Genomic DNA, 72,089 nt, shown 5'->3' on the forward strand with positions numbered 1-72,089 from the left:
AGGTTAATTATCCTTGTGAAAGGTAAGGAATGAGGATACAGACAAGTGGTAAGCCAGCTAACATCTACGTACGGACAGCCGTAGCAGTACAGGCACATCAAAACAACCCCCTTCAAAATGAACTGCTTTCCCCTTTCCAATCAGAACTTCAAAAGTAGTGTGGTTACATTAGGGCCTTGGAAAGAAAACAAGCTTCACCCAAGTGAAAACCTAGCAGGAAGCATTGGAGTGACTCTTATGGTGAACTTGAGATCAGCAATTATATCTGGAAAAGTCAGCTCTTGGGGACTGCAATGCCAGCTGCTGAAATTATGATGAGGGAGAGATGAAAACTAATAGGGCTGCCTGAAGGACCGAGGAAAATGCAAATGTGGCATTAGAACATCTGTGAAAATAAAGCAGCTGAGGTAATAGTTCAAACAATTATCTGATCTGCTAGGAAGGGAAAAACATTTATACATAACCAAAATAACTGACCCAGCAGGAAAACTATGCCCCTGTGTTCTCTAAGAATGTGTCATCTTTGGGGGACGCTTCACTAAATTTGTCTAAATTTTCCTTGCGCTACTGGCATGGAAATTTCCTCTTATTATCTGGACTTTCCCTGGTCAGTCCCTCAAACCAGAACGTATTTATTTTTCTAAGGCATTCAACAGCAAGAAATAAGGACACATCTGTACACAACTCAGCTTCACTGATGCAGAAAAGAAGTAGATGAGCTCAACAAAACCAGCAGAGATACCTTGCATTCCCGCGTAGTGAATGTTGACAGGAAGCAGAGTAAATATTTAAAAGTTAAACAATCCCTAAGCATTCTAAAGTGAATACTTTTAAGTGAATCCTCTTAAGATGAGAATAAAAACAAACAACTGCTAAGTAATGGCTCTCAGCAAGACTCTTCAAATCCATCTATCAAAATCATATAAGTGATTTAAAACCAGAAGAGATTAGCAGACCCTAAAACATCAGGTTGCAAGCACAGAGCTAGATTTTCAGCAGTTTGCACTGCAACAAACTTTGCTTTGACTTCACACCCCTTCTGCCAAGCAGCTATCTTGTTTCCTTCTGTACCACTAGATGTGCACGCACCTAGACATGCAGCAAATGTGTTCAGGTAAGCACATGCATGTGAGGATCTCCCTCTCCCCTAGTATTTCAGTGTTAAGGACACAGCTTCAGAATTAGCACATGAAAACCTGCTGCCAGGTCTTTATATCGCACTGTAATTGCAGAAGTAGGATAAATACCAGACAGAAAGCTGTTAGAAGTTAAAAATATGTTGCTCGAGCTATCATTTCCTTGCTCGTTAGTCATTCTACAGGCATGCACACCAAAAAATGCACATCATTTCTTTATGCCTCTCCAGTGCTTCCAGCATTTTTTAGGCAGAGCAAGCAGCTTGGCCATGGCACAGGGCAGCGTGCAGGGGAACACCCCGGTCACATCTTCCCAAAACAGGGCAGAGGGAAGAAAGTGAGCAATTTGAGGAGGGATGTAGCGGTCTCAAAGAGACCCCCAGAATAAGTGAACTTTTTCTGCACAGTATGTGTTGATTGTAGGGGTTTCTGGGCTGACTTCTTGTAATGGGGTCAAAGCTGTTGACTTCTGAGACTATTATCAATTTTCAGCAGCTAAGGATCATCTCAAATCTCTTCTGTTATTGATGATAGGTTTTAGTTCAGTAAATTGTAAAGAGCCATTAAAGTAGGGAAAAAAATCAGTCCTGTTATTGGAACAACTTTCTCATGGACTGCAGAACCATTCAAATAAGCAGCAGTGTCACGGTCTGTGCTTGACTACAGCCCTGCTGGGGGCATGCAGTCAGACCTTGCGTTTAGCCACTACTAAATTTGAAAGCAAGTCTTTTCACCACAAATGTGGTGATGTACAGACACCTTTAATTGTTGGATAGAGTCTCCAGTCACGCTTACATGTGCAGATCTAGGTATCTCAAGCAAAATATACATAAATACATATATTTGTAGATTACATATACACAACAAAAGACAGAATATGCAATAAACTGTAGGCTGACAGTATTGTTTCCTAAATCACAAGTGTGAGATGCTCTATGAAAACTTGCAGTTCTAACACTGAGCAGCTGCAGTGTTTTCTTACTAATAGGTGGGCTGCAAGCTGGCAGGCAGTCTCTCAAGAGGAGAGAAGAAATACATCACAGGTCTTAGCTGGCTTTTCCTGATTCCATTTACTAGGATTTAACTGAATGAGTGCAGAAAAGCTACCTAAAGGCCATACATGTGACAGCAGTTTGTTGCTTATGAGAAATTTCAGAAATATCTCTTAGGTTTCTGCATATATGCTTTCCCTCTGATACCAATCTAATGATAGTAACTAATGTGATTTTGATTGCCAGGGATTTGATCAGCAGATTGGTGTTGCTGCTTAGATATGCAGGGAGTCCTGCACATGAGAAGTCACAGTTCTGCAGCGTTAACTTTCAGAGATGGCCCCAGCACTGACACTGCTGCCCAGGGAGCCTGAAAGCCCCCCCGCTGCAACCCTTGATTAATATTCAACCGTGATCTTTCTGCACCCTTGGATTTTGTGGCTTGCTTGAAAAACTTGACACGTACAGGACACCCCATATACCAACCTGAGGGGTATTTTTAATTTATATATGTAAGCTGTTTATATCCGTTGCGCTTTAATACAGCGCAGATAAAGATACATGAGCAGTATATAGATGACAGTGTTCCAAGAACAGAAGCCCTCTGCAGCTCTCTCCCACCGGGTTCCGTGCTCTGTGCCAGCGCAGAATGAATTTCAGCCCTCAGACAGTTACCAAGTAATCTCATTTCTGTCATCCTCTCTGAAAGATGGGAGACAGTGGATGGATGCCTCAGATGAATCTGAAATAAATTATAAGGGAGACAGATAGATGCTGTTAACTGGGTCTCCTCTGCTGCTAAAGGCTGAAGCCTCAACTGCATTCGGGTGGAAAATTCTTGTCAGCACAGATGGTTTGTTTTGACCATACTATGTCATTTAAATGTTATAATAATAACAGAAATTGGGTTATTTTGCGGCAGCAGCTGCTTTTCAAGGGAAGCTAAAAGCACGTAGGCACCAAGAAAGTTATAGCTAGCATTAAGCATGGCAGCAACACCCAGCAATCTGCTGTGTAGGTGATCCTGCGAGACACGCGAGAGCTTGCCTGAGACAATCCACAGCATCTGTCAGCACGCTGTAATGCAGTGGTACCAGGTTTTAAATCTTCCCTGAGGTGAGAGAATTCAACATAAACAACCTGCTTACATATGTCAACTCTTATCTGTAAATGTATATTGGTAACCGAAAGCCTAAGAAAGACCTCAACAACATGCGGTGCAGGCGTTTTACTCTAGCCTCATTGAGTGCAGAGTCTTCCTGCAGCAGGCCAAGGTTGCGAGCATTCTTCTCATCAGCCCTGGCATTCTGGCACCAGAGGAGCACACCAGCCCCTCACTGCCCCGGCAGCCATCGCTCACCACGTCCTTGGGGCGCAGACATGCAGGCATGCCTTGCCCTGCCACGTCTGCTACATGGCTGGTTCTTGGGGTGATGGCAGGGGAACGGGCCCAGCAGCTGAAGTTTGCTTTGGAGGCCTCCAGGAAGCAGAGAAGAATGCCAGGTGAGGAGATGACAGAAGCCAGGGGATCTGGTGGCTCAGGGTGGAACAAGGACAGAGGGTACCTGACACATGGACAAAACATTCCCTCTCCACAGACAACCTATCAAACCAGCTGCTACCTCTGCCTCCATCCATTCATCCTAAGAGTTAAAATAAAATGCACAACAAAAGAAACAGAAGTCTGCAGTAACCTTACAACCCCCAGGGGCACGCACAGTTTAGGATGCCTTAAAATTTTTATGTAACTCTAAATGTCTGCGTAGCCTGCAGCGGCTCATTTACCTCACAGAAGTCTCAGCTCAGTTTAAAGCTGAAGACATTAATGAAACTGTGAGCTATAAAACAATTTCTATTGATATTTGTTTCCTCTGCTGTTGCTGTAAACACACTTCCCATTGAAGAAGGCTTACGTCCAACCCTCGCATCGCACCACCATCAGCGGGCTCCCCATGTCCCACACTGGCCCTACGAGCACAAGTACAAGCTGTGAGTCCACCATATACTGAAACACTTTGAGAAGGTGCCAGGGAGGGCACAGGAGAGGGTGCTGAGGGGCAAAGGTCACATTAGCCCTGCCATGGGAAGAGGCCCAGAGGCCTGTGCCGTGCCTTCTGACAGACATCATACACCACGGGCCATACTCCCTCCCTCTGTTAAGCTGGAGCAGGGCCAGACTGAGCAAGCTGGCTGCCCCTCAGCCCCACACCCACCATGGCCCAGCACCAAGCTCCACTCTGAAGGCTGCTGAAGCATAGGGCAGCAACAAACCCAGTAATGCCACCACAGGAAGCACAAAGCCTGTAATTTGCTAGAAGATGGTATGATGTCCTCCACAAATCCAGGAGCATACACACGGGATCTGCCCATGTTGTAAAACTGAGAAACTGCAGTATTTTTAGAACATTACTGCTACCTGTAAACCGTTGATCTATATTGTCTACCACAATTACCACGGGCCGGGGGGGCCCTGTGATCCTCAGAAGCTAATTAACCAGTGCAGTCGAGTCTTCAGTTCTCTCACAACCTTTTTAAAATATCGTATTAAGAAAGAAAACACACACAGAGAGTTGAAGCATACACACACAAAAAAAACCTTTAACTTCCCTGATACTCAGTGCTTCCCTGCCCAGCACTTACACAAGAACAGCAAAGGCAGTATTTCTGAGCCTCTCCCTTTCTTTTTATGATCATTATACAACAAGATAATTAAGTTCAGCTGAGGTCATCATGCTTTCATTGAGTTCCCAGTCCTGACAATAAAAACCTGTGTCTGATATCTGGTTCACAGGAAGATTTTTAACCTTGTTTCCGCCCACCACTCCTGTTGTAAAACTCTAGTCTGTGTTGGCTGCTCATTTTTCTTAACCTTTGGAGGCTGTAACATTGTTCCTTTGCAAGCTTTAAGGCTGCAAAGAAAGCAGGCATATGTTACTACACAGGTCAAACAACTTTGCATCAATAGTGAAATACAAGACAAGATCTAAGCACACCACTTCCAAGCTTAGTCTTAAATATATAACTTTTCTGATATTTCACCAATTAATTCTACCAGCATGAAAGTTTCCTTAAAGGTCTGAACTATCTGAAGCTTCAGAGCAAAAGGAAACGAAAAAGAGCGATAAAGTACCTGAATGAGAACAACACGCTAACCTTCTGTTGAGAGGACAACAAGTCCAGTCAGGCACAGTGAATCACAGAGATAAATCACAGCCGTGCTTGAAACTGCCATCACAGGCTTCTCTACAAGTGTGTGGGCAACAATATCAACAGATGTGGAATTCTGGGTTTCGGCTACCAGGAGAACTACCACCACCAACAAAGCAGTGCTGCAGAAGTCATTGCCCCAACCTGCTGCACCCAGAGCCACAACAGCTGCGCTCGCAGGGGCTTCAATTTCACATTACTTTGGCACCTGCAAGTCTTTCACATAACTTCAAATAATTTCCAAGAACTCTCCAGCATTTTACACTGAGCTTACTTCTCCACCTTGTTCATTTTAGTCTGCTAATTCAGGTGCACAACAAATAGTCCCCGGTTTTGAGCTGATTAGCTGAAGAGCCTTAATTAAAATGCCAGTTAAAATGATAGCGCAATTACAGGGATGTAAGCATTGACAGTTTTCCCTGAGCAATGGGCTTTTACAGCTAAAGGTAATGATTACATTTCTGCGGGAAAAAAAAATCTTCATCCTGAACTACTGCCACCCAGCAAAGTACTTGGAATGCGTACATCAGACTCCCCCAGAAAATAATATTCTGGACAAATAGTTCTTCTAGGGGCAGCCAGAACTCTGAGCAGCATGTCGCTTCCTCGGCTTGTGGAATTCAAGGAAAATGCCACCATAGACATTGTACAATAAAGAGAGCTTTGATTTCTCTGCTCAGATAATGTTGGCTCCTTTAATGCACACTATTTGTGCCAAAGTAAATTTTAGTAGGGATTTAAACAACCTATTGAGTACTGATAACAATGCAGAAGAAATACTGATACAGACTGCAAACTAAGAACTCTGCTTTACTTTGCATCTGTGCAATTGTTTGCAGTACTTCTATACTGTTGGCCTTTAACCAAAACAGGGATACGTCCAAAGCATCATTATGCAATGACCAAGTGAATTAGTAACTTCCGACACTTTAGATGTGTTGCTGTTCAAGGAGTGTATTACAAAAGGCATTGGACAACCTGTATGAAACCACCAGCTCACCCAGTGCCGGCCCTGGCAGCATCACTGCTTGTGCTCCCATCACAACTTTGCCCTTGGCCACCTCATAAAACTGTACAGGTGCAGTTCTGCTCCCCGCATACCATCAGTACCCACCTGCACCACTTGTTCATCCTGGAAGAGCACCCAGAGGCTGGAACGTGGACCTACCAATTTCATTTCTTTAAACTCAGGCACACACAACTCAGTTTACTGAGAGAATGCTTTCATTTCAGACTATGTTATTACATATACGTAATAGGGAAATGCTGCAGTTTCTAAGGCCATCCATGAATCTGCCTAAGTTCAGCAGTGCTGGGAGAATGGAGAACCCGGCACTTTACGTTTTGGAATCCAGTATTAGGGACCACATCACCCCAGTCTTCGGTATTAGTAATACTACTCATTGAATTGAATTTGCAGAAAACGCACTTGATGGCAAACTGCTAATTAAAAGAAAAGGTACATGGCTACAGCTATTGTACTATTGCCACCTACAGGTATTCTTCTCTTCCTTAATTACAAAAAGTAACACAGAGAAACACACTGCCCTGACATTCTACTCTGATAAACGCTGCTATTCCCATGTTATTCACTGAAGATGCAACATCACCAACTCTCCAGCTACAGGATACAATTGAACATCTACTGTCAAATTCAGTAAATTGCTACTCACCCGAACGTGGAAAATCTTTGAAAAGTGGAAAAAAGGGTAAAAATAAAACTTCTCTTTTGTTAGAGAAAGAAAGAAAAAAAAGCCTCTCTTTCCATTTGTAGTGATCAGATAGTAACTCCTTATATAGGTAGCTCCCACCGGCGGTCAAGGACACACTGCAGCACCCTGCCAGCAACAAGGCATGCCATCAGGGTGGCAGAAACCCTAAAGCTGAATCTAGCTGCAGCTGTGCTCAATGAGGAATTGGAGGTTTGGGTAGCTTCAAGCCACAGCTCAGAAAACCAAGCGCACAGCTGCCGCTGTGCCTTCCTTTGTTGCTTTGTCTAAGAGGGGGAACAGTACCCTGCCTCTTTTTAAGAAAACATACACCTGCATCGTGCGGGGTGCCACACAGAAGTGGTGAGCAACTTCTGTAAATGCGGAACTTTCTTATCTTCAGTTGGAAATTTTTTTTCTTTTTCCTTTCTCTTAAAAATAGGTAGTCACAGTCTGTAGTGGTGACTATAGAGCCTGCTGAGTGAAGAATTTCTACGAATAAGTCAATCACAAAGGTTTCTGAATGAAGTCCTTAAGCTCATCTGAATTCCTGTCTTTGTTACCAGCACAGTTATGTCCAGGTGAGCTTGCTATCTGCACATGTCACAGGTAAAATAAAAGAAGCTGTGAGTGCCAGCTATTTTGTGAAAAGCTGAAGAAACCAAAATATTAGTAAAAGTGTATAGTCTGAGTAATAAAGTAAAATGCTTGTGGCACATTTTGGTCTTATCATTAAGCACAGAACTGAAATGTGTTTAGAGTGCAGAGACACCACAGCATGTGAGGACGGGTATGATAGCTGGTATAGAAGAGCCTGAAAACTAAAGAATATGGCTGTCTTGTTTTAGAAAGCCACTTTAAAAAAGTGGTTTTCACTGAAAATAAGGATACAATTGTTACAGGGCTTCCTGGCTTTACACGAGTGGATAGGTGCCGGTACTGACAGACAGATGAGTGCTGCTATTTGGGAAGGACAGACACTCAGCACAGTTAAGACTCAACTTCAACTTCAGCTATAGCTGCCCCACACCATGTTAATATTCTGTATATTCACAACATTACCAGCAGAGCTAAACCACTGTGACTAACACCTCAGCTATAGCTGAGGCTTGTAATTATTTCAGAGCCAGAGAGCCATGATGTATCTATTCTGAAAACAAAGTTAGTTAACATATGCACGTATACAGAATACAAACAATGCTGATATCTCTGTCTTTCATATTAGTTAATCACTCTGGTCCAAATGCAGATATTCCTTTTGTCTTGCCTTTTGTCATGTGTATGTGCATAAGAAGAATTATGAGCTGACAAATGAAACACAAACACCACTTAAACACCACACACTGGATAATCCCAATCAGGTGTGAAGCTCTGTGCATTAAGGTACAAAATATATCTCTGTTCCAACAGTGGGCATCTGCAAAGCACTACCAACTCAGCAGAGAAACAAGCTCTGACTACACAAAGAAAAATTAAAGAAATCCCTTGCTGCAAGGACCTGTGCTTTCACCCGCATGCTCTATTATTGTAATAGGGATGTTTCTTGTCATTGAGGCAGATAAAATCTTATCAACTTGGCCTTTGGCCTTATGAGAGAAAAGCAGAATATTAACCTTTAACACAGTTTCACTTCTACGTTTGTTCAAAAATATTAAGCATTTAACCTTCAAAATAATTTAATTATAGCTGTGAATCATAAGCAGCACATACACTTGGAGCATGCACTCCTTTTGATCAAGAACATTTTCGGGAGATTGTGTCAGAGCTGTTTGCACAGAATTAGTCTTTTAGATACAACACTGCATGAGTCTAAGAGAGTTAGGAGCTTCAATCCTATCATCAAAGTATCTTACGAATTTAAGGGCTGGATTTGTAGAGATTCACAAATACAAAGCCATCACAAAGTATCTGTTTAATTCATTAGGCATTAAGGCTTTGGCTCATTAGTAGTGATAGCTCAGCTTAGAAGAATTCTCTGCTGCAACCATCTGCCCCTTTCAGACACCATCCTCCCTCCCGGCAGAGCTAGCTCAGCATCTGGCAAGGGAGATGCCCTCTCACTCAGCTGTGTTCGCGCACCTTAATGTCAGTTTGGGTCGTTCCCAGTGCATCCAGATACCATTTAAGAAGATGTAAGACAGCTGTATGATTCGCCAAGCAATCCCCTCCACAGTGGCAGGAATCTTTGAAACGGAGCTGAGTGAAATGCTCAGGGCCAGGGTCACTAACACAGCCTTCCCATGAGCTATCCCTGTCTGCGAGTTGAGGTCTCAGTGGCACTCAGACAGCAGCACAAGTTCAATTGCAATTAACAGGGACCTACGCTCCCTGGTATCTATGTCATTGTCAAATATGAGAATTAATAACAGCTGAAGTAAAGTTCCCTTGACCTTGTCAGCCAATGCAGACATGACCTGCACTTCTAATTCACAGTTGTTTGTTTTACAGCAGGTCATTATTCTCATTAATAGCTAAGCTGTTGGCAGATTCCTTGACATTTTGGATGAAAGATCAATCTGGATTTAATAAAGTGATCAAGAGGAAAGAGGTTATAATTCTTTTTCTAAAAAGTCTGCCAAATCAACGGCGTTGTGCAGACTGACATCATGATAAGTAGTAGCTTATTGATACAGCAGTCCATTTGTTAATCAGGGTGACATAATGCAGCTCCTGTCTGGCAAGGCCAAACAGCGCTGCAGGTCCACCAGCAGGACGCCAGCACAGCGTCCTTTCAGCCAGAAGCTCGAGGTAAGCACATTTTAAAGTGATGTATAAGTAAGGGGTGAGGGGACTTACACGGGTTTATTTTCAGCTGTGGACAGAGAGGTTCTTGTTTGATGAACAAGTGCAGGACTAAAGACAATATAAACAGCCAGGTTCAGGAGCTTCTACCTTTCCATCCACAACAGTCAGAACTACTAAATCTGACCAGTGTCAGATCTGAATGTACGCATTTTAACTTCTTGCTTCCCAGTAACTGTGATTTGCAGAATCACAGAATATCCTGAGCGGGAAAGGACCCACAAGGATCAGAATCCAACTCTTGGCTCCATACGGTACTACCCAAAATTCAAACCCAATCTCTGAGAGCATCATCCAAACGTTCCTTGAACTACAGCAGCTTTGGCGGTGCCCTGGGGAGCCTGTGCCAGTGCCCACCACTCTCTGGTGCAGAACCTGTCCCTAACCCCCAGCTGCCCCTCCTCTGACACAGCGCCGTGCCGTTCCCTTGGGCCCTGTCGCTGCCACAGAGAGCAGAGCTCAGCGCTGCCCCTCTGCTCCCTGTGAGAAGCTGCAGCCACCATGAGGCCTCCCCTCAGCTCCTCTGCTCTGGGCTGAGCAAACCAGTTTTGAAGTTTTGCCTTTCCTTTGTCTCTCCCATTCTCTGACACACGTAGCATTCCTGTCTCCACATTCACACAACCTTCACACTGCTGAATAATTACACATTTCACTCTGGGCACATCCGATTGATCCCAATGCCATAGCAGGCACACCACTTTCTGTGGCTTAGTGCAACTATGCAGGGCACCCCAGGCACCCACTGGCACTGCCAAGAGCAGGCTCTGGCACGAGAGCAGAGTTCAGTTCCTGACTGTGCCACATCCTGCGGCAGAAACATCAGCTAGCTTAAGTCCAGGCTGAAGAAAAGTGACAAAAAGAGTGACAGAAATTAAGACAAACTGCCTTTAGGAGAACTGGGCCCAGAGCTGCTCAGGCAGCTGATGGGAGGACACTGGAAACCAAGGCTCTGTGCAAAAGCCCAGTGGGCACAGATGGAAAAGCTTGCTTCAGAGTGCTCGGGTCAGGCCTCTGCCCCCTGCTTTAGAAGCTCACCTTGAAGGGTGAAGCTCACCATGAATGAGAACACACCTTGCACACGGAACAGGAATCACGTTGGTAGAGAAAGCCTTTCAGCACAGCACAACCAATGCTGAGGCAATGCTTAAGTACGTGCAAGGAGGAGAAAATGGGAAACTGCTGAAAACTGTTTCTAAGATAACGTCTTTCCTCTGTGACCCCCCAGAAAGTGAACTTTCACACCAGATTGAATCAATCATATGTTGCTGTAAGTAACTGAATATTTATCAAGAATGATATCAGAAGTAAACACAGAAGATCTGAAGTTTCCAAAGCCTAGCAACATTCACACTGGAGTATACTGAGAATTTTTAAATTTAGCAACTGAAAAGGATTTTGTGGAAATGTCTTCTAAAATTGTACATTTGAAGGTAGTAGCAAGATGCATTAGCACGTAGTAAGGCATGAAATTGCCTCATAAAGGAAATAGCTTTTGAGAAACACAGTCATAAACATCACAGTGAAATTACAGATAATGATTGGTATTTTTGTGCTACTTCACACAGCCTGCTCTGACACTTGTGCTGAGCAAATGAGTAATGAACTTGACTCCAACTTCTGAAACCGAGAAGAAAGGAAGTACTGTGTTATCCTAGTTTGTCGTGCCTTGGTACATACAGAGATGAAGTGTGTGCCATTTTGGGTTACACCTAAACTGACAAAAGCCGTTCCCTTCTTTGGAAAAAGGCTCTCTGCAGCCTGCAGCATTGCAGTACCTACAATAGGTGAGCAACAGCCCAACCAATCAATCAATCATGTCTGTTCCCTACCGATCGAAAAAGCTTCCTGCTGAGTGTGACACATGATGATTTTTTTAACCTACGCCTCTTTACTGGCTAAGGCCCTCACCCCTCAACTGCATGAAATGGGATAGTTGCTCCATCAAGCAAAATGGGGATTTAAAGTGCAACTGTGAGTGAAGAGGTTTGGGAAGAAGTCTAGGAACATCTGAGCTATTTCCTCAGCTGACTCAGATAAGGTTGAACTTGAGTTGCTCTCAAGAGCTCACAAGTGGATCAAATGGGAGCAAGTGGCAACTTAAGCACAGTAATGGGTGGAAAAATTATTCTCTATGTAGAGGTTATAAGAAAAGCTTGATTTGGTTTAGTTTGGGACAGTGGAGTTGTAATGGTGGGAAGTACAATTAACTAATGCTCGTTAGCCATTAACAAGCGCTCTACACCTGCAGAGAGCTCTTCAGTAGTTAGATACAGAGAGTCATTCTACACAATAGTCCTGTCTCATATGCATTAGTCTCATTTTCTTGGCAATGGAAATTGAGGCCTTCAGATGAGATATCTCAAATTACAGTCAATTATCTTCTTTGCAGATGGCTTACCAATAGGCATGTGATGAGCCAACAACAAAATTCAGCTGCAATTCTTTGAGTCTGTGACTTGGGCTCATCTTGTAAAAAATCCCTCTCGTGGATTAGGAAATGCAGGAATAAATAAACCAATACATTTTCACTGAGAGGCTGGAAACTTATCAGAAGTCAGCAAAGCAGCCTTTTGCAAATAGTGCGCTCGTAGGACTTCCAACCATATGTTAAAGCTCCCACACAAAGGAAGTTTCCTTTATCTGAACTGCCAAAGAAAATGCAAATACACATGAAAAGTTGTGGAGAGCTGTAAGCCTACCTCAAACAGCCCTATCTGATCCACACTCCAGAAGAAGCCAAATGGCTGCTGCAGGGTGGCTAACAGCTAAACTTGCCTTCAGCCACTTCGAGCTGACAAATGCATGGGCTCACTCACCATCTCCAGCTACTTTTCTGCCATATGCCCGTGGGCTGCCAGTGTGAGAGGCAGACCTGACACCTGAGCTGCCTAATGTCACCTATGAAAGAATGCTCTGAGGCATGTGGAGCCTATCTGGCTCAGATCACCACAGGAAACTTCAACATAAATTATTCTAGTAATAAGTAAAGTCTCAATTGCTAAAATGCCTGTTCTCATCAACCAGCCAATTGCCAGGATTCTTGAAATCAGGTGTGGGGACAGAGAGAAGCACATTCCTTCACCTGCACATAGTTATCACAGCCTCTTCCCAAGGTCTTTGTTTGAAGAAGATCATATCTATCTAGCATTTACCACCCTAACAAAATAACCAGCTTCAGGGATAGTGCTTGCCCTTTCAAGAACAAATCAAATACAAAAAAAGAGAAATGACTAATTACTGTCCCATTAAAACAACAACAGTTACACAAATGTCATCAGCTATACCTAATTTTCAATAAAACCTAGAGAAAACAATTTTTGCTAACTAAAGCTCACAAAAGTCAAAGACCTTTCCTATAATCAGTGCATCTGGGAATGGAGAATACTAATTCATTCAAGACAGTTTGACATATCTAAAAAAAATCCAACAGAGAACAATTTGGAGATCTTCAGTACTTTAAAATTCCCAGTAAAAGTCAGGTCCTATTACTCTTACCAGCCTTGGTAGCCAGTGACTAAGTTCTACTGAGATTTGAGAACAGAGGTAATTTTGCCACCCACGTTAAAAAAAAAATCCATGGGACTTATAACATCAAAAATAAAGTTACCTGTAGCAGGTTTGGTTCCTGTTTTTTCTAAAGGTATCTCAGTTTTTGAGAAAAAGCTGGCTTTCTTCAGCCTGACAGGCCTCCTGCTGTTCTGCCAGATTGTCCCGTTTTTGCTCTGAAATTTTTTTTAGTCTTCTGAAATCAGATTATGTTCTCCATGCTGCAAGATTCCTACTGGGTTCAGGGAAAAATACATACAACAGACCACTTAGAAATTCCTCAAGGCATATACTAAATATGATACCTACTGCAAATCTCAGCATAGGTCCAGATCTTCTCAGTTCCTCCATAACATTAAAGCTGTCATTGCTCTAGCCATCCAAGTCTTGCGCATCTGCTCAGAAACCTCAGGTGCAACAGAAGCAGGAAAGCTCGATGACCACCTCTTCCTCATAAGCCCTCTTTGCAAGTTGCATGTGGTTTGTGCGTCCTGTCCTTGGCAACCTTCCCTCCAGCCTACCCACTTCCACCAGAGCCACGCAGCAGCTGCTGGCAAGCACGCAGGCTGCTGATGGAGAGTCGCAGGAGCAGCACGCACACATGTATAAGCAGGAGAGCTGATATGAAGTGAAAGTGTTCTTGGGGGTGGGGAAATCAGGTTTTCTGTAGAGTCAACACATCTTGCTCTAAATATTCACTTCTCAACTTCCCCCAGTTCCAGAAGAGAGCTGGTGGACTTCACATGGCTGGATGGATCAAAGAGCATGTGTACAACACAACCAAAATGCCTAAGCTACCAGCCACCTGGTTGATTTTTTTTTTGTTTTTTTTTTGGTTTTTTTTGTTTTTTGTTTAATAGATTTCACCAAGTCTTAGCTTGGTTGATTGAAAGGAATATATTTGAGTGTTGCATGCAAAGCTGACACCTTTCACTTGTTCACATCCAGAAAAAGGAAGTAAGACTGTAATACAAACTGAAAGGAAATGGTTTTATCACAGATGTGCTCTTTTGACCACTGCCTTCACATTTCCCACAGGGTGGGAGCACACCACACAGCATTAGAGTACAGTAAAGGGTTTCAGAAAAGAGTCAGGCTAAGTAACTCAACACAGTAATACCGTGTGGATCTTCAAGGACTAGATCTAGACTGCAGTTTATCAACAAATGCTATAATAGAGTTCTTGCACATAATTACACTGCTGAGTTTCTAATATACACTATTCCTCATCCTTAGCCTAATGACTTTTCAGCAGAACAGAAGCAGCTTCCAAAATGTGCGTCATTCAGATGATGTACAAATCTTTGTTAGGATAAAATAATCAGGTTTTAAATCAGAGAAATATATTCTCGATTTACTTAAATCATGATGGTAAAAATCGATATAAAATGTGATGCAAACAGGTAGAAAATTAGAAAGATAATTGTGTTTCACCTTATTTCTGTAAAGTACAAGAGTAATTTCTCTCTTGACATTTTCTCCAATCATTCTTCTATTTGGCCATTGCAGAAGAGTTCCCCAGGGTTACCAGAACCCCTCTGTGTTGGATTACAAACTGGAGCCAGCTACAGAATCTTGACGGGGGTCAGAATGTACAACTGCAAACCACTATTGCTAATTTTAGGATTTATTCCCATGCCCTTGTGCAGGCTGCAGTCACTTTGACAAACAGTTGGAAAGCGGCTCTGAATGCAGTAAGGAGCTCTGTCTTGTAAACACTGCTTTTCTTACATTGCACTTGTTGATAAAGAGCAAGTAAATCCCTGCACAAACAACCAGACAGTAAATTCAAGTTATTACTTTATTTTCTTTTCAAGGACAGAAAACACTGCACCACTGTCACAAAAGATAGAGTAGGTTGGACTGTGACCTTCCCTGCACCAAGAGTAAGAGTTCTCCAGGCACATAACAGAAGCAGGTAATGACCATCTTTCTCTACAGTACTTCCACACGGGGGCCAAGTAATCAATTTTTGAAAGGGACTGAGTAGAGCTGAGGAAGAGGTAGTTTCCTCAACTCCTCAACAAATACAGATAGCAATACAAAGGCAAGCAGTGGCTGCAATCCTGCACAGTCCTCCAAAGGGGACCATGCTGTTGCTTTGTGGTTCCTTACTGTCATTTACTTGTCACTCACTCCTGTGTTGTGTCCTACCACAACAACAAGCCTTGTCCTCATGGGGAAGAGTAAACCCAGACTTCAAAAGGGCCATTTATAGTAACTTTGCTCTTCTCTTGTCCAAGGGGGTCCGTGGGCCAGCAGGCCCTGACCCCTCGATGTCACTAGAGAGCTACGTGCATCCTCCAGCAGCACATACGCAGATGCTAGAGAGGGCTCCCATGGCAGTCCTGTCAGCTCCCATCATTTTATCCAAATTTCCTGATGTTTGCACTTTCTCAAAACTCCCAGTCCTGGAATGGTAAAACTAACTGAGATTCTCAGCTTTCATATTTTCCAATAGTGCAAATTTGTGATTACAATGAAAAGCTGAAAAAATCTGTCAAGAGTGTCACCTGACAACTCATAAAACAGATGGCAAAGAAAAAAAAGTCACTGCTTGCAATCGCATTACTTTGGGAGGTCTGACTCATGGCTGCTAAGTACAGGAGCTGGCAGGTGGGATGTAGACCACCTCAATGCTGCCACAAAGAGTTGTGCTTTGTGCTCCCAAAACCTGATGTAGCAAAAAATTGATTAATACTGTGGAGCGCGTTGGCAGAAACAATTCACTAACATTACAAAGTTCAGCTAAGCCAGGAACTGGGCTCTTTCTACAGCAGCCCAAGGAGATCACTGTCTCAGCAGTTGCTGAAAAGGAGTAACAGATGAGGCTCTTCAAAAGCAAAACTACTTGATTGCTTTCCTATTTTCTGACTCTGATTCTGTGAAAAGAAATTGTTGAAGTTGCTGAAAACCGAGCAATTGGAAAAGCCAAGCCAAGGGGCAATTAATCTCAGGCGTTGCTGCAACTGCTTGAGTAGTTCCCCAGAACTCCCCTGCTTCCAGCCATTGGATAGTGACAACTTGCAGAAAAATGTATTTAGAAAATTCATTAGTAACAGTCCAAGTCAGTTGTAGCTTTGACACAGCTCAGTGTTAACCTTCCAATTAAAAGATGCCAAATCTAACTAGGTCCTTGAAGTATCTGTGAATTATATGTGTTTGGGTTAAATACTAGAGGCACTTTTATTTGGTTTTGTTGTTCTTCAGCCACTGCTTCATTTAAGGCCATTTAAATGGCAATGCATTTTGGGATTTTTTATTAACACCAAAGTAGACACTAGAAAACACCTTTATCAAAGATAGAAAGTGCTTCTTGTATATTTAGGAAATAAAGGGATTTAAGACATTGTAAGCCACAGTTCTATGATATAATAATTCTAAAAAGATGACCTTTGAGAGACTCATTCACAAGACGCCCACCTGGGAAACAGCATCCAACTATTCTACTTGCTCTGGGGAAAGAAAAAAGGGGAAACATACCACATGCCCCAGCTTATTTAATCTTTCACTGAGTGGTCCTGAATTTTCTAATGAGCGAGCACTTCACAGATCTGTTTGACCTGATGACACTCAGCCTTTCCATTCAAACGGAAACTCTGACATATGCACACACTTCCCAAAAGGACAGAGGAAACATGCTTATTTTATCGCGGTATAGCTGGTTTCAACAGCAGACCTGCTGGGTCAGTATGGTGATGAACAGTTAATTTGCAGAAAAACAGTGCGCTTTCAGTTGCCCTGGGAAAAGCTGCGAGTCAGCCAGAAAAGGGTAGGCCATCTCCCTACCCTTTTCCCCTTTCCCCTTTTCCCGGGACGTGGGCCCTTGGGTCCCCCGTCCCCTTTGTCACGGAATCGGGCCTAACGCCCGTAAACCGTTGACACTTGTGCAAAGTTTTGGTTGAAATTAATAAGGTCAAGTATTTCTAAAACAATCAGTTTAATGTATTTATGTCCAGGAGCGTTCATTCTTCTGGCTAAGTTCACAAGAAAGTTAGGCAGCTTCCACAAAACTAAGGCGGGGGGTGGTGGTATCACACTCCCTTATTGGCAAGCAGCTAGTTAGTCTCCTAAAGGGATTAAAAGAAAATGCACAATTCACAGAAACCTAGCAAAAAATGGGAGGGAGCTGAAAAGCCACAGAGCTGGTCCTGCCCTGAGGACCTGCCAGCTATGCAGCGCTTGGCAGCCGGCTGCTGACAGGAGCACATGTATTCACCTCCAAGACCGGTGAAAGGCCAAAGGCTGCCGGGCTCTGGGCATGAAGCTTTGCAGAGAAGGAAACCTTTGATCAGAAATGCACGTGTGAGTGAGTGACAGCTTGGAACGAGGTGCCCGGAGCAATGTTTGTGTCAGAAGAAGCCCACGCAGGCACAGCAGGAGGTGACAGGTGGCTTTTGGTGCCGGGGTGGGAGCGAGGACGCTGCCAAGGCACTCAGGGAACTGGGATGTTAGTGCAGTTCTGCTTGTTTACATGAATGTGCAAAAATACCTGATTCCACTGCGAGTTTGGTTTGTTTTTTTCTCCTCTAGCTGGAAAAGCTGACGCGTACAGCCCCCACAGTACTGCCAGGCTCACGTCCCGTATGGGTGCTTCCCACAGCAGCACGCATTTCTACACACTGCTGTCACCTGCTGCTGTCTGTGTGAACAAATACCTGATTGATGGAGGAAACAACACGCACAGCCTTTACACTTAGCTGTCAAATGGTCTGGGTGAGATCGAGCCCCTTAAAATCCCATTAGGCTCACTGCAATGTTGAGAAATACCAGCACTGCGCTCTGCACACCTGCCTCGCAGGAGTGGCAGATGTCAGCAGGCAAGTCAACGATCACTAGAGGCTGGTGGACTGCCCAGCACCAGCACAGACCCACAGGAGCAAACCTGCAGTTGGCTTCACCTTGGGAAACACACGGGACTTGTGCGCCAGCGCAGCCCACCAAGAATAGCGTAGGTTACAAATAAAAGACCACAAGTAATGTTCGGAAGTAAGTCTTCACAGCCAGGGGGCAGGAACAGAAGGAGACAGAAGAGTTTAAGGTCACTTTTGTGGAGACAAATCCTCTGGTGCACCTATCTGTGATCACAGCTACAGCTGTGACCTACCGCTGTGATCCACAGTGGAAATCCCGATGTGCCACGATATAGTCTGCTTCCTTCATCAGACAGAAGTAATTAAACAGAAAAATAGACCTAAGCAAATCAAAACCCAAAAATATCTGCAGACAGCAATGCTGTCATTTGTTTGCAGGCTGTGTGCGCCTCAGACTGTAATTCAGTCCTCTTAAAACAAACCAAGCAGCGTAGCAAATTGCTATCACGTCACCTCTTACACGCCTGTTGACCTGGCAAAGTACAAAGATGAAACTTTTCTGCTTGCTGGAAAGCACATTTCCTGCAGGACGCAGTTCATGGTAATTTTTCATTCTGTCAGCTCTAAATGAAATTAGGGAAAAATGCAGCATTTAAAAATATTTGCTCAGCACAAACGTTTTGAAATGCAGATATATGCATGTAAAGAACTTTCATACAATTAAGAATGAGTAAATACAGTCTAACACACTGCAGAAACTAGGTTCAGCAGCACGGCTTTGCTTCTGCCAAGTTAGGCTACGATAAAGAACACTGACTTTCCTTTTCTGTACAGAAAGTCCTGTAAGGTCATGGCGTCCAGTCAAAACAAAATCTCTAAAAGAAATAACTGTCAATGAGCCATTTTCTAACCTAGCCATCAGCACATTATAAGAAGCCAGCAGATGTGAGGCTCTGCAAGGATGACGAAGTGCCTCACTCACTGAAAATACCCTATCTGGCCCGAGAGCTGTCCTGCCCTGGCTGCTGCGAGACCTGCACCCTGCACAGCCAGCCACCAGCTGCTCGGAAAAGGAACCCAAGGAGCTCGAGTGCTTACTTGTACCTTCTCAGCTGTGCCTATATGGCCTGAGATCGAATTTCTCTCTTAACCATGCATATCCCAGTCCACTTAGGTTATACATGAGTATTTTTAACACTTAATGAAAAGAGTACTCAGTACGAAACCAAAACATACCGTACTATCGTTGAAGTGAGATGCTCTCAGTGCTGTACATTGCTCAGTTCTTTAATGGAGCAACTAAGAAGCAACTTAGAATATTATTAATTGCAAACATCATTAATATAGAAGTAATAGTGCATGGTGATAAATAAAACAGGTACCACAATTGATTGCATGCTTATTCTTTGCTGTATCTGGGAGTCTACCAGGAGCCACCAGGGCAGATGGCTGCCACCACTGCCTCAGGGTAAAGGGGACAGACATGTTGTGGCTATTTTTTCCAAGCCTGATTTATCTGCACCGAGCCAGCTCACTCTCTACTCTTCACATGATATTGAAAAATTTGTTCTGCTGCATATTAGCCATAAGAACACATCTTTTAATGCAGAGAGTGACACGCCTTTTAATGCAGAAATCAAGAAGAAATGAAAACCCATTCAGAGAGGACTCACGCACATCTACCACACAACACCGTAAGGGATGGAAAACAACTTTCTGCTTCCCTCTTCAATATCTCTTAATAGATTAATATAGGCTGCTTGCAAGAGTCCCCTCCGGTACTCATGCTCCACAAGAATGTCAATAACGCCTCAGGAGGAACGGTTTGAAAGGCAAATACAGGCACTGGAGGCAATATATGGGCAATTGATTGCGATGTGTCACCAGGAAAAGAGAGTATGAGTCAATGCAACTAGTGATACGACCGTATTGCAACCTGGCAACTAGACAGGCGGGCTCCCAGAGAGGAAATGAGAAGCAGCTGGAGTTGTCTCCCAGCACCACATCTATCCCCAAACGAGATTTTGTCTCCAAACAAAGGTATACTGGTTTGTCAGCACCCTGTATTCAATTCTAGAGCCTGCAGCAGCCCAAAGGGAGTCAGCAGCCTTTCCTTCACTTAAGTCACCCTAAGGCTCTTATTTTCCCCAGGTACAGCACCTTCCTATAGATTTCCAACGGCAAGGAAAGAATCCAAAGGGCAAAGTCTGCCAAAAAATGAATAGCTTCTCAAGACCGAGCCATAGCATGGGCTTGGTCTTGGATAGAATAGACAGCATAGAATGGGGCAGGATGGGTGTCTGCGCTGGCATCTCCTAGAGTACAAGAAAACAGAGAGGAGAGACATCGGGTCAGTGGCTCAGTGAGGCCTGGAAATATGTATCCATGTATGTGTTTAGAAGAGAAATGCTAAAAAGAGCTAACAATCTTCAGCAGCATTGCCTCGTAAGGTTAATAAGCATATACTTATTTTCCCAATGATAAAAGAGATTTTCACCACCAAACAAACAAAAAATTAAAGAAAAAAAAGCCCCCGGATTTCAATTCAGTAATCACAGTTTTAAGAGGATTTCTCTTCTGCTTTCATATTATTGTACACAAACGTCTATAGGATAGTTTTACCAGTGCTATTAATTTCTCACCTTTACCTACAGAAGAGGCCCATGTTCACAGTTAGAGAAATGAGGCTGTCATTGCTGTAGCTGAAGCCCAAGAATATCCACTTCCATTTTCCCCAGACTGCTTATAACCCCTTTGGTTTTTGTGGCTGAATGTCACAACTGTCAGCCACTCCAGGCATGAGGTCTCCTCTCTTCTGATGTCTGGATACGGAGTACCTAGAGAAGGGCTGACACATCCTGCCTCCATCTGCAGAATGTCCTTGTGTCTTCTCCAGTGAACATCGCCTGCAATCCTACAGACCACAGGGTCATGGCCCTGGAAGCGTTGTCCCATGTGCTCTCTGCTTGTGACACCCAGTGGTTTCAGCTCTGGTCAGCTGTATCTCAGGATGTACTTCCCTCATTTGAAATGTAGGCTTATGATGCCTCTATACAGAAAGGTGATGGTTATAACTATCGCTAAATTTCCTTCTGAAACATACCGCAAAAGACTGGAGCAGTGCACACATCAGAAACTGAAAATACATACATTTTCATAACATACATTGGAACACACGTTGAAAAGATGTGTCAGCTAATAAAATCCAGAAATGGTACTAAAATGTAAGTGCTAAATTACCGTGATTTTTACATTCCTGCCATTTTTAGTGCAAAGCATCAAAGCTCTGTAAAAAGACCAATGAATTAAGCTTCATAAAAATCATGAGATTTACATGGTAATTAAGCAGCCAGTATAGGTAAAACAATGATAAATTGTGTAGAAAAAATTAGATGCTGATATGGTTTTGGTATCTCTGAGTGCTATCAAAATATAAAGAATAATGAATACTATTTGCAATGTCATAATCGATTAACTGCACACTCTCACTCCTGAGATTTTTTCAGAATTAATCCTTGCAAGTGTTTTCTCTGTCTAAGAAAACTTCCCCTCAGACCTAGCTTTTTGAAGACTGACTCTCCTTTTGTTTTCTGACTCCATTTCTCTGTTTCCCTGCGATGATTTGCTCAGTGTGCACAGAAAGTGAGCATCCATGTTGGAGGTAGACTGCTGATTTCTGTTTTTCTAATTCTGCGCTCTGAGCCTTCCTTTCTAATGTAAATATTTTCTAGGACTCTGAAATCACAGATGGAAACTGCCTGTTTCTTATTTAGCTTTAATTGCCCCTCGTTCAGTCTAAGCCTTTATGCAGGCTGGTCTTGTTCTCTGCAGTATTATAGTCTTAAATGTCTCTCCTGCAGAATCAAGGACTGTGCCTTCAGTAGCTGCATGGATTCTTTTCTGAACCAGGCTCAGTGGGTTTCAAATGGAATATCTCCTGGTCTTGATTTAGAAGTGTAACAGAAAGCAAGTACTCTTTTAACAGCACCACTGAGAAAGAAAATGAGAATACAAATGTACTTGCAAATAAAACCTTAGGGCATTCAAAGAAGATTTCTGAAATATGCAGCTGCTACTCATTTAGAAAAGCTACATAATCTCTGATTAATACTAACTGCAGCCCGGAGAGACTACAGTCACTGGAGGGCCAGTGTTTTACTATTCATAGAGAAGATGCAAGCTGAGAGAACTCAGACATTAGCTACAGGGCTTAAACACTGTACATGCCAATGCTGACCTGAACTTTCATGAAATAGGGTCTCCTGTTGTCAGTCCTCCATAAGCATAAACCTGGCTATTTCCCAATAGGGTATGAGTAGTATTTTACTTCTTGACAATGAGTTCACATTTTTAGTAACAGTAAATGTTGCCTACATGACCTGTGTACATTCTGTCTGGTTTCTAAGCACAACCCAGCCAACCACCTGGCCCATGAGTGAGGCAGACACACAGTTATTTCAAGCCACCAGAAGGGACTACAGACCCCACATCCCTTAGCCTAGGACTGGACCATGGTCTCCATCTAAAGATCTGTTTATGTAAATACTGGTTAAAGTGTATCTGCTTAAGTCGGCACTGCTTGTTCTAAAAAACAGCGTTCTTGTACTCAGAGGCCTGCTGATTCATGATGAGAGAAACAAGCTATGCAACAAAAACCTGAACGTCATATCCAAAAATAGCCAGCAATTCAGACCAGTGCAGTAAGAGCATTGAAATATTGGTACTAATTACAGGCCAACAATTGCAGACCTTAGAGCTAAGAGTAGATTTCTGAAGAAAGCCAGAACAAGATGTACTCATAAAGACAAAGCACTGTGGGATGCTATAATGAAGATGGCTGCATCAGATCAGCCTCACACTGAGACCCAAGGAGAACCTCTTAAATCATTAGTAAGCTGCAGCATGTCATTATTTTAAATAGCTCTTGAAACGAACACAAGAGCCAAAGCACCTACAAATATCCCTCCTCAGTAATCTCTAGGGTTCAACTCTGGGCTCTATGATGCCAGAGCTTCATTTACAGGATTAGGCAGGCTAAAGCCAGGCACAATTAATAACTCAAAGAACACCTCCCCTGGCTTTGCCTGCCCTATCTGAAACAATGCTCCCGGAGCTGTCGCCATCTCTCCTCAACGTTATGCTGCCAGCTCTTTTGCTCCATGTCTCCTACTTAACAAGAGCTTCAGCACGCGCGTGTCAGCACAGCCCAGTGCTTTCAGCAATGCTGCATCACCATCCCCTGGTTCATGGTACGGACACAGCATGCAGAGGGATAGCCTGTAGTGCCGGTTAGTACTGCGTGCAGGAGGGGAGGAGAGCTGGGAGCACTGTGGGCAGGCAGACAGCCTGCCAGGGAATAGGAGGAAGCAAAAGAGAGGCTCAAGCAGATGAAGCATAATGGAAGATGGAAGAGAAAGGCAGGGTGTGTTTGCCAGGGCACTGCAGAAAGAGGATGGTCTCAAAACACAGAATTGTCAGCACTCTCAGAAGAACTAGGAGGAATAAAATCACAGGCTGCATGAGAAGGAAGTAAGAGATCACGTCCTGAAACAGGGCAGCTTCTTCAGTGCTTGGCTGCTCTGCTGCCTTGCTAACTGGGATGCAGAGCCAGGCACAGCCGCCAGTCACAAGTCTCAACTGAAGCTCCACAGTGCCGGGGGAACATGAATGGCTTCCCAGCTTCACCCTTCCAAGGGAGAAGCACATCCACTCACACACGTGCCTTCTGGTTGCCTTGCTCCCATCCTTGCTTTCTGGAGCAGCCAGATACAGGCCTTCTTGGCCTGCCATACTCTGCTGCTTCCCAGGATGGCCAAACATGCACCTGGCACCTGCCTGGGACATCAGCTTGTCCCTTGGGGAGCTTGGTCAGAGCACAGCCCAGCAGTACCTCCACTCAGACACTGAGGGACAGGGAAATACAGACAGTGATTAAACAAATGATTGCATCTTTCATCTGAATAAAGAAAATGACAGTTGTTGCTGGTATTCATCTGCCATTCGAACTGTGTTTTTTCCTTCTTTTATAAAGTCACCACCCAGTCCCCGTACCCTGCATTTCTCCAAGGGCAGTACTGTGGGCATTACAGCAGACTTGTAGAGTTCTCAAAATTCCCAGTATTATTTCAAATGCATTAGAAAGAAACCAGGTCCAATTTTACAGAGGGTAAAATGAGACACAAATACCAGTACCATAATACCCACCCATTTTGGTTTCATTCCACACAGAATTTAGTGCTTTTACAGCACTTACTAAGTGATTCTAAAGTGCATCTCTAATTGATATGGTTTGCAGTTGGATCACTCAGTTCTGCAAACCTTCAAAGGAGACAGAAAGTTCTCTGAGGAGCAGGACTAAGGTCTGGCTTCCTGAACTGCTGTCTGTTTGTCAGCCCTGACTTAAGCTTTTCCCAGAATTAGGACTTCCATTTGCCTGCTTTTGGGGGCCAAAAATGGTGGTCTACAGCTATGTGCCTGCACGAAAATGGGAAAGCCCTTGTCCTTTCCCTTCCAGGTTAGACACCAGTATGGCGTCCTGCATCCCACAGCCCTCTCAGAACATGCTTAGCTGCCTTCAGAGGGAGATTAACTCAGCAGCACAACGCAGGGACCTTCTTAACCCTTAGGCCAGCACAGGGTAAGGGACAGCATGGTTATTTCTGCGTTGAGACTTGTGCTTTGAAGCAGAGGGTCTGAAAGACAAGCAAACAGACAATAGCCAACCATTTTCCTTAATTTTGCTCTCAAAATGAATGACTTGATGTTCTTTTACTTAACTTCTAGACAAAGTATATGGAGAAACTCAGATACCCAGCATCATGATCTCAAACACTTAAAGGACTGCAAAGTTACTGGCATGGGAATACACGCCTTCCAGAGCATGTTCTGGTGCTCATGAATTTAAGATGAATCCCACACTAGTGCTGAAGAACTCGGTTCCTGGATCCGTGTTTCTGTATCAGCTGTCAGCACGGAAAAAAAAACAATACAACACTTCAAAGTTTTTAGCTCTTCTAAAGGAAAAGTGAAATGCAATCTCAGCACATCTGAAAGCTCAGAAATCATAAGACGAATGAAGAAAGACTGTTGGTTTTTTTGGTCAGTCTCCTGGTCTGGGAACAACAGCTAACCCAGCATTTTTTTTTTTAACGCTTGACATTAGCAGTTCTGCTATTTGCCCCAAAATACCACTTCTTCAGATTCTAATTATAGTGGCACTGTGCAAAGTAAAATGACAAATAGCTTAAAATGAGAGCTGGTCCTAACATGAAGAAGTAGATAAATATTGAATAAATGCTAATTTTACCTCCCTCCCTATACCTGCTAAAATTTGAATATGAAAAAATGGTATTTTCTGTATCATAGTTAGTAGACATTTTTCCACTACAAGAGATTATAACAGCACATTTGAATCCTGCTCGTGGAAAGTTTTTGTCCCATCACGAAGCACAAAAGTATACACTGAAGACAAAACCAGAAGTTGCCATTTCAATTCAGGACCTTTTTTGGCTACAACCTCAGATATTTTCAGCTTGCATATGGGGACAGAACCATTTTCTTTTTAAGCAAGGCCCTGCAAAGACTCTTGCACCTGCATAACTTTATTTGCATGAATTTTTTGTGGTATTTCTTGTAAGAAGTTACTTACTTGCCAAGGCAGATGTGAAATCTGTTTCTTGGACAGTGAGGAACACAGCATCTGTGTTCAATCAACACGAATAAAAAGAAACTGCTAAATCAATATTTTTGGCATGGAATGTTTTCTGGGAACGTTCACTCCTGTTGGAGCGGAGCACCCTTCTGCCTGACCAGGAAAAGCTGCTGCACTACCAGACGCTGAGCCAGGCATCAGGGGACCAGAGTCCTCCTATTTCTAGATGAGAAATGATCTACAACCTTAGGGGAGGCTTTCCAGAACTTTTGGTTTCTTGCTCTTTAAATAGTTTCCCTCCCTAATCAGAAAGCAGAGTTAATGACTTCTGCAGCATTCGCTATTAAGCTATGAGAAGGACCACATAAAAACAACTGTAGAAAACAAAGCATGTGCACTGCCCTTTTGATCAGTTTTTATCCCATAGTTGATAAAAAGTGTAATATCATTTACTGGAAACCTACTTGAGCGTTTTTTTAAGTTCTTTCTTGTTGAAAGATTTCTTGAAATAAACTGTTCCCCAAATGCTTGATTTATGGCAAATCTCAATTTGAGAAAAAAAGCAATTGGGAATGTTCAATCTATGCAGTTTTGACTTTTACAAAAGTCCTTAACTTCTCTACATGTAAAAATTTGAGTTAGCTTATGCTATGAAGTTAGGAAAGCAAAAGAAGAGGTCAAAACACTTTTATCAGTCTGATCTGAACTCTTTCTCCAAGACTGATGATTTACTGACATCTCAAAACTTTAAAACACAATTCAAAGTTAGCATTTTTAAAACTGGCATTTCAATTCATTTTGGAAATTCTGGCTCAGCTGGGGTTCAGGGAGCACTTTTGCAGCACATGTTAAAACTGATTTTGGCCCAAGGAAATTCCTGATCTGCTGGGTCCTACCAAATGTTTACCTCTCATTGTGTTGGTCTGTATTCAGCATGGTTTGAGAACTCACATGGGTGGCATCTGACCACAAGAAAGCCACTCACTAGACCAGAACTCTGCTCAGCACTGTGAGAAGGTGGACAATGTGCACTGGAATCCTGGGCATAGCACCAAACCCCACTCTGGACAAGGTGGCTGCGGCAGAGGACACCAAGGGCCCTGCAGTGATGCAGGGCCTGCTGAGCACACCCAACCCCAGCTCATCCATCTTGTCCCCACCAGCCCACACAATGTGAGTCATACCCTCAGGTACGGAAATGAGCAAATCAAATGTGAAACATCATGCAAAGGGGAGCACGTGGCACCTGATGGCTTGCAACATAGCTCTTCTTTAAAATGCCTGGGGAAGTTCCAGAGTGCGGGCATGAGATGGGATGTAGTCAACCTGCAGTTAGCAATGCAGTTAGTGATGTAAGCCAAAAAGGTCCTCCCTGGAAGAGGGGCTGCGGCCCAGCTGTCAGCTGGGGAAGAGTGCAGAGAAAACAAGTCTCTAGTTTTGTGTTCATGTCCTAGTGTATATAATCTTCCTATGTGCTACCAGGCTGAAATCAGAGTGGTGTCATGGTGTCATGAATGTCACGGCAATGTTGCCGGAAACGCAGGCAGAAAATACATGCTGCATTTCATCTCTTGTATGCCAGAAACCGTTCATGAGAATGTGGGAGCTGAGGGCTGAGGCTGTGGCCCTGCCCTGCCCGTAGAAATCACAGCAGGGGACAGGCGCAAGGCCAGGCCGGCAGTGGGAAACGGCAGGTACTGAGCGCAATTCCTCTCTCCTCCATCCACCTCGTATCTCGACAAAGAAAAAATGACGTGCTACCCGGTTTTCTGGGGGAGAATCAGGCTGCGGCAACAGCCTTCATTCGCCGCAATCGATAAAAGCGAAGCAACGCCAATCCGTGAGCGGCACGAGAGACGAAATCTGCGCTGAAAAAAACACCCAGGGAAAAGCGGCACACTGTGAGATTTCCCCACAGAGCAGAAGAACTACGTACGAGCTGCTCCACGCAGCAATAGACGCGCACTGCCGTGCCCATAGAATCTATCTGCCCCATTCCTCCCCCCTGCTTCCCTCACCCCGGCGCGGCCGAGGCGGGGCGGGCCGGCCGTGACGCGTTTCCACCGCGACCGCTGGCAGCTGCGCGGCCGCCTGCAGGCCCCCATGGCGGCGGAGGCGGCCGAGTACGAGGCGGGGGAGCCGCACACCTGCGCCTTCCGCGTGGGCGCGCTGGGCAGCGGCTGGCGGCAGTGCCTGCAGCCCCGAGACCTCTCGCTGGCGGCGGCGGCGGAGGAGGAGGAGGAGGAGGCTGCTGGGGCCGTGGCGGAGGAGCTGGGCTGCACGGTAGAGACGGTGGCCGAGCTGCGGGCCTTGTGCAGTGTTGATACGTTAGTATGTGCTGATAAAGAGAGGGACCCAGAAGCGATTCCTGAAGACAGCGGGCTGGAAACTCTTCGGTTTAGGAAGAAGGTGCTGCAGAGGCGAGAAGAAAGGATCGTTGTGGATCGGGCTTGCAGACAGGAAACGCTCACTTACGAGATGGAGTCACACGCCGCTGGGAAGAGGCCGGACGACACAGCAGACCTGGTGGAGGAGGGAGAGCTGCTCCTAACTCTGAACGTCTTCTATCCCGTCATATTCCAGAAGCACAAGGAGCACAAGCCGTACCAGACGGTCCTGGTGCTGGGCAGCCAGAGGCTCACTGAACTCAGAGACTCCGTGTCCTGTGTCAGCGACCTGCAGATTGGCGGGGAGTTCAGCAGCGAGCCAGACCGCGCGCCAGAGCACATCAGCAAGGACCTCTACAAATCTGCTTTCTTTTACTTTGAAGGCATCTTTTATAACGATAGCAGATACCCAGAGTGCAGAGATCTGAGCAGAACAATTATTGAGTGGTCTGAATCTCGTGACAGAGGCTATGGAAATCTGCAGTCTGTCAAAATGGAGGACTACACATTCAATGATTTGTCCCTCAGAATTGGCTTTCCGTACCTCTTCTGCCACCAAGGGGACTGCGAGCACATCATTATCGTCACAGACATACGACTTATTCATCATGAGGACTGCCTGGACAGGAACCTCTATCCATTGTTAATCAAGAAACACTGGTTATGTACCAGAAAATGCTTTGTGTGCAAAATGTATACAGCCAGGTGGGTAACCAACAAGGACAGCCTGGCACCAGAGGATCCTTGTTTCTTCTGTGATGTTTGTTTCCGAATGCTCCATTATGATGCAGAAGGCAATAAGCTGGGAGACTTTCTTGCATATCCCTATGTCGATCCTGGGATTTTCAACTAAAACTTACATGAGCCAGAATGGATTTGGTGGGCTGCACTGATAAAAGTGTTGCTCTAGCTGTTTAAACCACCAAGCAGCTTGGGCATTGACCATCGCATAGGGTTTGCGGTTAGGCTTTTATTCCTCTCCTCTGAGCAGGAAGGAGCCCTTTTGCATTTGAAGTGTTTTTGGTGTGCTTTTACAATCACAGATATAAGCTAGCATGGAAAAATATGCTCAGATGTATATTTTAATAAAGTACATTTTTCTAATATATTTGTAATACAGTACAGTAATTTGGAGATTAGACTAAGAATCTGGACGTTTTGAAGAGAGAGCACCCTTACAAAAGCAGATGGTTGGTGTTTCATGGGTTTGGGTTTTTTGTTTTTGAGAAATTTTGTGCATCCAAGGCTCTGTTAACTTTAAAGGATGAAAACATGTTCTTTGGGCATCTTACCTGGAAAACTGGTAGTTACCTCTGAACAAGGTTGGAAAATCACTGCAGTGATTAGCCTCCCCACAGCACTGGGTTGGAATTATGTTATCCTTAAGGTCCCTTCCAACCAAAGCCATCCTGTGGTTCCCAAAGAAAGCACTTGTGGGAGGAAACAGGGCAAGATGGAGAGAAGCTGTTATTTCCAGGGTTCTTTGGAAATTAGTAGAGAAGCAACATGTCTAAGGCATCACCAGAGTCTGTGGCAGAATTAGGAATAAAATTAACCATTTTCAGATGACCAGGCTATGCTCAGCTCTAAAACCAACGTGCACCTCAGTTCTGGAGCATTCCCCCAGGAATGCCCACGCCCCTCAGGACAGGCCAGCTGCTCCATCATGGGGATGTGGGCTATGAAACCCCAACGCTGGAAACCCCAGCCACCTACTGCACTTGTCTGGAGCACTGGAAGTAGCCTAAAGCAAGAACTCCATCTTATTTGCCTAATTGCTTATATTTTTTAAAACACTGTGAATAACTTCAAGTCTTCATCTCAGTACAAAGATGCAGAAAAGCCTGGTAGTCTCCCTAGTGGAAATGCGGAGCTGAACAGTATGTTTGTCTACAAGCAAATCCCACAGTAAAAGGTCTGACTCATAAAGTAATGAAAAAATTACTGTTAGATGCTATTATTTATTAGTTATAGCACAGTAGCGCTTACAGCCTAGGACAAGCTCCCACTGTGCCTGGCACAACACAAACACTGAGCAGAATACATAACCCAAGTGTTTTTATTTGCAGAGCCACTGCGTTATGCCTGATGTTAGTCTCTAAAAAATGCAAACACAAATGATATTTCCATCAGCACTAATGACAGCCGCAGTTACTCGTGCTGTCAGGAGGAAGGCAGCTTGCCCAGTCTGGGAGCACCATCCCTTCTCCCCATGGTGCTTCTGGCAGTTCATACTGCCCCTGAGAGAGCAACACAGGTGAGGGGCACCAGGGTTGGTATGCAGGCTTTTGCCTTGGCAGATATCTCTGGAATAGCAAATTAAGAGGCAAAGGTAACCCTCGATGAGTGCTAGCCTGAGAGGGGAGAGGATAACAATTAGAAGCAAACATGCTTATAGGCAGCAACCCTCAGGCTGTCCTCAAAAGCAACCTCATGTTCTCCAGGTGAGATGCTGCAGGACCTGTCAGCAGGGATATGACCAAAAGCAATGGTTTTGGCTGTGGGAGGGAGAGTGGATGCTGAGCTTTGGGGATGTCAGCTCTGTCATGCTGAGGGACGTTCTCCTTTGGCAGCTGGGAGAAGCTTCATTGCTGAAGTGATTTACAGTCACGTGAAAAGAATAGCATAAATACCACTGGGAAATTCATGGAGGATTCACACTGATGAAGAATATGATCCAGCAGGCTTTTTCTCTCAGTTAATTTACTGTTTGTATTATTTTATTATTTAGCCTCAGCTTTTGTCCTCTAAAGATAAATACTGATTTTTTAAGGTACCAGTGTGATCCAAAGCCCGCTGAGGTTTCCAGAAAGGCACAATTCACCTGGACTTGAAATGAAGCTGTAAATTTGAGAGAGGGGGCTTGGCTTTCTTTTTCTCTTCTCTTCTTTTTTCTTTTTGTTGTCTAAACTTTGGAAAACTAAGTATGGATTTTGCCAGCAGATTTTGTAGGTCCACTGCAACCATTTACACATTCTGCCATCAATCCCAGCATAATTCCTACAAGCCAGGTACTGGAAAATTTTTGCTCTTTTGTTCTGAAGATTTGGGGCATATTTATGTACAGGCTTATCAATGCCAATTAATATGTAACTGCAGATGGATAACTGTCCTTACTTTTCTTTTCCATAGCAAAACTAAAATATTCAGTAACTTTGTTTGAAGACATCACAGTCTTAGTCTGTAAAGTCAAAACAGTGGATAGAATTCATTCCGGAAACTGTATAAAAAAAGAAAGTAACCAAAACACTTCACCAAGTGTCCCATCAGTAATGCAGTCACACTGCAGTGTCACACAAAAGGGTCAAGGAGCCTTGCGGATGGTGTGAAAGGATCAGAAGTGACCATAAATTTTGTTTCCATTCTGCTCACTAGTGAAAACTACACAGATATTCCCAGTGACGTGGAATGCAAAATCTCTATTACTAGTGACATCAGCTAAATTCTATTTCTCCAAAAAGCACATGTTGTTCCATCTTCTGTATTTCTCCTCTTTCAAACTTCTAGTTTTCTGCATCTTGTTTAGTAAGGGCCTGGGTTAGTTGGCCAAGTTATCCTGACAACAAGCAACACTGCCAAGATCCTCCAGAAAGCAAGAGGAAAATGTTTTTTTTTCTTACAGCTCAGGACTGGTGAAAATTGGCTGGACTTGGGCAGATGAAACTTTGTGGGACATTTTGTGTTATGTGTTTACTTTTCCAGAAGAGGGCTATAAGCGTACATGAGTGTCAAGTAGAAAATTCATCATTTCAGTCATCTTCCTTATCTGCCTTTTTCCAGTCCTAGGGGAAAACAGTCAGACCATGACAGAGGTGCAAGGCCACCTGCACTGACTGCCTCAGAAAGACTTGACAGCTAGGGAACAGTCACCCAGGGGCTCTTCCTGACAAGCACTCCAGACAGCTGAAGTTGAAGGCTGTAAGAAAATCTGCTGAAGGGAAAGCCACACTTAAGGTCTTGTTATCTGCTAGTGGATTCCTTCCTTTTTCCTGAGTATTTTCTTACAAGGCTAAAAATACTTCAATGTTGAAAGCCCTTAATAAGGGAGATAAGGTGACACCACACCAAATCCTGTAATGCAGGAACTGCTTGAAGGAGTAACAGCAACACAAAGGTCTAGTTAACATCGTATCCTTCACTGAACTCAAAATAGCACCTAAGTTAGCACATCAAATAATGGTTTGCGTTAAACACAGTGCTGATGAAGTCTCTTGGCTTTCTGTACATACAGCTGCACATTTTCACTGGTTCACATAAGCTGAGACATTTCAGAGCAGCAAAGACCACAGCGTGCTGTTCTGGTGTGCTGCACCACACAGGGCGCAGAAACCACCCAGGAGCCCCCATGGCGGGGAGACGAGTTCTCCTGAGCCTCCTGACTGACCGCTGACCTCAGCTCATTGGTACTTAAGTAACCCCCAGGCCTGAGGGATTTGCAGCGAGGCCAGCCTACCTCCACTGCAAGGACCTTCACCCTGCTGGCACAAGCTGGAGGTGCCAGAGAAGGAACAAGAGGGAAGCCCTGCCCCCCTTGGGAAGGTGTTCCATGCTTTGCGTCTCAACATCTGACTTCCCTGAGGTGTCTCACCCCTCAGCACAGATTCTCCAAGGTGCATAAATTGGAGGAGAAGGTCTAACTCCCAGTCTGTTGCTACTACTGACTTAAATCACGATGCGAATCTCAACCTGGAGCAGTAGCAGGCTGGAGAATAACCCAGCATACCTCTAGCCCCAGGAATGAAAACAATTCATGTATGGTTTTATGAGCACAGTTCCAAAGCCAGAGGGGAGCTGCTGCCTTTCAGACTGCATGACTGACAAAACTGCACTGAAATGGATGCAACCACTACAGACTCCATCTTCCCACGCTAGGTCAGGGGAAGCCAAGAGCAACTGCTCACTGATATTTGCAATAACACAATTACAGTACATTACAAAATCCAAGCACAAATCAGGCTACTTTCTCCCCAGGGATTTAATAGCCTCCTTTTACCTATATGTTTATAGCACACCTGCTGCATTACTAATTACTACTGATAATTATCCCTTCTAGTAGGGTGGGATCCTATTTCTTAAATATCTTCCTGCTAAGAAAACTCTTGGATGACTTAAGACAAAGCTGAGGCCTTGCAGCTTTCCTTCTCACAGTCAGGTAAATCCCACGGTGGTTTCCTTTCTCCCATCTACAGCAGTGGACAGTCCCCTCCTCGTAACCTTGCCTGACTGCTGCATGTGTCGCCCATGAAATTTCGCTTGTGCTCATCCAGGTCACTGAAGTAAACTCCAAGCAAACAAGCATGCCCCATAGAAATAAAGACAGATTATTGAAGCTTATCCAGTAGCACTGACAGTGCAGAAACCAAAGCAGCTTTGCCGTGTCCCATCTGTACGGTGCAGCCTGTATAACCTTTCCCAGTGGAAGGAAAATTGCAAGATATGTGAAGCCATTAATCTACTGCATTCTCCTGTAAGGGCTACAAAAATGACAGTAATGCCATTGGCCTATTTTCTGATCTTGCATGAACATCAGAAGTGCGGCAACACCCATAAATGTTGGTATTATCACATACAGCTCATGTCATATCATTAATCACTGGTAGCGTTACTGCCAAATGCCTGACAGTCAGGATGCAAACACAGCCCATCCCACGTAGCAGCCACCTCTGCAGACTGAATGCTGCTTGTGGAGAATCACAGAATCATTGAATCATTAAGGCTGGAAAAGACCACTAAGATCACCTAGTCCAACCATCAGCCCATCCTCACCATGCCCACTGGCCATGTGACCATTCCCCTCCAAGAACACTGACTCCCCCACCTCCCTGGGCAGCTTGTTCCAGTACCCATCCACTGTTTCTGAGAATAAATTTTTCCTGATATCCAACCTGAACTTCCCCTGGCACAACTTGAGGCAATTACCTTTCATCCTATCACCTTTCATCTATCGGAGAAGAAACTGACCCCAACCTTGCTACAACCTCCTTTCAGGTTGTTGTAGAGAGCAATAAGGTCTCCTCTGAGCCTCCTCTCCTCCAGACTAAACAATCCCAGTTCCCTCAGCCGCTCCCCATAAGACTTGTGCTCCAGACCCTTCACAGCTTCACTGCCCTTCTCTAGACACACTCCAGGGCCTCAGTGTCTTGTAGCGAGGGGCCCAAAACTGAACACAGCACTCAAGGTGCAGCCTCAGCAGAGCAGAGTACAGAGAGATGATCGCCTCCCTGCTCCTGCTGGCAACACTATTTCTGATGTAATCCAGGATGCCCTTGGCCTTCTTGGCCACACTGCTGGCTCCTGTTCAAGCAGCTGTCAACCAGCACCCCCAGATCCTTCTCTGCTGCACAGCTTTCCAGCCACTCTGTCCCACACATGTAGCATTGCATGGGGTTGTGACTGAAGTGTGGGACTCAGCACTTGGTCTTGCTGAACCTCATACAATTGACCTTAGCCCATCAATCAACCTATCCAGATCCCCCCGTAGGGCCTTCTTAGCCTCAGGCAGATCTATACTTTCTCCCACCTTGCTTTAGCTTCTGCACTAAGGAGCAAGCTTCTCTGAAGGAGTACAACCACTAGCTTGCCTTTTTTTCTTTTTTTATAATGCTATTTTTTTCCAGAATACTCTAGTCTTACATTCCCGTCCAGATCAGTGCTGCTGCCTGCATCTGCTGCATCCCAGAGCATGCTCCACACAGCCTTCCCACCTCTCCTCGTGTCCTCAGGTAGATGCATTGAGCAATCTGCATCCACAAAGGGCAAATTCACACTGCCTGGAGAGGAACATCAGACAGAGTTGGTGGCTCACCAAGAGTTTAGTTACCACTGCTACATCCAATTGCAAACATTCCAGCCCCCACATTGAGCTGCATGGCTGTCCTTTACCAACTAGAGCCTGCAGAGGATGCACAGGCATGGACAGTCCAACCTACCCTTTGGAGAGTGGGGAGAAGATTCTTCTGAGGTCACACAAAGGGTCTAAAAATGTTGCCCCATCTCAGGTTACTGGGAACATAGTAAATGTTTACTCTTGATATTCAGTGTTTGGATCTTATCCTGCTTAAGGAGGGTCAAGTAGCTATTAGATACATCACTCCTTTGCAAACACAAAATGAAAACTCCAGAGCACACATTAAAAAAAACACTTTTTTATTTAAATAGCTGCTAACATTCAAAAGGAATTAGATAAGAGCTATTATGGACTCACCTACTCTTGATCCTTTCTGCTGCCAGAATGTTTGGTGTAATAAATCATAAGAGCACTACATTACTCTGAAGCTAAAAATGGAGCAGAGTCAGGAGGCGGCACAGAGCTCTGCACTCAGAATACAGAACTGTACTCATAACATCTGCACTTGGTCTGATTTTAAGCTTCTTCGGGTGGGATAATGAACCCAAATGAGGGGGAAAGGGTTCACAAAGTGGTTACTGCACAGGCTGGCTTTTAAGCCTTTCAACTTCACAACTTCACTCTTATCACATTTTCATTTAGGTTGGACTAGTTCTTGGAAAGGGTCCTGCTTAGCAGAAGGCTGCAGAAATCATTTCAATTTCCCCAAAGCCGAGACAGCTGCTGAAGAGAGAGAGCACAGCTGAATGGCAGGACGCAATACCATCTTTTCTTGGTTCAGAGTAGTAAGATCAAACAGTTCCCTCCAGACCTGGAGAGGCAGCTCCTGAAAAAATGGAGCCACTTGGCTGCACAGGGGCTCACATACTGACTTAGCATTGACAACGAATAGCAAACATTGATCACATCAATGCATTTTCAGGGGCATCTCCTCCTTGCAGAGAGCTGACACTGTTCCAGCTGCACCCCAAAGCCAGCACACTGCTGCAGAGGGTGCCCACTTGCACCGAGCAATGTGGCAAAATCTTTTCCAACTCACTGACTCTATGGCAGGCCAATGGAATCTGCTGAGCTCCTGCCACGTGAACAGCTGAATTAAACCACCTCAAGGGCCTGTTAGTTTTAGTGTCTGCTAGGACAAGTTTGGAGAATCATTTGAGTCTTTAAGCTGTAATAAGACTTTTTGTTGAAGAGCTGGATTTTGTAGATGGCTAAAAAATCATGCCTGAATACTAGCACTCACTTAAACTTGGATGAAGCAGTACATTTCAGCCACTGTCAGTGAAACTGCCTTCAGGACAGATTCCTACCAGGGAACCAAAAATAATAAATGAAATGAGAATATTTTTTTTTTTAAAAGTCGTTTCGTCATCTAGGAACTGAGGGGAAATTTGTGGAGAACTAATGGGAGTACAGCTGCAGGCTGTTAGTTCTGGGAGTTTAACCACCCACAGCTGCTAAGGAGTGCGTGGAGCTGCTCTCAGATCTCTGGTAGGCAGCACTGTAGCATGTTTACTCCATAACTAGCCTTGTGTGATGCAAAAACATCTGAAGAGCTCTGTCCGTGTCCAGATGGCATTGCTCTTTCTAGCCAAGTCTGACAGATGTCTCATCTAGGGGCATTCTGGCACGCTACCTGGATCTTCCACTCAGATGTTTACATAGTTTCTTCTATGACTGACTTAATGGAACAGGAGAGAACAAAAAGCAAAACCCAAAACTGCTTCTTGCAGATGCGCACAAACTGCAATTACGTGAAGAAATCCAGTGGAGCCACCTCATTAAAAACAGAAGAAAAATGTGAGTACCTTTTCTAAAAAAAGATGAACAGTTAATGACTGACATGATTTGAATTAGCAGTTATTAAGTCCAGCAAAACTACTGCACTCATGAGTCGGCCCAATCTGCATTAACCTAGCCACGGGAAGCCTCAGGATTCCATTTCCTCTGAATTATATTTAAGTCTACACTGAGGAGTTCATTAAGCACATACTGTATTAGAAATCAAAAAACCCTCTAACTTTTATAAAACTATAAGTGGACTTTTACTTCAGATCCCAAGTTCCTCATTTTAAACCATAAAACCACTCCTAACATTTTTTTTCACCTTGAAAACAAATAAAAACTCCAGGATCCAGACACCCACCCACACCCAGCTAGTCACTTAAGTTAATGCACAACTCCAGCAAGGATACTACGCAAAGTTGGGGAAATACACCAGTGCAGAAGAGCAACAGAAAGCACAGTGGGGTGGTGGCTGCTGCCTTCCTCCCTGCTCCCTTCCTCCACTGTTTGTCACCAGATATCTGAATACAGCAGAGGCTCTTTCCCTTGTCCTGCACAATCCCAGACTCATTAGTTACTGTGATCCGACCAAGGGAGTCGGTTCCAGTGCTCACACCTGGTACTTTTTGTGCATTCTGTAAAACCAGCAGACTTACAAGCAATCTGATCTGCCTGACATTCTGGCCACAAATCAGCACCAAAACATAATCCCTACTGAGGGAAATTTGAGTGACAGCTAAAATATACCAAAAGGACTTAGCTCACTAGCACTTTCAGTCTGGTTCCCACTCAACTACATTTCCCTTTTTAGAAGTAATTTTAACTCTACCTCCTGTAAACATGTTCCCTGCACTGTTTTGTATCAGGTAGCTTAATTAGATTTTTAATCCACAGTGATATAATGACTTCAGTGCAGCATGTATTCTCCAGCCGTGGACCATCCCACTACCTACTTCAGCCCAAACAAAGTGTATTAACATTGCAGAGTACTCTCTCACTTCAGCACTTAACACATAACTGCCAATTAACGCTAAAGCCTGGGCCATCGATGGCAGCATCATTGTCTGTTTTGGTTTACTTGTACAGAGTTCATGTCAGTATGTCCATCTATTCCCAGATCTCCTTATCAAATATAACTGAAAAACAAAGCACAACAAACAAACAACAAAAAAGACAAAGCTAGAAGCTATTTTTTACTCCTAAGATGAAACAATTTCTCCACTTCTCTAGCAAATGAGGATCATCAGATCAATCCTCCCCCTTCAGACACTAACCACCCCATAGCGTTTCCTCAGTTTAGTCCCCTGGGCTTGAAGCCAAGTGCAAAATGTACTTCAGGCAGACAGGCAGAAAATTCCAGGGACGAGAAGGTCCGGGCACAGGCACTGCCCTGGCTGTGAGGGTGGAAGCAGGAGGTGCAAGAACAAGGAGATACTTCAGGAACCGATATTCTCTTTGTAGCTCATTCCCAGGCTGCTGTGCAACCGAATGCTATTTCTCCTACAGACCTTGGTGTGAGGGCTACACAAAGCCCTGCAGGTGCCGAGGTCTCCACTCACAGAGGCCGGAAGGGCTCCACAGCTACCGAACCACACCAGGATGACTTAGGAACACAAACTCCTCAGATCATCCTGAGTTTCGCATACGGTTTTCAGGGTAAAAATGTACGGAAATGGTTAATTTCTTGAGCTAGGCTCCAAAGACTTTCAAACGTATTTACAGTGCAGCTGTAGAAGAACAAGGAAGAAAAGAGCTAAAAGCCGGAGCTGAGGAAGGCGGGAGTTCTGCAAGGCCAAGGTCTTTGTAGGCTTTAAAAAAAGTTCATTAATTGAGTTCTGGTGCAGGAAGAACATGCTGAGTCTATAATTTGGTCTCTGCTGGAAGAGATGGGTTGCTCCTAACATTTTTCCTGTCAGGAAATATCTGAGTTTTTTTCCCCTGTACTTTTTTGTTCATAATAGGATCTTTAACTCCCTAAGGCATGGCTTTAATTAAGAGTTGAGCTCTGCAATCTGAGGACATTGCATTGTGCATAACCACCACGTTAAACAGTGTTGGAGCATGAGCTATATCACGTATGTAAAATTGAGATTAAATACCATCAGCATTAAGATATGTTTTGCAAAGTGCCTTCTACTGAGGATGTGCTTTGATTAAAACCTGACTGTTACCTGCATGCTATGGATATCTGGTCTAATATTCTAAAAATAATTGAACTATTTTTCTTCAGAAAGTTTAATTTTATTAAGTGACTGCAAAGCAATGTAAAATATTCTTAAGCACCTCATGAAGACTGCAGGCTAATACTAGCACTGCCAGCTTATTCAGTGAGAGATTAAGCTTGTTGCCTTAACTGCACTTGTGTAATCAATTTATTTGGATACTGACGAATAGAACAAAATGATGCTGTCATTTAATTTAAACATCAGCAAAAAAAAAAATAACATTTGGACTGCTAGCTAAGCAGCCATAAATTACTTCCACTGCTCACAGCACAGTGCTCGTATTTTTGCTAGAAGTACGTAGCTTAATGACATCCAAACAAACCAATCAGTCAAAACATTGAAAAAAAGTGAAAACCAATTTTAATACTCTTGCCCCTTCACCACACTAAAAGTCAATTAGTGGTATTAACAGTTGAGTTTTGAGGCTCCAACCAAGGTTTGTTTCAGCTGCTCTAGACAGCTGGAGGCTGCAGAGCAAGGCTGGTCAAAGCAAGATTGCAGTATTTTAAGAAAAGGCTGACAGAAGTCCCTGGGATTCAAAACCTGGGTTTAGAAAACATACAGGATTTTGTCTTTTGATTAGTGGGTCTCTTAATTCTCATTCTCTCAGCTTTCTATGGTATCTTGAGAAACTACACATGGTATTTAAAGGTGAGAACTGAGTATAGTCATTCCAAAAAGAAGTCATTTTAAAACCAGCACAGAGCAGTGAGCGTCCCTGTAGTTGCATGCTTCTAGCAATAGAAGGAATCTGTTTAACCAATATTATTTTTAATCTTCACTATGCTCAGTGAGTAAAAAATAAAAAAATTGAATCTTGTAATAAAGTTATTGCATCTAATGTTTCCCATAACATGATGTGCATGGTTTACTAATGCATCTCGAGGAGGCTGTAAGAGAAAAAAAAGCAGCCTCAGTCCCTCCAAGTGCTAACCACATAACCTTAAAGACACGGAAGAGGAGAAGGAGGCAGCTGCGTGCAGACCCACCTTGGCAAAATGGGGCCAAGCCTCACGAAATGAGGAAGCTAAATCTTGGAAGAGGCAAGTCCATGCCAACCCAGACAGTGCTGGACCAGAAGTGGAGTCACCTTTAATTCTATGACTAGGCCAGTTTTTCTGATCCCCTCAAACTGATTTTCGCAGCAGCAGCAGGAATGGAGACTACCATCACAGCTGATTACATTTCCAAATGTTCACTGAAAGTCAGAGGTGATGTTCTCCCTCCTGCCTGCATGTAGACAGGCCTTCTATGGAGCCAATGTCAAATATGCACAGAGAAAGCACCACAGTGAATGAATCAAAGTAAAACTCAGAAGCCAGCTCAGTGAGCTCCACATCCATCACAGCCTCCTGAAGGTCGTCTTCACTGATCCAAATGAACAACCCTAGAAAGCAACTTCTGTAGCAGCCAACAAAGAAAACAAAGAATTACAACCAGGGAAAAAAAAAACTTAACGGTAAATAAAGTAATCAAGTTGAGATCGGGTTTTCTCCTTGCTTCAAAACCTCCAAACAAGACCACAGACTGTGTATGCATCAGTCAACGCCTAACTGAGGCTGCCAGGAGTTCTAGAACGCAGTATGTGTTGCACAGACAGGCTGTCTGGGCTTCTCCACTACAGGCAACTACAGTTGCCTGCTTCTTGCTAGAGGAAACCTGGGATACTTGTCCATGCGCTGAGGTCACAGCAAGGCCTTTCTTTCAGAGTTCCGTTTTGGATGTCATCTGTTCAACAGAGCTCTGTTTAGGCCAAACCATGAGACAGGCTATCCAGAAAGTCAGTGAAATCTCCATTCTTGGAGATACTCGAAACTCCACTGCAAAGTACCTGAGCAATCTGCTCTATCCAGACCTGCTCTGAGCCGGAGGAGGGAACAGAGTCACCAATCAGTACTTGTCTACGTGCCTGATTCTGTGGTTCACCTCTCTCCTAAGACTAGCGAGCCGAAACTCTATGAGATGCTAACAGTAAAAAAAAATAATAATAACGAAGGTGAAAGTTGAAGGAGGTAGTATTTGCTAGGGTAATCGTGTGGAAGAAATCATAAGCTGAAAATTTTGAGGAGTGACAAGAACAGACTAAGATTTCATTAACTTCTCCTCTTCTGCAAACCAGACTGGTCATTTAAAGCTCACTGTAGGCAAATGCTATTTTTAGAAAGAGAACTGAAACTTTTAAACTAAATATAACTTCTGAACAGCAATAAAAATATTCTGAAGTGCCTTTTTTCTTAGTGAATGCCTTTAACAATTATAGCTTAATCCAACTTTTATGAGGTCACAGTCCTTCCATTAATTTTAGTGCAATTTGGATCACAACCCAAATTAGTTGGCTGATCAGCCTGTCTTCTTAGTCTGAGCATTTTGGATAGCCAGTCATTATATTTTTGGCCAAAGCTGATTACAGATAGAGTCTCTCTCAGACCTTTCTAATCTTAGTGAGGTCTCCACATTTTTTTCCAGAAGGTTAAGTGCATGCAGTAAATCAGTAAATCATTGACTTCAAGATGCATTTACTTGCTCTCTGTAGCCCAATTTCATCAAGATAACTTGTTTTATTTTACTGTAGTACCTAAATTGCTATGGAATACTTCTCTATATTCTGTGCAAAGAGAAGAGAGTTGGCATTTAAGCTTCAAGCTACGTGGGATGAATTTGGGCTGATGTATCTAGAAGTCCCAGTAGTAACAGCTACAGACACATAAATCTTTTTGCGTCAGCGATAGGACTCTGCTTTCTGAATCCCACTATTTTGAAAAGTAGACTGCCGCATTTGTCACTGCCGTAATAACTCACTAAATAAAGGACACTGTTTTCAGAGGTGGTTATTGAAAGTAAGCTTGCCAGGAATCTTCTGTCAAAAATATAGATGGAAAGCACAGTTTCTGTAAAAATGCAGATCATTATGGTTTTCTGCTGTGAAAATTGAAATGGATTGCTCGTTAACTCCACCTAAGAGTTGGGTGGGCTATGCTCTGGAATTTCCATTCAGCAGAAAACTTGCTGTCTTTCTGGGAACAAGAAATATTCTGACTGATCAGCATCTTCCTGAACTCACTCAGCTTCAGAGGAAACATGGAGACAGCGGAGGAAATAAGCTCTCTTTGCAAGCATTCAGAAGGTTGTACAGTGTTAAGAAAAAGATGATGCAGATTCATCAGAGAGACCACGTCAGTCTTCCGCTTACAGTATGTTAAAGGCCCTTCTTGATAAAAGAAAGTGGAGATTCTCTGCATGCTCAGTTAATGTACAGCTTTTCTATTCTCTTTCACAATACAAATCTCCAGATAGGAAGTGCTTCTCAATGGTTCGCTGCAAAACAGGAAGGGAGTACCATGCGATGTACTCCTAGGTCTCCAACAAGGACAGGGAAATAGAGTTCATGCACTTTCTACACACATTACAGACAGCATCTAGAAGGGGCTGTGAACACATGGGAGGGCAGAATTAGTAATAAAGGATTTGAGCAACTTGTGGAATGGACTTCCGCCAATTCCACAGTACAATCCTATACAGTATGAACCAATAAGGAAGAGTACACTTGAAGTTATCTGCACAAATACAATATGGAGAAAGAATACATACGTACCTGCTTCACTGGAAAGGATGTGCATATAGATAGTGTCACATTTCTGTCATGCTGTTGCAAAACCAGACAACCAACTGATGACCTTAAGCTAAACTTTACTTTGGAATCTTCTGTTTCAGCTGTTGATGTTAATGCTTCCACAAGAGTGTTGCACATGGCCTGGGCACCACACTTCTCAGACAGCACAGACTACCACAGAGTGGCCGAAGAGGGCCCAGGGCTCAGATCATCCTACTCAAAGCACAGCCTATTTTCTTTCTTGGCTATAGCCTTCATTTCAGTGTTAGAGCCAGAGCAAGGGTGAGGCTATAATACTGAGCTGTTCTCTGCCCCAGATGAACTGATTGATTGACAGAGAGAGGACAGGGAGGCACAGCAGTAGCTGAGTGGCATTACAGCTTCTACTGCAAAGAGACAGGGAAAAAAAAATATTCAGATGACAAAGAGGAAGAGGAATGAAAGTGACATACTTACAGAGACAAAGCAAACAAGCCAGTGGAGGGAGAGCTGCTGCTAATTGGAGAAGTCCCTGCATGTGACAGTATTCCAGAGTCCAAGTGCTCTCACTAGCTATTCTAGCACCAAATGAGCTCCAAAATAAATATAACAGCATCTCTTTTAGTGTCAATTAATATCAACCAAACATACCAAAATCAAAAGCAACAGATGCCTTAGAAGCAGCAAGGGACTTCACAGAGGTCCATGCTTGTTTGTGATACAGCACTGGCATGTGAAAAACAGAGATTCGTCAAATGGCTTTGACATTTTCCTACTGTGAGATGCTGCAGATAAGCTGTGTTTTCAGCTCACTGAATTCCTGGGGAACACTGAACCCCTCTTATCCTCTCCTCAGGTCAAGTGCTGATTCAAGAATCTCAGCTCCTCAGGAGTTAAGTTGTGGAAATATCCAGAGAATACACATTTCTCTCAAACAGAGAATTTAAAGCACCATCATTTCAATATTACAGTGCCTGCAGGAAGCTATGGCTACACTGCACTGTCTCTGCAAATGTTTCATATTTACTGTTTTCAGGAAAACATGAAGCCCGTTTGATGCGGGCAAGCTCATCCTGTCGGTGGCAGCCTGCTGGGAGCCGTGGGGCTGGCTGTGCTCCCAGACCCAGGGGGCAGGGATGTAACGAGGGAAGGCTCCAAAGAGAGCTCCTGGTCCCTGCCAGTCCCCGCTGCCACCCTCAATCTGTGCTTGTTGGGTGAAGAGCACGTTGCTCCCGCCTCGCTGCCCTCCCTGCCTTACATAAGCAAAGGTAATCCAGAGGCCACAGCAATTTCTGCATGAATACGTGTCATACAAGATATCTGCTGGTCCTTTTCATTTGCTTCAGATACCGCTGCCTGATAAGGAAAGCAGTGCCACTTTAGCCTTGAGGAAGGGCTGTGCTTACAAAGGCATCTCCATCTTCCAGTCCTCGCTGACGCACATCAGTCCTGGAGGACAAACACAGACCCTCCTGCAGGTTTCCCTAGGCACCAAAGGAGAGGGTTTCAACCTTTAGCATAAAGTAGCACACTTAGTATATAGTTGCCATCAGCACACATCTGGCCTACTATGCAAAATTACTTCATTAGTGGCTTGCTGTTTTTAAAGACAAATGAGAGATAAGCCAAGAAATAATAAAAGTGGACACTGGTGCATATTAAAAACAACATAGTGTTTGCCAGTCTATTGCACTAGCATATGAAGCATTTATGACTACAGGCTGAATATCTGCTCACAGGGCACAGGGGGCCACGTGGCCCTTTGCCCTTTCCTCATCAGCTCTCCTCCCCATCCGTCAGCGTGCTGCTGGCCGGTATCAGAGCTGCATGGTGATACACCTTTGGGAAGAAGGTTTGGGACATTACAGACAGAAAAATAAAAGCGCAGAATCTGCTGGGATGAAAAGAAACTCAGTAATAACCTGCAGAGAGCGCACAGATTCACTGAGATGAGATTATGTGCTGTCATTTTCCATCAGTCCTCTCAACTGATTGCAGCGTTTGATTTATGCAAGCAAGATTCTCAGACGGCAGATGAACACAACTCATTTCTTCCATCATTTGGAAGTCATTAGGATTAGAGCCCTGCATGCACCAGAAGCATCAAATTAAACACCCATCACAAGACCAATCCCCATCATCCCCCAGGTTTTTGCAAATTAACACTGCAAATTAATTATTTTAGTGAAAGAACTTTTAATTTGTTTTCTCGGTTACCAACGATTTAATCATGCCTACTTTTAAAGCACAAGATGATCACATTCTCTCTTTTGAAGAGCTAACAAAACTGTAGCTAGCAAAGAAGCATTTTACCACTCTGTGTTACAACTGCAAAATTAGGACGGGAATGGAGGCTGCTGTTCGATATGATGTTAGGTTTCTGAGAGAAAGCTCAGTCTCCACGTTGTTCCTATGGGCTCTAACAGGGGAAAGAAATCAATAGATTCAGACAGAAGAAACTTGCCTACAAAAGTCAGGCATTGGAAGTAACAAGTGCATACAACGCCTATAGGTTGTTAGATTCTGCATGACGTTATTTTGTGGTGACATACTTAAAGAAACTAAAATTCAAATTAAAACTCATACTTCTCTTGGCTGTTATTAAATCTGTTGACAGTACTTGCGTTGCCAAGGATTAGTACAAACAGTAGGAAGGTACAGCTGTTAAACAATCAGAAGTAGCAGGAAAGTGGAAAAATACAATAGAAGCAACTTTCAAATCAGTTTATCTATCTGTACTGTCAATCAAGCAATTCTCTAACACCAGGCTCCCAGCCTACCAAGCACTGCATGTGTTGCAAGATAAGAGCATTCAGAAGCATAACATGGTCTGAACAAACTTTTATGATATTTTGATCTGTTGGGCAAAGACAGATAATCCAGAACACTGTTGCAGACATGTACCACAAAGCACACAAAGCACAGAATAAAAAGGACCTGCACAGTTGCCAATTCATTTGATTATGTTCATCATCTTTAACATAAAATGTAATATTCTGGCTTTGGCTTGCTGAATTTATTTATAAAGTAAGGCAATTAACACTGGGAGCATAAATCTGGGGAATAAGTCCCCTAGTTCAGTATGCCTCAGAAAGACTGTAAATCTTTTCAAAGCATTACCACATACAGGAAAATACACAGAATGACAAACAGAGGAAGTAGCAAAACAGCCCACGGCATATGATTTATGTAAATTGAAACTGAAGCCTGTATAAGGAAAATGAGAACAAAAAGTAGCATTTATTGGAGCCTATTCACTGGAAGCATAAAGCTAGAATTAGAATAGTAGGAGTTCTCAGATACATTTGAATGCCAGGAAATTACTCCAATATAATTTTTGACTACTACAAAGTATGTGTTAGTAATTTAGCTCAAAGCGGTGTTAACACTTTTAGATTCCCCAAGCCTGCTCATTTTTCCAGTTCAGTTTATCTTCTGCTTCCATTCCATGTACTGTTCACACAGCATCTTTTACACAGTATGCCACAAAGAGCTGAAAACTGCTAATACAAATGGAGAAAAGAAACCCTTTTAAATAGGAATTCTTTCCCCAAATGTTATTAAGGATTAACACCACACCCCTCAACACAAGAGTAAAAAGAGGGAAGGTAGAGGGAAGTACACAAGCAGTACTGAAAACAGAATAATATGCTATAAGTCCCCCCATATCCCATTCTATGCAGAGCAAATGGTGCTCCTGCTTTCTCAGCTGCAGATGATCTCCAAAGCAGCTGGCTGTGCTGATCCATTTGGAACAAGGTTTGGGAAGTCCCACTTGAACCGTTATTGTACTCCGGAGCAGTTGCAGCTCCAATTCAGCAAGATACTCAAGCCTGTAGTCCCTGAAGACCACTGAAAAACAAGTCAGCCAGTACACATATACACCTCATCTCCTAATGAGTTAGAAATTTAGGAGAAATTATGACTTCATACAATTGTACAGATGTGCGAAAAACCGCGCCAAGCCCCATGCACTGCCCTAATTACTTCAAGGGAATTCAATTCAGTTCTATAATTCTGAGCCAACTAACACTTCGGTTTTTCTTTTAAGTAGGAAATCAGGACTTTGGTGCAGCGTGTGCAGATGTGCATATCCAAGTGCGTGCATTTGCTTATGTATACGTTCATGCTTCATAAACCTTCTGCTCAGATTTAATTCTCATTGAATCATATATATGTTCCAAAGAAGATTAAACTCAGAGGATTTTCACAGAGCAAACACTTTAAACCTTGGAGTTGGATTTGATTTCCTGCTGTTATGCAAGCAGTTTAAAGCAGTGAAATACACTCTAGAACTAACAAACACAAGCCTCGAGACTTGTCATGTTGTGATTGATATCTCTGCTTGACAACCTGATTGCAGGTACCCATTCCAGCCAAGGATTGCATATACACTTATCATCTACCACAGCTCTTTTTTCTTTTTTTCCCCCCCCAGTCTGTGGGCCAGACATGGATCCCTTCCAATCTGCAATCAGACTTCTATAGAAATGGCTCATTGTGAATCAGTGTTCCCCAACAAAACATCTCCCTCAGGGAAGATGAGCCCATGTCCTGGCCATCTGATCTTCCCAGAGGGATGGGGACAGCTTTAGATCTGCTTTGCACTCCTTCAGAGCAAATTGCTGAAAAATTCTGGTAGCTATGCACCAGTCTCGCCTTCCTTCCGAACAAGGCTGTCCCCGTCGGGTGGCTCTAGCAGAAGAAATTTACCGCATCTTGAAGCACTGTGACAGCATTTACAACCAGCAAAAGCTGCTGTAAATCCAATGAACTTGCAATGAATTCAAGCCTGAATCCAACTCTGCCATCGTTAGTTGTAGGACCTCTCGCTAAGGAGAAAGGTCTGTACAAGAAAATGCTGTACGACTGAGTCACCAGTTTAAGCTCGTTTCATTCCACAAGTACTTTCAGTAAGTTTGCCTCTGTCCATTTGCAGTCCCAGGGTCAAAACTCAGAACGAAAAATGGCAGCAGATTAATTTCAAACTCTATGTGAGGCTAAAAAGTAACACAAGAATGTAATTCCAGTGGAAAGCAGGTATCTTGACTCTGAGAAGTTTGAAAGCAAAAGATAAGAATCTTGCTTTAAGTAAAAGATTCAAATGGTACTTCCTCATACTGCAGATGCAACAAAAAGCAAAAAGCTTGTAATTCAGCTGGCAAAACCAACCAACAAAAGTTATTCCAGAAGAATAAAAAGTTGGTATAATCTCTACATGCTGACAGGGTATTTGCCCTCCATTTTACTTACATCTCTGGACCTGCATACAGCTGAGCAAACTCAGCGAGAGTCAAAAAGACCAAAGATTTACTCCTCTGAAACACAGATGAAGACATATCTTTAGGAAGGGTGCAAGAATCCAAACATTCCTCATCTCTCTAGTGCTTACACACCTTGGTGTCAGCCTGACAGCTCTCAGACCCCATCTGTAACTGCACCAGCTCTGAGCGTCTTGCTCACAGTCAGCACAGCCAAGTGCTCCCCATGCAGAACAGCAGGGCAGGTGCCCAAGTAGCAGGCTGGAAGGGAAGGAAGGAGTTTTTGGGAGCCAGGAAAGACATCCAGCAGGGAGCACAGACCCACGCAACCTGACCTAACACCTACTGTCACGGGAAACCTACAGGGGGACATAATATGGCCATCACTCTGTCAGAGACAGATAATTAATAACATTTCTTCTCATGGCTCCTGCATGCATCAGGCTGCTCTTGAAGCAGTCGGTGCCAGACATGAGCACACCTGAGGAGTCACTGGGAAGGGGCAGCTAATGGCTCACCAGCTGCTGATGCATCAGGAATGGTCTGAGGCACGCTGTCATCTTGTTGTGGTTTAGAGAGACAATGAGCAGTCCTTCCACCTTCCATTTCATTCTCCCTGGCAGCAGGTGTACAATGTAGAGATCAGCAAGGTTACCTGCCAGGAAGACAAGTGCTGTGTTTGTTGTTGCAGTGGAGATCTGGATGATGCAGGTGCTGGTTACATAAGGAGTCCTGCAGGATACTCCCATTCTACTTGGGAGCAACAAACACTTCTTTCTCCTTGCAGTCCTCATACTACCAATGCACTTAAAAAGCAGGTATCATTGGATGGGTTCTGGTTTGTCTAAAGCAACACGTGCTTGCCTAAGTAAAGAAAAAAAAATCATAACACACGGGATAATGCAGACTGTCAGCAGGTTTAATCCTGCCTAAGGACTCTGACTTTCTCAAAGTCTGTAGCTGGCAGCACATTTCACTACAAATTAGGTAGTTTTGCTCACACCTACGTATAAAGCGTTGCCAGGGACTAAAGCAGTCTTTCTTGCCACCCTGGAATAAAGCATCAGGGAGTGAGAGTATGAGAAAGCAAGCATTGCTCTCACTCTTAACAGGCAGCACTGGCAATTTAAACACAGAGGATAAAGTTCAGTGGTCTTACAGCCTCTGCTTCAGATCCCTCCTGCCTGGACTTCCTGGTTTTCTAACCAACAGAGCATTTACTGCATGAGCATAGCGGTGGTGGTGATGGGGTGGTGGTCCTGCTGCAGCAAAGCAAGCCCAGCTTCCCCTTCATCGTCCTTTGCCAAAGACAATATCTTAATCCAGCCTAGAAACTAAGTTGGGGAGATATGGTCTGGATGGGAAACGTAAAGTCAGAATGCACACTTTGAAAATGAAGTGCAAGCTTGTTAGAAGATAAAGGTCAAGAGCTGCAGGACTGGAGGCTTCATGGACTGCATGCTGCTCTGTGTAAATTCAGTACGCAGCACTGTCATTCATTTTACACAACTGTGGAAAGAAATTTACAGGATGCAGAGGAAAGAGAAATCAGGTTCCCTGGGTGTCCCTGTTGACATATCAGCCTATTGAGGGCATCCTCTGCACACATCTTGGAGCTTGCCTACACACAAGTCTAGTGGGTTCAACTTAAAATAGCTGTGCTAAGAGCTGATGGACGTTCTTGATCTGAAAATGGCTTTACTGCTTTTACTTGAAGCTGTACTTTTACCCACATAACGCTGGTTAAAAGTGGTTTGAAAGCATACAGGCAATCACATAGCTATATCACCACCCATACGGAAACATTCCCTTCAACTGGCACAGCCCTGTATCATGGTCAGCTGTCACTGTGCTCCTCTCCAAATTACTGCTTCAAGGGTTTAGTTTGTTTTTACTATTTCCTGCAGGTGTCTGTAGAGCTTACACCAAGATTCTGGGACCAATTATCATGAGACAGCTATAGCAAAAGGGTAAAGTTAAATAATTAGCACAAAATTGAAATTAAACAACATTGTTCCTTTGCCTCAGGACAGGATTTTATGTGTTTCATAGGAAAATGTAAGAAAAGCAATGGCAGTAAGACTTCAGGAAATGCATCTTGTCACTAATGGCTTGAAAGCTCTGTATTCTGTAATTGAGAACAATACAATTCAGAAGTAAGGCATTTGAAAAAGGCTTAAAGCAGTAAAAGGCTACGGGTGAACTAGGCTTTTTAACTTAATTCATTTAAAATACAGAACTCAGAAAATACGCGTAAGTAGACAAAACGATCTGCTTCAGACCTTTCTTGATATCTTTTGTCTGTCACCAAGAGGCAAAAATTGCCTTATGTCAAACAGTCTAGCGCGGTGAGAGATGACAGTGCTGTTTATCCCATCCTTTCTTTCCTTCATCTTAATTAAAGACTGAACATTTGTGGCTCCCAACACACAGGAGAAATGCACTTGAGGTTGTACCCGAGCATGTTGCACAACAGATGTAGCTACGCTCTTTCCCTCTCCTCAATTACAGCACTTCTACTACAGCACATCAGGCTGTACTGAGCAGCACAGTACAGCAAAAGCTATTATGAACTCTCACATCTGTGCACACAGTGATAATGCAAACAAGACAGTAGTAACTAGGAACATTTTTATACGACATTTTTTCTAAAGGAAACCTTTTCTCCTTAATTTCTGCAGGAAAACACTGATACCTGCATTCAAATACTGACGAGAGACCAAAGCAGGTATTCAAAAGCACACCAAGACCCATCTTTGAAGATGAAAAGTGGTTTTGGATACGCATTTAAAGTTAGGTTAATAGTTTTGGATGTCACTTGCATGGCAGAAACAGCAGCTTCTGAGCTAAACATTCAGCAAAAGGCAATGAAGCCATTACCACAATGTGAAGAGCTCAAAACAAGCACATATTGATGCAGCTAACTTGGTTAACTCACAGACAGTGTACATCCTTACTTTTTTAGATGTCAACCAAATGCCCTCCAGAAATTGGGCATCGTTCTTGACAAATCCAGCCCTGTGTTCTAGTCCATAAAGACACTAAGAGACTCTATCATAGAATCCTCTAAAATTTGGCTGCTAGTTCTTGGACAACACAAGCACATCTCTGTGCTGGCTTCTGCTGTTAGAACAAGTTAATAGAAAGCTATCACTCCATAGCGTTTGATGGTGTTTAAATGACAAACTGATTCACGTTCTTCTTTTTTTTTTTTTAAACACAGAAGATTACTTGGATGTTACAAAGTAACAAGCACTTTCTAAATTCCTAGCAAAAGAAAAAATTAAAAGTTTTCTCATGTTTGCAAAATGATTGTGCTTAAAAACTGTGATTTTATTTAAAATTTTAAAATGGTGATTTTATAGAAAAGCTCACCTCCCCCAGCTTCTGTCCCCATGATGGAGCAGTTCTCCCTAAGCACAGTTCCCACAGGTGTGCTCACTGCTGCCTTCAGACACTGGCAGAAAGCTCAGCACACCCTGCAGTCCACAGTCTGAGTGGCCATGTGTTCCCTCAGGAGCTCTGTCTGGGCATCTGTGTTGGTTTCTGTGGCCAGAGAGGCTGTGGGGACATAGGATACAGCTTTCTGCTGGAGCTGCTCACAAGCTGGTGGCAGCCGCCAATGGCAGGGGCAGTGGCAGCCCCTCCTGCATCATGCCATGACCGCCCACCCCGGCTGCAACACTCCCAGGGCCGCCTTTGTCCACATGGCCGCTGTGCTCCTGGCCCTGCTGACCACTCATCTGTTTCCTGTGCACTGCTGGCTTGCAGCAGGTCTCTGCCTCCCCTGGGGTCTGCCTACCATCCCTGCTCCCTGTGGAACGAGCTTGTGCCGGAGCGAGCACCTCAGCAATGACAGCAACCAGGCTGTCAGATCCACATTCTCATCCAAGCCCAACCATCGCACCTCCCTATGCTGACATTTGCTGCCTTAGCTGAGAGAAGAATCTTTTGTACCTTTCTAGCCCTTTTCTAGCTCTTAACCTTCTCAAGATTCTGAATCCTTGATTACAGTGGCAAAGAGATCAACCCTTTGCACCAGCTGCTGGTTACCTAGTAGAATCCGACTGGGCTCTGCACATTTCAACATCTAGCTCTACTTCTCTGTTGCCAACTCAACCATAGAACAGTTTAATTTGGTGGGATCTTCCTCTTTTCAGATCATGCAAAAACCTTACTAGCGATAGGAAATAACAGAATGAAATCAAAATCACGTGTGGCTCTAAAAAAAAAAAAAAAATCAAAGGGCTGAGATCCAGAGCTAGCACTGCTGTCCTGTAGTGCAGAAAAAACATTTGGCAGTGTACACATTGCTGAGTTGTTTATTAGCAAATCACATCAAATCCATACATATCCTAAGCAGCCTGTTGCTAGGTAATGATTTATTTGATAACACCTTCTGAACATTTTTCCAGAAAGGAATGCACTACCTGAAAATTTTGTTGCTACTCTGTTGAACCAGAGCAGCAGCAGCTGAAAAAAAAAGAAAACCTCACATTAGTCAGAAGAAAATAACTCTGCATGCTGGCAGACGTTGAAATCAGATCAAACAGCAACTGTGAAGCAGCCTCTTTTGAACTCCAAGAGCAGGTGAAAAGAATTATTTAACCTTGTGCTTTTAAATTGAGATCAGATCCACAACTTGAAGAGGTTGGTTCAAAACCAACCCAAGTCAACAAAGCTTTTCCAAGATGCATAATGTTCAAAATAAAAGGAATCATCTTCAAACTAGCTGTCTTGGCACTTTTATTCTTTCATATTTTTGGTCCTGTAACAAAAGACCACCAATTTTGCATCATAAGTGAGATGCAAATGACTGGCTAAGCTTTCAGCTGTAGCTAAGGTAAACAGATCTTCCATTTCTGCAGTCTGTTTTACATTAAAGACATCAACATACACTGCAAAGCCAAAGAAATGGCTCCCCAGAAGTCCCAGCATGGTGGCACTTAGAAAAGACACATTCTCATCCCTGGGTCTCAAGGAGTAGGCTGAGAGCTGCTGTGACCCCAGAATGGCTGCTCCTCTTCACAGACTGAGGACAAGAGCTGGGGAATGTGTTTATTTTAATGAAGCAGGCTTACAAATTCTGTTATTACATGCACGCTAAATGCCTGGGCCAGGCAAGAATTCAATGGATCCTTTGGGACCACAATCGAATCAGAAAAATGAAATCCAGAAAATGATTTCAAAGCTCCTGTTGACTTCACTGCACAGGAGAAACTGCCTAAGAAGGGCAGGAAGACTCTGTGTCTGACGCACCCATGGGACAGCCCGAGTGGCCAGGAAGTCAAAAACTCTTACCCTTCCTCCTCACCTCAGCAGCCATTCCCTTTGAGCCCCTGAAGCCACAGACTGGTGCTTAGCAGAGCACAGGGGACACAGCAGGAGCTCCTCTCTGAACTTACGGATGATAGCTGCTGGGAGATGCCTCCTGGAAGATGCACATTGTGGCCTCCCCTCACTACTCTGAGCACTTCCATAAAGCCACAGGGGTCAGACACGGCAGAGGCCATGTGGCAAAGCCGTGATGGGGCCCACATAACGGGCACACAGCACTGTGCAGCTGGGACTGGCAGGCCTCAGCACATCTGCCCACACAGCTGCTGCCTTCCCCCATGACTGGCTTGAAGTGCCCAGGCTGAGTGGTGGGAAATCCTAGCTGTGGTCTTCAGCGAGTGAGCTCGGGGGAGTAAAGCTAGGGCCCAAGCTTTCACTAAAAACAAAAACAAAAAAAAAAAACACAAACAAACAACACACACCTACGGAGTCAGGCTCACACCTCACCACAGGTGGATCTGAAGCTTACTCACACAGCTTTGGTACTGGAGATCTCCCTATGGACCTGAACAGAGCAGCACTGAAATTGCCATAAGAATCCAGTACAATCCCCCTGCCAAAATCACCAAATGGCACTGCATTTCCCCCAAGAACCTTTGCTTTTTTATGTGGTACCAGAAGAGTGTTTGAGCAAGAATAACAAGTATTTGCTACCTTGCTGATCTCAGGACATTTGCTGAAGGACAAAGCACAGCTGACAGCTCACTGCCATGCCAGCTCTTCTGAAACTGACGGATGCTTACAGTGAGAGATGTTACTTTCCAGTCCCTCTTTACAAGCACAATATACAGGTTTCTCATCTGTGCATACTTACCGTTGTATCAAGCAAACACAATTGCTGTTTTTACAAAATAAATACCATACGAATTTACAAGTTCCTAGCATTTTGAAATAGAAATCTGTATTCACATCTCTCAGAATATGGCCATCCACTCCTGAAGATAGCCCCAGTGCATGCAGGTAGAAGCAACACAGTGCACCGAGGCAGAACGGACACACTGCAGGAGCCTGAATGAGATTTTCTGGCCAACAAGATAACAGCACCTGCAAGAACTGACTGTGGCTGAGGGAGGCACAACCATGCACTGGACCTAAAGGCCACCCAGGAGGTGTCCCACTTCCCTACTCCTTCCTCTCAGCCTTCAGCAGCATCTCCTGCCCCACAGTGTGCCTGGACCTGTGCTCCCAGCTAGCTGCTGCAGTCTGGAGAAGGCCCAACCCTCTTAACAATCACTGCTTTTATGTATTAGAGAAGGCAGAGAAATTACTTTATGTCACTTCAGTGGTTGACTGGGTAACCAAGGTCTTACTGCCATTGTGTATGTATTTAGACATTACGTATGCTATATATAACCATATAGAAAGCAGAAAGTCATATCACATTCTCCCACCGCAGACTAGTTTAGGCATGAAATCACAACCTTCAATCTGAGGGAAGGCAGTAACTTTCAGAATACATGATGAAAAAGGTGTCATATGTTGTACCTCACGTAGAAATCCTGCTGATTTGCCTATTTCAAAACACCTCTTAATTTTTTTTGGTCCTTTAAAAGGCATCAATCCTCACTAAAGTCACTGGGTACCTCATGGATTTCTTGTAAACCTTGGATCTGGAGAGCAATATCTGCACAAATCCTAAACCTCTGAAAACAGAGCGTGCAGCAACAAATGAGACTGATTGCATCAGCAGCAGCTGCAGAGCTCATGACAGTTTAAAGTCATTCTGTATAAAGGGAATTTAGGGTGCAGTAAAGACATACTTGGTTTCTGCAAGGAGATGGAGTTAACTTGTCTCTTGCAGGGAGCCTACCTCCTGGTATGAGCTCTCATAAATTATTCTTTCTCTCTTGCAGTGCTGTGTTAGAAGGACACAACAGAACAGGAGGCTGAAGCCTCAGCTACCTAAAGAGCTCATTTCTGATGCACTCCTGCTGGGTACCTAAGAAAGAGAAAATCGAGTGAAGAGTATTCAAGCAGTAGCTAGTGCAGAACTTAGAAAGACAAACTGAAAGACAGAGTTTATATTGCAGCTCAGGCCCCTAAACCTGGCACTTCCACTTCACAGGCTGAGCTTCTCACACCAACATCACGTATTCACCCTGCAGCAGGATCCAGGCAAGCATGAAGTCCTACATAACAGTCATTACCCCATATCCTTTAGCAGTACTACTTTTTCCACAGTTTGCAGCATCTGCAATAATTTTCCAGGGGATACAACAAACAGCATAACCAAAACAAAATGTATCCACATAAGAAGCATCCACAATATACCATTCTACGCAATGAATGCTTGATCACTGTACACAAATGTTTGTGTATCTGCAAAGCAAAATAAAAAAAAAAAAAAAAAAAAGGAGAGAAAGGCAGCTTGATTCTTTTGTGGTATAATTTTCCCAAAAACAACCTCTTCTTTGCTAAGAATGTGAGAGCAATACAAAGGCTTCGAATGCCTTAAAAATAAACAGCATAAAAATAAGCCATGAATATTTTCCAGCAGTGCTATTGGGCTAAAAGCAGATCATAGTTTGGATGTCATATGTAAGAGTGCTCTGACAGAGGTAAAAAACACCTGCAAGACACAGCATGGTTTTCAGTCTTCTTAACTTGCACAAAGCTGAGATGTTTTCTAATGCAGAGGATTAAAAATATTCAGCTACAAATACAGCAGTGAGATGTTGTACGCAAGTTAAAGCAAGCATTCATGGCTTGAAAATTAGAGGTACTCTAAGTCCGCAGATTATGTTGGAGGCAACTGAAGATCAGCACGTCTTTAAATCCAGCCACAAATACCAACAAGAGGGTTTGAAAGCTAGTGTCTCACCACTTCGTGCCTGAAACCACACATGCCAGGAAAAGTTAAAGCAAACGACAGCAATAAAAAGATTCACCACCACTGGAAAAGACCTCCAAGATCATCCAGTCCAGCCATCCACCTACCATCAATATTTCCCCACTAAACCATGTTTCTTAGTACCACATCTACATGGTACTTGAACACCTCCAGGGATGGTGACACCACCATATCCCTGAGCAGCCTGTGCCAGCACCTGACCACACTTTCAGAGAAGATATTTTTCCTAACATCCAACCTGAACCTCCCCTAGTGCAACTTGAGGTCATTATCTCTTGTCCTATCACTAAATGTCTAGTGGTTTGTGTGATACCCATAAACCCATCACGTATCCAAATGAGAATACACCTTATGAACAGAAAATACAATTGAAAGATTATGTCGAGGACAAAGATAAACATGTAAAGTTCCTTGTCAGGGAGTTCCCTCATTTAGGATAAATCTTTTTAAAAAAGAGATACAACCGCCATTTGATTAACAAAAAAAGTTTATTACAATGAAAAGGAATTATAAACTATACAGAAAAAAATGTCAAGCAAAATAATAAATTGTAGAAAGGCCTGCCAAACCAGTACTGTGCATTAAAATTGCTATGGATGCCCCAAGGCAGAGTAGCACTGTTCTTTTGAAGTGATACAGGACATTTATGATTCAAGATATATTATAAAGTTGTTCCAAAATGCACTCCCCTTCACCTGGTGTTCAGCAGCGTGCCAGTGTGAACCTGCTGGCAGCAAAACTGTAACAGTTTATTCTTAAGAAGAACGTGATCCCAGTAACTGAATCAAGACATTCATTAACAAAGTTGGCAGAATGCCATAAATTAAGGAAGATAGTGAACTTACAGGTGCTCTTACAAGACTGCTGGAGTAGCATAACGCAATGACAGCAGTGACAGCAAAGCAGCAAGGTCCTAGGTTGCAGCAAGTGAGAGTTTACTCAAATGCAACAGCCACAGGCACAGAAATAAAGGAAAAAAGCTGTTTACCCTTAGAAGGCCTCACATATGGAGGGATGTCCCGTGTGATAGCCTTGCCTCCACTGCCAACCCTTAACTGAGGTCTGGGAAGGGGTGGATCCTAGCTCTACCCGTTCCAGTCACCCAGGTGTACTGCATGCACCTGAGCTCCCCTGGGTTGGCCCTGCCTTCCCACCAGGTGCTCAATCACTGGTTCAAGCCATGACTTAGCATTTCTGCTTCAAGTAGCAAGACCTTCATTTATGGACTGTTTTCTTATATCTCCATACATTCATCATTTCCATCTTCCACAGGTTTTAAGTCCTGCATTTTTGACTTGGCCTAGCTGGCTTGGCTCCCTATGGAATTCAGATTGCCAGGATCAGCCTGTTTATGTATATGCAGTAAACTATAAATGTTAGTTTCAGACCAGTCCGACAGATACAAGAGATCTCAAATAGGGTGAACATTCTGTGTGTTTTGTAAAACTTCAGCAAGAGAAGGCCAGGGTTTTGATTCTGTTGGCCAAATCGGTCAAATGAGGCAGCCTGCACAGAGCTATCAAAATATTTGGCAGAAGAAAGGTTGTATGAGAAAGGGTGGGAAATTTATACTATATGTGGTGAGAACAGAAAATAATAGTATAATTTAATTTTTGAAAGTCTGGAAGTGAATGTGCTCAAGACCATAAGAAACCAAGGTTCATTAGCTCCCCTGCTCAGGAACAACTTCACATTTACCTTTAATGGTCAAAGAGAGTGTGATTTATTGTCTGTTGACATCACAGCTCTCTGTAGCCTCAGGACATAACACACGCACCTTTGTGAACAAGCTACATTTATAACAGTAGCTATATTTAAGCTAACATTTCTGATGAGATATTTATTTTTAAACTCTACTGTCATCCACAATAAATGGGACTGTTGCTGGAATCTGAGGGAATTCAGCAGTCCTGCTAGGCTGCCCATCTCTGCACAGTGCTTGGGGAAGCTACTGTGCATTCTGGGTACCTAAAATAAAGAAGAAAGGACTGCATACAAATAAAGTGGTCCAACAGAATGAGGCGAAGCCTAGCTAATGGCTTGCATTTCATTTTACCCATGCTGCAACCGATGGCAGATCAACCCTGAGAACTGCAGGGTGCTGGCTGACAAACTGCACTGAGCAGCACTGCAGCAATGGTTAACATGGGTCTCACCTGCTCCAGCCACAGTCCTGTGCTGCTTCTCATTCCCAATACTCAAATAGTATTTCCCACATGAGATGGAATTCCTCTGCATTCAGCAGGGCAGCTAGGAATCCTTTCTTCCTTAATCGCCTTTCTGTGCTTTATGCATTTTAGTTGTTGGAAGAAACTAATGCTTTTAAATCTAGAATTTAGTTAAAGTGTCCCTAGCACTTTTCTTCTGTCACTCAGTGACCCTTCTCTCTTGAGCTAACCACAGTCATACAAGCTGTTATGGCTACTGCAGGCAAAAGAAGTCTCCAAGCTGTACCCGTAGCTGTAATTAACGCATGAGCATACATTAATTTGAAATTGATTTCACAGGGAATTCAGTGCGGCCACGCAACCAGACAGCTTTGACAAGCTTCTTGCATCCTGGCAGCTGCTTATCCTGCCAGAAACTGGAACAAGAGCAAGAACAGAACAATAACACCAGTTTCTCCTGCAAGGGATTTTCTGAGATCATCTTCCCTTGGTGCAGCATCGCAACCAGGCCTGTGAAGCCATGCTGCTTAAGGATCAGGGATGTTGGCACCAGTGAGCAGCAGGGCTGCAGGACTTCAAAACCTTTCCTCCCACTCTTGTCCAGTCAGCTACTCTTTACTGTGGTGTGAACAACAGGACTGAGGGTATAGGTATGATGAATACAGGCTGCAGCTATCAAGAAAATGCTGCCAACATACATAATGAAAAGTTCTTATGACACCTGCGTATGCCAGAATTCCATCAGGGTAACTAACAGAAACTGTCCCTCTACTCTTTACCTCTAGGACCAGGCTTCTTAAATCCTCAGCTAAAAAGTGTGTTTTCCAATATGTTTCATGGTGGCATCTATCACTATTTTACAAGGAGCAATCCAGAAAAGTTGTAATCTTAAATCTGCCACCATTTACATGCCTCTTCTAAATGAGAAAAAGGAGGTTTGTTTCACTGCCCACTACATTGGACTTTAACAACACCCTGCTTTGATTGTTCACACACTGCAGCTGGATTTGGGGAAACTTTCCCTGTCCCAGCTGGAGCACTGGCAGAAACTACATGACCACTGTCTGAGGAGGTGCAGGATGGTGCAGCACGCATTTGGGACGCTGTCACATGAGTGACAAGGACCTGACATAAAATTCACCCTTGCATTCGAATTGCTTTGGAAAAATTTTCCTATGGGAGCATTATTCAGAAAGGCATACTAAACATAAAACAGAGTTTTTCTTTGCTTTTAGGAGGACAGATATAGGCACACACAGTAAAGATGAGCAGAAAACAGAAACAAAAGTAAAGACAACAGGGAGAACATCACTAAAATACTGCTTCAATCTGTCGGCATTTTTCCTGTTTGTTTACACTGTTCAGGACAAAAGCGTAGCCAGCAGTAATATGAGTTTAGATTCAGGAATACTGAAGTGAAGAGCACCAAGCTGAAGAGCGTGAGATCTTTAAGACCACTCAAGTCTGTGTGCTTTTTTGGAGAAGGAGAAATGCTCATGGAGCACGTTTTTCCCGTAACACCCCCTTCCCAGGCTACATAATGTACTTTTGTGTCTCTGATCTTACCAGCTTCTGGCTGGCAGTTCCCTGATTACAGCAGCTCTTTCTTCAGCCTGCAAGATGCCCTCCTCCATCCCTGCTGCAGAAGCTACCTCCATTTCTGACCACCAATCTCAGTGGGAGATGCTTTTGCCCTCTTCTTCTACCCTACGTTTGCTAGGCACGGCTGGGCTGAGAAAGCCCAGAGTACCTAGCGGCACAGTACAGAGCCTGCAGAAGGGACCCAGAGGCAGGAGGTAATGGTTAATTGTACAGAGGGAATGTCTGCCCTTTGAGAAGCGGGCTAATAATTGCATTTGTTCCCCTGCAGTTAGTCCTAATAGGGATAGGTGCGGGTCACACTGTCTCCTATGATCAGGAAACACAGAAGGTGACTATGTAAGGAAGCCGGAGAGCCCAGCTATATACAGGCTGTGTTTTGCACGAATGGGAAGCCACCTGTTTCTATTCTGAAACGTACCATTAGGTGGCACTGCTTAGAAACTTTACCTCCGACTATTTCCCCTGATTTGCCAGCATTCGTACTCCACAAGCACGCAGTTCCCACTGAAACCAAGCGAACAGTCATCTTTCAGATCAGTATAGTGGACATTAACATCGTTGGTGTATATACATTCACATACACTTTTTACTCTCAAAGAGCTGGGTTTTGTCCTGAAAAACGAAATGTCTGGAATACCATACCTCCAATTCCAAAATGTATTTTCCAAGTGTTTGCCTGGGTAACAGCATCCCCCCCACTCCCTGCCTGCTTTGTACCACTGACTGTCCTCTGGCATGTAGTACAATAAAGATTCTGTTCTTTTTCTGTGCCACATTAACACCCAACAAAGACACTTTAATAAGTAATTTTCTCTTTTATATCTCATGTAGGACAAGACTGGCACAGTGCTTGGGAAAGCAGGCTTACAGCAGGGAAACAGCAAGTGGAAGTTACTGGAAATGAATGATGGTTATGCTAAAATGAAACACAGAGATTCCCTGTGGCTACTGATTTGCTGCTGTGAAGTAGCAAACTAAAGCAGGCACCATTTTAAATGAATGATGAAAGAGACCTAAAGGCAGGTATGAGAAGGAAGGAGATGATGACAGTCTAGGAGACAATAGTCCAAGACTGTCACTCTTAACACATCATCTCAAATGCAAAGATAAGGAAGGATCCTGCCCAAACATCTCCTATCTGCCAAATATCCCGTGCACATACAGAGGCTGAGACGCTGGTTGCGTTTCAGTGTACAGCGCCAATTATTTGGAGCGCAAGGAGAAGAAATGGGTCGGAAGATAAATGCTTACCAACTGAAGAAACTTCTGAAGGATTGTCATGTAAGAAACCAACCGGTCTCAAAACAGCAAGGCCACAAGTTCAGGCATCCCTTGACCTTCTGCGTCCAGCTGGTCATTTGCACTGTAAAGAACGCCTCAGCTTTCAGGCAGCTCTTTACTATGAACATGCAAGTTTCTGAACAAGTTATTTTTGCAGTCTGTCACAAAGCATGCCTTGTCCACCTCCAGCTACCACATGCTATGCAGAAGAACATCAGGGGCAGACAGCATAACTACCTGAGCCCAGACTTTGACATTTTCTTTCTTAACAAGTACTTCTGATCTAGCATTACATCTCAGTAGTGATGTCCTGGCATCCTTTCCAACTATGGTTATAAGCATTCAAAAAGCCAGTGAGGCCATGGACAGTGACACACCTATTTCCAAGCACTCTAGGTGGTGGAATAATGCAGTAGTGTCAGCTACAGAATGTCTTCAGGAGAGTGCAATTGCCAATGAATTGACCCAGGCTGCATTTAGCAGAAAAACAGCATCCATTCATTTGTTCATCTATCTGTTTGTATTTAATAATCTGTTCACTGCCAGTGGAGCAGGTTACATTTATACACGGTTTGGCAGTGAAGTAGAACAGCTGGAAAGTCACCAGAATGGTCCAACTATATCAACACTAGGGATGACTTCAGTTACAGTAAGTTTCAAAGAGGAGAATATGCTAATTCACACCAAGAATGTAAACAGTTATCTCTTCAGTGTGTACCATTTCAGCTAATTTTTACTTAATCTCCACCATTCTGGTAAAGCAATGAAAAGGTTTCTGACATCTGAGTAGTCTGAAAAGCCTTCCATGGATTAAAAATGAACAAAAGGTGGTGATAGTACGTGGCAGAACGGTGGCAGGAACTTTTGGGTATCAGCATGTAGAACTGATAACATTCAAACTGCAAGCTTTCTGATAATTTTTAGTCTATTTTTTTTCCTCTTCTGAGCATTAAAGAGATCCTCATAGGAAATACCACCACAGGAGAATAGTGCAAGTGAAGAAGGATTTACTCTAAACAAAAGCACTCCAAAGCATTCTAAACCTTAGCAAAAAAAAAAAAAAAAAAAAAAAAAAGACAAGATTTCAATTTAAAACACAACATTCAGAGAAAGCTAAGCTTATTATTATTATTTTAGTCAGCAGATACACTCTAAAAATTTTACATTGCTTTTCTTTGAGAAGCAGGCCATCACATTCTCTTTTTCTGCCCCCAGTAATAGCTAGTTAAAGACTTCTCATCAGTGGTGGTGAGAAGCACTTGGACCTAGATGGCTCCTACACTTGTTTTTGAGTTGGATACTGAACTGGATCCTAAACATAAAATACCATTGCACTCTTAGAATCCAATATGAAAGAACTTCAGTTATCCAGGCCTTGCGTTACCCCACATGAGGCCGTGATTCTTAATGCTTATCATGCTGAATATTCCCTCCATTTTCTGAAAGCTTAAGTATCACAATTATTATTTGTTCCCTGTGGCATATGGATAATCGAGGTTTATAAATTTCATGCAAAATAGGTTTTGTACCTCATTAAACAGATCCATCTGTATTTCTACGATGTAATTCTCCAGCATAATCTGTGCAGTTTAGATGCTGATGACTGGACAGCATGATTACGCTAACTATAATGTAAACTCCTTTATGTCTGAAACTGCTAGAAACCAACAAATCAAGTGGCAGGGCTCCAGCTTTGAAGCAGATTGATTTTCTGTGCTCTGAATAGGCATGCAGAATGGCACCATTTGCTACATTATCCAAGTTGCTTAGCTGAACAGCATTTTACTAATGTCTAACTTACGCAGGCACTGATTGTCACCTGGTTTTAGGAGGAGTGATAGCCCAGAAGGCAAATCATACACAGATCAATTAGTTTAAATTAGTACTACAGAGTGTAAGACAAAGTTACTAGTTCTTAGTCTCTTGTAACAGTGCAAGATACTCAGACAAAGTGAGCTCAGAATATGACTTCCCATAGCTGGGAAGATTGACTGCAGAGAGCAATCAATTCCCTTAAGTTTACCTCAAATACAGAAGCACACAAAATTACCAAGACATTGTACTCACTAATCACCCTTGCTAGTACCTGCCTGGCATTCTTAGGAGAGGAAGCAAAACCACAGGACACACAATTGAAGAAACAGAGCGTTTCACTAATCAGTCGCTCTGCTTTCTCAGGAATGGTCCAGATGCAAAAACATCACAGAAGCCTGGTTCTCGGGTACCAGCACATCCTGCTGGTTAGCAGAAAGTCTGAAAATAGATCATGAGCGAAAATCAGGACATCCGTTCCTGCTCTGTTTTCAGGAAGGCAGGTGTACAGGTGATACATGAATCTAAGCCAGTTCTTAGCAGTTAGAAGGCTTTGAGTAAGTTGTTTCTCTCTTTCCTAGCTCATTATCTGAAAAGCATCCTAACAGCATGACACATCTCAGAGGCAGGCACACAAGGCACTAGTCACAGCACCTTTGCTCCCTTCCCTGGCTCTTGGTGCTGCTCCATCTTCCCTACAGCCACCGGGCTACAGTGGGTAACAGATGTTTCTCACCCTCACTCTTCTCAATGAATCCCATTTTTTTCATGAAAGGCCCCTCAGAATCAGTGCCTTTGCACAGTGTGGCAGAATGCAGAATGAAATCTCCCCAGCTTTGGTTGCTAACCCATCAGACAGATGCCCTTTCCTGCCGTGTATGCAGAGACCCAGCCCACATAAGGTCCCTGCAAATGGCCCTCAAGCTGGAAATAGCAGCTTCCTGGCTTTCTGCCCTCCCGGCTCAGGAGCAGCCAGCCACCTTCTCATCTTTCCCCCCAATGCTGCAGCTTGACAGGGAGCCAAGCAGCGCTAAGATCTGTCTGGGTGAGGCGGGCGCTGCCTGAAGCCCCTGCAGAGGTCAGCCTGGCCACAGTGTTACGGCTGCACACGGAAAGACTGAGGGCAGCTGTGAAAAGGCTGAGTGCAGGCAGCCCTGCTCGCAGTGGGCAGGGGCGGGCAAGGGAGAGGAACAAAAGGGACAGCTTATGTGCGCTGGTGGACACTGGGGCTGAGTGCTATTGTACAGCAGGGAAGATTTCCAAAGCTAAAAGTACTAGTGAAGAGAATCTGGCTGCTTGTCAGCGTGATTACTAGTTTGCCACAAGAGATTTTATTTGATTTCTATGATTCTAGGAAGGTATAAGCATTTCTTTAATGAAAACATTCTGTCACCACCTGTCAGAAATAAATTCAGGCAAAGAAAACAAGACAATATTGAACTAGAAGGCAGAATCTTGCAAAACACAAGAACTGATTCATCTTTCCCCATTCCTGCCCCCCCATCCTACTCCGGGCACCATGCCGAGAACAGACTAACTTAACCCGCCTGAGGATTTACATTAGATTGCCAGCCACTGCCAGCGATTCTAGACTCCACCATTCTCCATCACTGTATTTCTGTAAGAGACATACTGAATAAAAGTAACTTTATCTTTTTCTTTAATTATTTCAATTTCTGTAGTGTCTGTCAGCAGAGATGTCAAATACAAAAGACTTGACTACTTGCTTTCAGCTCTGGAAGTGGCATGCCAGCCAACTGAGATATAAATATGCATTTTTCTCCAAGCAAGCGCGAATTACCAGAGTATCAGGTAGGTAGATACACATCCTCGGTCACTAAAGCTGCAACCCTGCTTTTTAATATCTGAAAATGGTAGTTGAAAAAAACTCACCTGTTGTAGGGCTAAGTTAAAAAATCCTCTTGCATCACATATTAAAAGGAGGAGGGATACCTAATTATCTGACAGGAAAATATGCCTTCTACTATCAGCCAAAGCTGGGGACATTTCATTCTGCAGTGGGGTGGGGGTGAACACCTCTGCTGGGACCAAATCAAATAGCAAAAAACTTGGAAAACATGCCCTAATTCTTTCTTATTGAAGGTCAGAGGGAATCTGTTTCCTAAAAAGGTATCCCAGATCTATACAACCAGCACTGCTTTCAACAAAATAATATGAATTAGCCCTAAAATCAAACTTGTAGGAAGACAAGAATGAAGTGAATCTAAGTGGTAAAAAGCAGAGGAAGGAGGATCTATCTCTTCAGGCTTCTTTTATACATCAAAGAGCAAGGAAAAGGCCAAAAATCCTCTTTTAATTCTGAGCAAGTCAATACATATTATACATCCACTTGCAATCATTAACTCAAGTTGGCCAGTACCAAAGAACTGCCACTAGGGGATATTTCATTTTAAAACAGCTAATGGAGTTTTAATTGTGTTACCTGAAAATATATCTTGGCAAAAAGTAAGATAATTGAAATGTATTAAAAAGTGTGCTTGTTCGTATCTCCAGAAATAAGCAGAAAGAGAAAAAAAAGATGAAGAGAACATCTAATGGAACGGTTTTTAGTGCTTCTGAAAAAGACAGAGAACTACAGAAGGATTTGCCAATTCAATTAATGGCATGAGTAATGACATGTCCAAGATGAATAATAATAAAAAAGAAAAAAAATTAAACAGTTATTTTCAAAACAGTAGAATATCAGAATCACATTAGCAAGCATCATTACTACATTGCTGTTGGGAAAAATTACTTATTTTCCCCTTCTGGAAAAGATTTTGATTCTCCTCTATGAATAAAGAGCTTTAAGTCATTTTTCAACTGTATTTTCAGGGAAAATTCAGTATTTTCAGCAGAAATACATTTTCTGCGGGGTTTTATTTTTTTTAACATCAAAACTCTGTTTTCTATCAAAACATCTTTGACAAAAATAATGTGGGCTAGTGAGGCATTTTCTTTAAAATGGCTTCTGGCATTCAAGGTCAGGCTCCACTGTGTTAAACACGACAGCTGAAGATCAGTTGTTCAGAAGCAGGAAACCTGTGACCAAAGAGCTGGTGTCTTCATTTTATAGGTCCCAAATCTCCATGAGATCTGTCAGAGCATGGACAGATGTTGCAGCAGGGCAGGAAAGGTGAGTCCTGTCCATTTTTTTCACATTACAACTGGAGAATATCAAAGGTTTTGGAAAGCCTTACTTATTGTTCAAGGAGATAAAAGGTTTCTTCCTTGTGTACAAGACAGATCGTAGCAGAAAAAGAACAAACAAATTTGCCTAAAAATCACACATCAGGCCAACATCCCAGTGAGAAGAGCATACCTGCTGAGTCAATCCCAAACCCAATGCACTGAGCCACATACCTTGCATGGGGGGGTGATCGTTATAACAAGGACTTACAGACTGGTGCCACTTGTCCTCTACAGAGGGAAATCACCTTCTTGGATGGCATGGAAGAGATACATTGAATTCTTGGCATTGTTTGCGAAACATAGCTAAGGCCACAGAAAATGGTGCACAGAACAGAAAAGCGCTGCAGTTTCCAACTGAAAATCAATCAGTATCGGTTTAGAGAGGCTCACTGTTCACAGCAATCCTCTGGTCTGAAACACGTGGGATGTTTGGCCAAGAAGTCCTACCACAAAGCAGTAGCGTGCATCCGTAAAGTGAATATTACGATGCAAGGAGACCTCAGCTGCAATCAAACTACACAAAATTCAATATCAAATGATCCGGTCATTCTTGCAGCATTCCATACACAGATTTGCTCAATCACAGCTGAATTACTTTGAAGGGGGGTGTTAGTGATCGGTGTTCTCAGCAGAAACAGCAAGCAGTACTCTTGCCAGAGCAGGAGTCATTTCTTCTCTAAGAGGAAACAGGCAGCCGTGGAGGCAAAAACACAAACCATCAGTGCCAGCTTCTGCCATGTGTTACAGAGGCAGACTGAAAAAATCCATTTTTGCACTGTCTGTTAACTACTGCAGAAAAGATTGACAGGAAAACATAGTGATGTGTGGCTTGTTCATCAAAAACTCATACCCCAGTGAACCTATTAATTCTATTTATCTAGCCACTCGATCCAGCACAGCCATATCCCCAAGCAATGAAAACAAAAAACAAAAAAATCATTTTAAAGTTGCAGCTTTATCATTGGGCAGACCTGCAAACAACCTTTGTTAAAGGAGGCAAAACTCCCTTCCCCTATTCACAAGCAAAAAGGTGAATCAACACATCTGTGCCTTTTTTTTTCCATGTCTGCCTGGAGATTTTGTCATATATATTTTTTTTTAATTAGTTTTTTATTGTTTTCTCAGCAGATCAACATTCCAGCAGTAGAGAACGTACAGAGGAAGAGGTATTAACCGTCCTTTTCTGTATCTTTTGTGCTAAATTCTGCTTTGTCACAAGCTCAGAACATGAGGCCAGGGAAATCATGGTGAGGACAACCAATGGAAAAGCCTGGAAACAGTCACTCAGACCTCCACGCTCCTGAGCAGGAGTCAGGGCCAGGTCACTAACACGAGAAATGACTTTTTAAAAATCCTACTGCTTTTAGTTCAATGAAGTCAACATGCAGAAGAGATTTTAATCTTCCTCCATTTGCTCTCACACTGCTTCAGTCATAAGTTATGTGAACACTCTCAGCTTAGACTCATAAAACATTTCTCAGCTGACCTGCTTAGCCAAGCCTATGACTCTAACAGGTTCTGTATCTCACAAACTCAGGGAAGACAAGGCTCAGTTCTGTGGTGTTGGCCCGTATGGTGCGCGCTGGATCACGTTACATCCCTGCCTGTATCTTGGCTGAAAAAGTGGCCAGTGGCAGATGCTAAGGGAGGACTCTAAGCACAAAAAAAATCATGGAATAATGTTCTCCAGAAAACCTTCCAGCTGCTACGGATCTGCAGGCCAAGGGCTTTCTGAGCCTCTTTCTTGCCTCAAGTGCTTTTTGAGACAAGAATTTCTCAGTGCATGCAAGCATGTTCATATTTGCCTCATATACACTGCTGGCATGGATGGATCCCACTATTTATCAGTTGAGACACAGAAAAACACACACACAAAGGAAAAACAACAGCAGAAGCAGTGATGGGAAAACAGAACTCTTCAGCTAATAGGAGTACCTGAGGCAAAAGCTGGAAATCCTCTTATCTTTCGTGCTTTCAAACCAGCACCGGTATCCCACAGAAATCCTCACTCACGCACCTTGTGATCTTTTAGGCCCTTAAACTCCTCCAGGCAGCTGTATTTTCACTGGCAGAATTGCCAAAACCTAACAAAACCCACCCAGTGAGAGCCTGCCCAAGCTCTGGCAAAAAATCTCCATTGCCCATTTGTCCCATTTCTCTCCGCAGCCCAGTGGGAAGGCAGGAGACCTGTATTCAAATCCCCACTGCTGTGTGTGGAGCCAGAATTTACTCAGTACTCCCTCAATTCAGGATGGCCCATGTCTTATCCAGATAAACTGCCTACATGTTAGCTCAACTAGATCTACTGCTGAAGTAAGTTATCTGTTGTCATGCATTTAACTGGTAGCACATTTTATATTCCCTGAGGGCAACCAACATAGCAGAGCCTCTAAAATTGCTGAATAAAGAAAATCTCTTTGTTACCTCATCCCTGAAGTATAGTTTTTGGCTGACAGTGCTCTGAAGACAATCTCTGAGCAACTTAAAATACCAAAAGGGCACTTCCATCCCCGGCAGAGCTACAGTGCCACCCACTCCCCTTACCCCAGTATGTACAGTTCTGCACAACAAGTTGTAGAGAACAGACAAAGACAACTTGTTTAAAAATAAATCTTTCTTCCGGCTCGAATACGAGGTGATTACAGCTTACAGCAAGATGTAGCACTGTACCTGTCAAGATACGTATGTCCCTCCTAACTGCCTTATGAATTAAACAGAGCATTTCCAAGCAGGCAGTTTTCTTCCCCTCCTCATTTTTATCTATAAGTGTAACTACTGATTACTGAGAGTCAGAACATTAACAAATCCAAGAACATTAAATTACTTATAATAAAAACAGAAGTAACACACAATTTCATCTTCATTATACATTTTATTTAGACCAGCCTGGATTTTCAGTAAATTCTCAGTATAGTAATTTCTTCCTTTTGCTGTCTCCAGATACCGTTATAATTTCTTGTTGATGTGTTTGAGTTCTACTAATTTCCCATGGGTACATCTCGCCTGAAAAAATAGCTCCAGCAGAATTTGACATGTGAATTGGGCTTTCGTGCTCCCCAGTGAAGATGAGCAAGATGCACAGTGGTGAGAATAAAATCAGCCAGTGTGAATTTATATCTAATATGTACTTCAGTGATCTGCTGAAGGACTGTCTAGGCTGAATAAATTGCCTTCTATTATGGTAATGCATCTGGCAAAAGAAACTGAAAGAAACAAGTCTAAAGAGGTAAGAATGCTAAGGTTTGAAGAACTGGTTTTCCACTCATTGCTTAGGAATGTAGTCACTCCTCTCTTAACTTACCACCTTCCCACGCTGCCTAATAGACAGTGTCTCTATTAACAAAAATGCCAATCTATTTCATTTGAATGGTGGGGAGGGAGGGAAGTGTGTAAAAAGAGGAAAAAAAACTCAGGGTTTTTCTTCCTGCTTATATTTGCATTCCTGTTTTCATACTAATATGAAACTGAGTAAAACGTTGTCTTAATTTCAGCTGGGATGGAATTGTTTTCTTCAGAATGTCTGGTATGATGCTATATTTTGGTTCTAGGAGAAAAACAACGTTGATAACGCACCAATGTTTATAATTATTGCTAAGCAGTGTTGTACGGAGCCAAGGCTGCTCCAGTTTTCTCAGCTCTTACTAACAAAGGGCTGGGAGGGGACAGAATCAGGACAGCTGGCTTAAACTGGCCAAAGGGATATTCCACACCATATGGCATCACGCTGAAAGAGAGTTTTGAAGGGGTGGGACTTCATCTCGTTCTCTTCTGCTCACTGAGGGGCTAGCTCGGCATCAGTCATGGGTGGTGAGCCATATGACTATATATAGTCAAATATATGACTATATATACATATAGTCATAACTACTATCCTTTTCCTCTTCTCTATCTTATCTAATAGTTTTATCTCAATCCATGAGTTCTACTTTAGCATTTTTTTTTCCTCTCCCCCCTATCCCACTGACAAGGGGGGGAATGAGCTAACAACTGTGTGGTGCTCAGCTACCTGCCAGGTTAAACCACAAGAAAAGTGAAGGGCATATGGAAGAAAAAGAATCAGGTTTTTTCAACCACAATCAGATCAAGGGGACCAACCTCAGCTGATATTAGCTACAAATCCAGCTGTAGAACCTAGATACCATGTAATGGTGTTCTTAAAAATGTGTGTTCGTATAAGCATAAAGGATGTGGAAATGCCTATGTCACCTTTAACTATTTTGATCCACTTGAAGAGGAAGGAAAAGCAGCGTTGGCCAGGTGTTTCGCAAGTCTAAAAAGAGACACTGTAGAGACAGTAGAGGGGGACACATTCTCTGGAAAGAGGAGATTCCTGCAAAGCATCTCAAATAAGGCATTAGGAGAATTAGGAAACCTTGACCTCACTCAGAGGATTTTTCAACACTCCCTTCAGTTTCAGTATATGTAGCTGGAAGTAGCAGAATGAGGTGGGCAGCAGGCAGTGGTCTCAACTGCTCCCTAGCTGACGCACAGTGAGAGCTGTGTCAACTTGGTTCCAAGCTCAGCAGAAAGCCCTAAAACCAGAAGATCAGCAGTGTCGTGCTACTGCCTGTTCTTCTCCACGCTGTTCTCTCCTCCTAAACGCATAGCTCTGCACCACACACAGCACCACATCTCACTTAGCCTGAGCTACTCTGCTTTCCTCCACGGACCACAGCAAGAACTTGAGGAACACAAGGACGGTCCTCTGCCCAAGGCACTCCTCTGTGCTGGCAACCAGACTCTTCTTTATTGCTTCTTTATGAGCACAGACAGTGCTTGAAAACCTGATCTAAATGGAAGGTGTGAATTTAACACTGAGCTGTTGACCCATACTAAACCCAATGCAAGCATTTCAGCTTTGTATCTCAGTGGCCCAGTTCTCTCCAGCTTATTTTTGAAGTAATCAATTTTTGATGTAATCAATGAAGCATCAAGTGCATTTAGGGACAGCAAAGTCAGAGAGCTCCCAAATGTCAGCCTTTCAATTGTTACCATAAAAACAAGCAACGGAAAGAAGAATAAAAAAAAACAGGGGTTTTACCATTCCTTCCCAACAGATATAAAAGCAAAAAGAAGAAGCTAAATCACAGGTGAAGGACTCTCCTCTGGAACCACAGAGAATGAAGAGGAGACAAAACAGCCGACACGGAGGTTTCACACTTTGGATGAAGAGCCACAGCATGAAACTAATTTTATCTGCTGGATACCATGTGATTACAGATTTACTAAGACATGTGAAGGACCAGCTCCAGGAACTCAGTAAGAACGTTCTCCATTGAGATGCCTAAAACAAAAATGTGGATTCTTGGGCATTTGTGATCCAAAGTGAGGTCTATGATTGTTCTTCTTAGTTATTGCTACCTTTCCTAAAGGGACCCTCCCTCTCTCAGAAGGTTCCTTCTGCAGCCTTCATTAGCCCTGAGGTGTTCTCTAAGAATTAGGGATTACTATTTTTATCACTTCTGAGCCAAGCTTGCTTAGTGCAACTTCTCTTTGTACTGCGCTACTTCTGGTACAAAGGAGGAACGTAGCATGAGTGGCCTAGAATTCACACAGAGGTTATTCTGGAAAAGGCATGTCACTGAATGCGCAGCACAGAACAGGCTGCCAGGGCAGAGCAACCCTCAAAGTTAAAACCCTGGGCAGCCTGTGAATTAAGTATGCAAGTGAAACGTGGCTCAGATACCTTGTATCCACAATCCCCAGGTCATTTTGATTTTCCTACAGCACTAGGTCACAAATCTTGGTCATCTCTGCTCTTCTCCTGGTAGGCAAAGGAGCACGATAGGTGGAAGATGGCACAGTTACACGAGTCATTCTTGAGCTAATGCCTCTGCTCCACCATCAGCTCCCCGTTACAGCCAGTTCCTCCCAGCTGGTGGGAACCGGCCCAGG

The 72,089-nt window shown here is 43.5% G+C and overlaps 2 protein-coding genes and 1 long non-coding RNA gene across 3 annotated transcripts in view; 1 reads left to right on the forward strand and 2 right to left on the reverse strand.

Annotated features, from left to right (window-relative positions):
• TMCC3 (transmembrane and coiled-coil domain family 3) overlaps positions 1 to 13,992 on the reverse strand; it is a 68,335-nt gene extending 54,343 nt beyond the window's left edge. The window contains exon 1 of the mRNA XM_021387477.1: positions 13,702 to 13,992. Coding sequence (XP_021243152.1) covers positions 13,702 to 13,743 — 42 coding nt within the window. The 5' untranslated portion in view covers positions 13,744 to 13,992. The remainder of the gene's footprint in view (positions 1 to 13,701) is intronic.
• LOC110394134 lies at positions 2,785 to 7,423 on the reverse strand. Its single transcript, XR_002435392.1, has 3 exons — positions 7,009 to 7,423; positions 6,450 to 6,499; positions 2,785 to 2,870 (listed from the first exon to the last, which is right to left on the reverse strand). It is a non-coding gene; the product is annotated as an uncharacterized LOC110394134 (long non-coding RNA).
• Positions 26,687 to 29,352, forward strand: LOC110394073 (snRNA-activating protein complex subunit 3-like). The gene has a single exon (XM_021387750.1). It carries the CDS (start codon positions 27,961 to 27,963, stop codon positions 29,095 to 29,097), a length of 1,137 nt encoding a protein of 378 aa, XP_021243425.1. The 5' UTR covers positions 26,687 to 27,960; the 3' UTR covers positions 29,098 to 29,352.

The sequence above is a fragment of the Numida meleagris genome, chromosome 1 (assembly GCF_002078875.1).
Source record: "Numida meleagris isolate 19003 breed g44 Domestic line chromosome 1, NumMel1.0, whole genome shotgun sequence".
Taxonomy (NCBI): domain Eukaryota; kingdom Metazoa; phylum Chordata; class Aves; order Galliformes; family Numididae; genus Numida; species Numida meleagris.

Bases quoted from the DNA above. Each gene is read 5' to 3' on its own strand.
- LOC110394073 (XM_021387750.1), top strand. From the start codon at position 27,961: ATGGCGGCGGAGGCGGCCGAGTACGAGGCGGGGGAGCCGCACACCTGC.